Source organism: Abramis brama, assembly GCF_963993115.1.
Source record: "Abramis brama genome assembly, chromosome: 20".
Lineage (NCBI taxonomy): Eukaryota > Metazoa > Chordata > Actinopteri > Cypriniformes > Leuciscidae > Abramis > Abramis brama.
Genome location: NC_139982.1, coordinates 24,563,020 through 24,635,108, shown reverse-complemented (window position 1 = coordinate 24,635,108; position 72,089 = coordinate 24,563,020). Strand labels below are relative to the sequence as shown.

The window sequence follows — 72,089 nt, the reverse complement described above, 5'->3', positions numbered from 1 at the left end:
CCTGGCCTCCCATCTTGGCGCAGTCTCCAGGTCCTCTTCCATTCCACGGACCTGGCCCTCCATCCCTCCCCCGTTCCACCTCTGCTCCACCACCCTCCTTGACTTTTATTTATTTTTGTGTGTGGAGCGTCTGGAATCCGCTCCTTAAAGGGGGGGCTCTGTCATGATTCCTGTCTTGTGTTCCCCTTGTCTTGTGTGGACTTGTTATTTCCTGTTCTGTGCCATGTTTTGTAGTCCTTTGTAGTTTTCTAGTTTATTAGTCTTCCCAGGTGTTTCTAATTAGCCACACCCCCTTGTTATCTTGTTTAGCTTGTTGGTCCCTGTGTATTTATAGCCCTTGTATTTCACTTGTTACTTTGTCAGTTGTTGTACATGTAATGGTTGCCTCTGTGATTCCCTGGTTTTGTTCCTTTGAGTTTTGTGTTCCATGTTTCTTATTACTTTATTAAAATACCCTGCGTTTAGATCCTCGTCTTCACCTGTCTTCCTCAGCAACGTTACACTATTATTATGTAGTAGTAATGTAGACAGACACTGTAACTAAAAGAGTTTTGAATTTTTCTTTGTTTAATTTGCACCAGATTGATGAATTTAACATTAAAAAGCACAAAATTTTCTTACGGGGGAGCATGCCCCCGAACCCTCCTAGAGAGACAGAGGTCCACTCACCACAGTGATCCAAAAATCATGTGACAAACACTGGTATCCTATGCCAATGAAGCTTACAGCTTTTTTGGGGAGATATATATATAAATTGATTGGATTTTTTGCTGCCGCATCCTTCTCACCTTTTTTACCCCTGACCTGTTTTCATGCCTGAATTTTACAGATATTATTTATGCTCTAACAGCAACATTACACACTAACTAAAGTTTGAAACATGGGATCACGAAGAACGGGACCTTTAAACTGCTGAAATATAATCTACAAATGTAAAGTCAGTAAAAGTGCAGCATTTCTTTCACTTGTTAGCTTTCACTACATTCACTATACAGAACAGAAGCATTGCACACAAATGTTTGGTATGGCATTATCTATCTATCTGTAGCCTAGCACCCTTCTACCATCTTTCCCAGTGAAAGCCCATCAGACTGAGAACTTCTATCAGTAGGTGGCAGTAGATGACTGCAGAACACTACCAGGTGCTGTAGGCTACTGTATATCAAAAGCTTACCATGCTCATGTTGTTCTTCATTTGTATGAATGATTTACAGCATTAACAGTATTTTCATATTTATATTTGCCTTCAGTGGTTTTAGTCATATTTAGATAATTCCCATAAATCTCAATGAGAGATTTAAAAATCAAAATCCTATTGTAACAACACCCCAAAAATAAAAATAAATCAAAATCCACCACCAGATGTCAGCCGAGAACTCCTCTTAGGATCTGCCAGTATGAAAGCAACTGTTTCTCTCACCCATTTTACTTCCCAAAACCATGTGTATCTCTCCAGACACATTTATCTTACTTCCATTTTTTAAAGAGGCTGAAATCCACTCCATTGTGAAGGTATTTTATTTGCATACAAACTGTTTAAAACTTTCAGCATTTCATGAAGCTCAACTCATAGTCTGACAAAAGAGTTTACGACGGCTAACTGTTAGCCAACTTTAGTTTGACTCTGAGCTACATTTTTAGTTCATAAATTAAAATGAAATGTACAAGTACAGTAGCCTTTATGACTCTGTACTGATTTTTTAATGACTTTGCAATGTAAACGATATAAAGTAGGTATGCATGTAAAGTATTCACATACATTACACATATGATACTACTATATTAGTGACCAGACTTGAAATCTCAAGGGTCCATGGCCAGAAAAAGTTTGAAAACGCTTAAGGCCAAATATGTGCCTGTATTGTTGAGAGGGGAATACACAGTATGATTATGACTAAGCCATCAAAACCAGCCAGTCAGTGACCTCTTGTTTCTCCCGAGGCTTAATCCTACATAGTCTACATTTAGTCTTAATGTTAAAGTTCTGGCTTCTGCCTCTACATGGTCAAATCATACAGCTACACACACACAGTAGACAGTAGGCTATCTGGATCTAAAATAGAAAGTGCCACTTCCTAGTACCAACATGACGTTTGTTTGCAGTGAGAAAAGAGAACCAAGACTAGTTATATTTGAAGGTAAACCTTCTCAAGTTCAACAGTGAAATGACCACAAACCAGTGTGGTTGAAAATGATCACTCACTGTACGTCACACTCAAACTTTCCATCGGGTGTAGACATGTACAAAGCAATGGTAGTAGTGGTACTGTACACATTGTATCTCGTGCTACAGTAGAATGACGAGTTGTTTAGCAGTAGTGAAATCAATTATGATGTAAATAACGCTTGCCTCATATTCATGCTCTTCACGTGCTGTTTATTTTCAGCGTCTGAGGGAAGCATAGAAAAACATCAAACAGTGACAAGTCTATTTTTGTCTTTTGTTTTATTTTTCCTGTATGTTTCATAAGGTGTTAAAGGGATAGTTCACCCAAAATGAAAATTAGCCCATGATTTACTCACCCTGAAGCCATCCTAGGTGTATATGACATTCTGCTTTCAGACGAGTACAATCAGAGTTATATTTAAAAATGTCCTGGCTCTTCCAAGCTTGATAATGGGAGTGAATGGCCGTTTGACTTTGGAAGTCCATTAAAGCGCATCTATTCATGATTAAAGTGCTCGACACGGATTAATAAAGGTCTTCTGAAGTGAAACGATGCGTTTGTGTAAGAAAAATATCCATATTTAAAACTTTATCGATTAAAATAACGGCCGTACGCATCTATTTACGCCACAAGAGTAACACTTGAACTTGACACACAACGTAATGATCCGCGTCTAGCACTTTAATCATGAATAGATGCGCTTTAATGGACTTCCAAAGTCATACAGCCATTCACTCCCATTATAAAGCTTGGAAGAGCCAGGACATTTTTTTTATATAACTCCGACTGTTCATCTTTCGTCTGAAAGAAGAATGTCATATACACCTAGGATGGCTTCAGGGTGAGTAAATCATGGGCTAATTTTAATTTTTTGGTAATCTGTCCTTTTAATAGCAGTGTTTAGGTCCTGTCAAACCAGTGTTGATTACTATAATGATAATGATATATTACGTTTTAATAATTGTTCCAACTCTATGAGATTAGCAGAGTCCACATCAAACTATAACGATAATGACACAGAGGAACGATATCGATATCCAACATGAATCCATACTGCTTTAAAGACGCCCAAGCTTTTAAAGCGACAGACAACAAAACTGCAGTGAGTGCTTGTAAACAGGTTATCATACGGTGTGTGGACATACGCTAATAGTTATTGTTATAGTTACATTTATAGTTATCAGAATTGGTGCGAACGGGCCATATGCCAAGTACACTGTACGATTTTAGCCCTGATTTTCACTCGCCGAAATTTTTGTGGAAATCGCCGACAAATTCCTGAAATCGGAGGCGAATCGGTGCTCGTTCACGTGAGTGACAATCACACAGTGTATGATTAAAGACGCGATCTGAGACAAGCGCATGCGTTACAGATGACCGTGAGATATTTACATGCTTAATATCTGGACCTGTCTGCGACTCATTGGCTGCATCCGAAATCACATACTTCCCTACTATATAGGTGAAAAACAGTATGTGACTAAAGAAGTAGGCCTATGTCCGAATTCACAGTACTCATGAAAGAGTAGGCTAAAGTACCCGGATGATCTACGACTTCCGGCGAGATTCTGAAGTGTGCATATTGGACACTTTACTATCCCATGAGGCCACTGGAGAGGATTAATGAATGGCAGTGAAGCCACATAAATGACGCTGGTAGGTCAACTGTTAATGACAACATGGCGAATACATCCAGATTACATTAACACTACACACATTTACTTTTTTAGTGGTTGCGAAGTAAGGAAAATAATTTTTATAACTTTTCCATATAAAATTGCTTACTGGACCTCTAAGGCAACAAAGTAGATTTATGTTGCCAAATTTCCATAGATCGAATAAAAAACAGTAGGTTGCTCAAATATGCAAATATGAATATTAATTAGTTTGTACAGAATGTACAGTAATCTCGAAACTTGACAACCTATGTAAGAGGCCTATGTCACAAAAAATTGAAGAACGGAAGTACGTCTTTTAGTAGGGATACGGCCCTTCCGGTTAGCTTTTTACAATGGCGGAGTCCGATAGATACCGCTGGACCAAATCTCTCTGCAACCTGCCTGAAGTCACATATGACGATGTGGTTCGGATGGTAAATGAAAACTCTCAAGTGGAAACGTCAAAACTGAAGGAAAGGGTACAAGTTCTTCTGGGAGAAATTCATTTTCAATTACAGAGGTAAGTGTTTGAATTCATTTCTATGGTAACAGCGAGTTGGACCAATCAGCAGACGTTGCTGCTACGCTTAGGATTGTGGGTAGTGTAGTTTTTTTTTTTCATAAGATCGCGGATAAAACATATTTTTCTTAAAACAAGGTTGATTTCATACGAACTTATAGCTTCTACAGGAGCAAAAACCTTCATTTCACAACCTCATAGCTCGTGGTCAGTCTACCTCGGATGGTTTAGACATTATGGCTGATAATCTAAATCCTTATCGAGAAATACTGTTGACCGGACGTTCTGAATCCCTACTCCGCATTCCGGAAGCAGGAAGTGTGACATAGGCCTAGTGTGAACTGCGTGAATCATGGCAGTAAAAAAGTGTGAAAAAGTCAAATCGAGATCCAAAAATTCTTTATTATGAGGAGGTTAGGTTAGCAAAAACTTACATAAAGAGAGATAATCATTTAATTTTTCTTTCTAATGAAACAATAAAAAAATATTCAAACTCATTTAATTTTCTTCTATAAATGTCTATCCTTTGAGCTATATAATCTGCAATACTTTAGTTTCAGCACAAAACACTCTCATTAGAAATACATTAGTAAAACAAATGACAGACGAGTCAAAAAGATAAATCCAAACAAAGTACATTCTGGATTGTTTAACCCCATAGCTTCAATATGCTGATCAGTTAGTGACAATACATTTGTCGGTGAGTACAATAATAGCATTTTTTTTTTTTTTCCTCAGTTTTGCTCAGACTCCACACTTGTCCAATGCTTCCAAAACAGAAGTCGAAAGACACGGGTCAACATGATTACAAGGTCCCCTGGCTCCCGATGCGCATGCGGTCAATGATCTCGATCTGCTTCTGTACCCATGGTTCACTGGGTTTGGCACACACCTGACGGCCCTTCACAGTCTTGAACCTGTAAAGAGAATTTCAGTTCCATCAAACACACATGAACTTGCTCTGTTCGTCAAACTAGTTCAAATCTACTTAAACATAATAACAAATATAATAAACAAAATACTAATATTAATATATAATAATAATATTTTTTCACACTGAGGTCCTCCACATATAAACACAGATATATTGTTGTTACACTTACAGTACGGCTTCTTTAGGGCACTGCTGGCTTGTCATGGTGTAATCGGCCACTGCTTTGGTTGGCAGAGGACGGTCCGTGAAGGAGAAACAGCATCTTTGTGGTGAAACACGCATTCCTAGATTGCAGAAAATTTGTACAAATCTTTAATATAAAATTGTACATTTTGTTTTTATAAAAAGTTAAATATACAACTAGAATGTAATACAATATACAACTAGGTCTCCATACCTTCACTGAGGCTAACTGCGCACAGAAGCACCGCCACTGCGGAGAGGATGACGAAGCGAGAAGTAGTCATGCTGGCTGTTCTGTTTAACTAGATCGCTGGATGAACAAAGAATCTGTTGAAGCTCTTCAAGCTGGACTTGATGCTGTATGGCTCATGCCGTCAGCATTTATACACTTGTTCTGTGATGGGGAGATCCCTTCATATGGGTGGATTTTGAGGAGGGGGATTTTGATTTTGAAATTCCACCTACACAGTATGAAAGTACAGCAGAATCTGTTGTCGGATGTTTCCCACACGTGATTATGTCCGTCACAAGTCATATTTAGACATTGGGCTAAACAATGCTGTCTCGCTTTGAGGGACAGCCCTAACAGCTAACCTTTCACTTCCTCTTTCGCCATAGTGGCTTGACAAAAAAAATGTGAACACAATGTGCCATTATTCTAGAAGGAAAAAAGATGCAACATGAATTTTGAAGAATGCATATGGAATTGCAGAAGAGGACACACTTGTTATCTTTGCCAAATAGTGTGGATTTTAAACAGAAAAACACATGAGAATGATAATACTTTAGTAAAATATAACAATTTGGCTGGAGGGCCAATGAGACGTGCCCCGTATGGACGGATTTTTCATTTTTGGGTGAACTATATCTCCCAAGTCAAATTTTAAAATATTATTGTTATTTATAGGTCCTAAAGGAACATGGCGTTGAAAAAAATTGATGTCAGTGCTTTTGCGTTTTCTCTCAAAAGTATTGGGATTAATTTTTTTTCTCCCATCTCATATTTTTTCCATCATCATGATTCCGTATAATAATAATAATAATTATTATTATTATTATTATTATGCAAACATCTTAAACTTCACTGTAAACCCCAATGTTTTCATTACAGTTTTTCTCAATTGCTAAAACACTAAAACCCATTGGCTGAACAAAGTTCTCAGTTGCCTGAACTCATTTAGCTAATTGTGCAGTCTGTTGTCAATACCTTAAACCATTTCACATGGTAAAACACAATTTGCAGATCTCACTTAGACTTTTCAGCAAAACTCTAAACACATTCTCATTCTCAAAACACATTCTGCACTTTAATGCACATGTCATCCACACTTGTAAACACAAGTGGCAACAGTCAAATACAAATAGAGAACACACGTCATTGATTGAACACAACCACTCAAAACTGATTTAACCTGTTTCAAAAGATGTGACACAACCAATATAAGCCAGTTCAGAGAGAAAACAGGTTGTTGAAGGTGGCAAGGAGAAAGTCTGAGAATGGATAGAAGAAACAATGTGAGAGGACGGGGATGAGTGCGTATGCAAGATGGGTGACGAGGAGGAAGAGGAGGAGGAGGGCAAGAAAGAGGAAGAGGGGGAGGAGGGCAAGAAAGGAGGAGGGATAATATTGCTTGTGATGTTGACGAAGTGCTCTGGCCTGGCCTGACTCAGCCCAAAGACAAGAAGAAGCACATTGATCACGTTTACTCCTTTGATTTTTGTCCCTTTTAGTATTGTATTCTGTAATACAGTGCATTGTGGGCTTTATACTGTACAATGAACAAATTGTATGGCCCTGAACATTGTTAACAGTACCATTTGTTATAGTACTGACTGCTCAATAGATTTTGACTGGTTGCAGGTTCATATCAACAAAGAACAAGAATTACTGTATCACAGAGACAAAGGACAAGTTTGTGAGATGCAGGGTACAGTACTGTAAAAATAGGGGTACAAGGAGGAGGAAGAACAAAAAAAAAATTTGCAAAGAGCAAAGCAGAGTAGTAATTTCTGATCAATTTTGAGCTACTATGATAGAATATGTTTTCGTTCATCAAAACACAATGACGGAAAAGATTAAAAATTTACTTCTCCCTGAGAACTTTTTATTTCCTTTTATCAAGTGCAGTCATACAGTATGTCACAAATGAACGTTTTGATGGTACAGTAAGGTGTCACGGGTAAGTCTACAAACAGAATAGCAGTCCGTAGATATCTTTCGAGAACTATATGTTTTGAACAATGTGTTTTCTATTTTTTTGGTGTATTGTTTACTGACTGCTTGATCGTGTATATCATTTTGATCACTTTGTCTATGATTTGAGAGCAGTGTTTGATTTTGAACACAGGTAAAACTGTTTTGAGGCGAAAGTTTCATTTTGCAAGAGGAGTCAGAGGTTTTGTAAATAGTGCTTGGAGATGAGGTTTTGTGTTTAATGTTTTCAGAAAATGGAGCAAGGTTTCAGAAATTGTGTTTTAGCAATTGAGAAAAACTGTAATAAAGAAATCAAGTTATCACAACTTAACATTAGCAAGTTTTGACATCAAAAATTAAACAGATGTGTTTAATGTACTCATTTGGCAGCAAAAATCTTTCAGATTAAGATTTTAAGTGTTATGAACTCAATTTCAAGTTATTTAAATTATTCGCTATGTCTCTGTTTAATATGATTGGTTGTGCCTGAAATTCTGGTTGATACACAAGGCAGACATTTCTTTGTTAATCGTGAATTTGCTGATGCAGGCAGCAGGCCAGAGGCACTGAACAGTAATTTCGGGGTTAAATCTGAGTTCTGTCAGGACCACTACCGTCAAATACAATTGACAATTAGCATGCAGTTTGGATTGGCGGTATGGTTCCATTCTGGGCGAGAGCAGCAATAATCCCCCTTGGGGTAAACAGAACAGAACCTACATGAATGTTTGCAAATATATTTAATTCAAGATTTTAAAGTACAACATAATTCGAGAATTTATTCTGATTTAAGGGGAATCAGAATGCCAAATCCTGACTGGGCGAGAGGAGGAGCTGGGGATGGAGGAGGGTAATTAGCTCCTGAGAAACGCGATAGCTGCTGATAATACTGAAGGAGCTTATATGTATACGGTGATAGGCGTCGTATTCCTATAGGTAGATGTGGATCAGTTGAGAGTCAGCTGATGCGAGCTTGACTAACGTGACCTGCCAGAACTAACGCTCCGCTTGATATTGGACATTTCAGTGAAACTTATGGTGTATCAGCAGAGCCGGCCAGACATTTTAGGCCTCACATTTGGAGCTAAATCACACGAGACTTTAAATTCCTGACGCCTGTAAATCGAATATTTTTTTAATCGACTACTGTCTCGACTCTCGCCTGTTCTTCCCTCTCCGTCACACACACGCTGATTTTCTGAGGCTGAGAAAACGTATATGTTTCTAGCCCGTATTAGAAACATATACTGTATTTTCAGTACAGTATTTTCTATGTACTGATAGAAAATCAGTACATAGATTACTGTATTTTCTATGTAATCTGTTCTGAGTATAGAACATGGATGTTCATGTGTCATTTGTTTGTCCTGAGCAGTTAAAGTGCACACTGTTCTTAAGAAAAATCCAGGTCCTGTACATTTTTTGGTTTTCCAGCATATTTTGAATATTTGAACCCATTCCAAAAGTGACTGCATGATGTTGAGATCTATCTATTCACACTGAGGACAACTGAGGGACTCACAACTATTACAAAGGGTGAAAGATAAGTTAAGTTAAAGATAAGTTAAAGTAGATGACAACATGTCTGTTGTTGTTCATTACAGTGTGCTTTTAATTGTTCTGATCTGGTCAATTTCACTTTTAAATGACTGATTTCTAAATAAAATTGTAATAAATTTATTTAATTTACTGCAAGTATTGTAATTGTATTTTTTACTGATTAAATGTTAATATATGATGTTCAGACAGTACGCATTATAGAAGTTAAGATATGTAATGTTAACCCTAATAAAGCTGATTTTTGAGTTTTAGCTGAGTTTAATGATTTATAATTTATTCAATAATATTTAAACAACAAAATATAAACTGGCAAGTTTGAGTTTAGTCCATTTGCCTTTTAAGTTATCTTTACTTAAACATTTAAGTTAATTAAATGAGAAGACCACATTAGGTCAACTCAATGAATTGAGTTTAAATGTTCCCATTACTCAAATAAACTTACACAACCACTTTCCTCAAATAATTTGAGTAGCCTCAACTTATTAGGGTTTATAGTGTATCCTGCTGGAGCCAAAATAATAATAGTAGTTATTATTATTTTTATTAACCATATTTTTGTATTAGTGTTACTGGTAGCATAAATACTTTTTATTTATTTAAAAAAACAGCATCTCATTTAGATTCTAAATGAAAAATACTTTAGTTGGCTAAAACCAAGTTGGCGCCACGTTTATAAGGCCATAAATGCCCCGTCAAGTATCACTTCCTCTTTCAAAATGGGTGCTAATGACAAATGTCATTAGTCACATTAATAGTGTGAACTTCTGACATTTTCACATGTAGACACACATGGACAGTTTTAACTAAGATTCAAACACCCCCTCATCTGTTAGAAAAGACCAAACAATCTTGAGAAATACTTGTTTATTAAAAATAATTGCCAACAATTAAAATGAATTGTTCAGCATCCACCAAATCTCTCATACACCAGTTGAATAGTTGATTAACAGATGTTGATGAGTTATAATGTCCTTTCATTCTCTGACTCACTATATTTACACATTTACATTGTCATAATGAAACATTCAGATGCTTCAGTAAGTTTTTTGTTTATATCTATCATGGGGATTGTTTTAAAGCCACTTATAGAGCTCAATGCTCAAATGTATGTTAAGGTACATTCCTGATGATTCACAAATCAGTGCTTTATTCTGCAGAACTATCAGCTAATGTGATAGTCCATTTGATTGTAAAGAATTTTTTACAAAGGGGAAATTATTTAGCATCCATTACTCATTTTATCCCAACAATTCCCAGTGGACTTTTTTTTAGACTATTTAATGTAACAAAGGTATCCCATTGTTTATTTTAAGTTGGAAAGGAACCCTGTTAATAACTTAATGGTAAATTTGTGTTACAAAATGCAGGGGATCTTTTTAAAGGGGCTTTTTAAAAAAGGAATCTCTATTTTTATCATACTGGATTTGATACAGTACTGCATTACCAAACCTAGAAAAACCTGATTTTGAAAAGGTTTCTTTAGCTGAGACAGCATTAAAATTAGCCTGGTAATACCAAACTCTGCTACTTCGCTTTGCTTCGTAGAAAGAGTCTGGCATGGCATAATTGAAAAGCGTTTTCTTTCTCGTGGGGGGGGTGGGTGGGGGGTTGGGGCGCTTGTCTGAAGTTTAAAATCATTGGTTACACGTAAACCAATCACATAACGTTTGGTTATGGCGTGTGTTATGCGCATGCTCAGCCGCATCTAACTTCCACTGTAAACACATGTATGATGCGAAAACAAAACCATCGAGCGAAATACCGGAGTGAACATGGCTGTATACGACTTTTGCAGATTATGTGAAGTAAATCTACGCATCCACGGTACAATCAGTGTCTACATCGTCACGGCTCTCAGCCCGCCTTCTGTTCGTTGATTGGCCGGCTGTTTTCAGGCCGGAGGAAAACGGAAAGCTATTATGCTGTCTCAGACTGAGTACAGAAGCTAAATGAAATTGAGCGGAAGTACGAAGTCTGACGTAGTCAGGCTACATTAAAATAGGTTAAATAAGAAAATTTATGCTGATGTATACAATTATATGTTCTCATTTATACAAAAGGGGAACATAATAGTAGCTTTAATTTACAGTTTGAAGAATGTCAGTAGCTTTCCTCATTATATGACACAAATTATTTAGTTCAGGATTTTGGAAGTGAACCACTCACTACTAAATATTTAGTAGATTAAAATACTATGTATCTATGACATATTAGATCATTTACATTACATAATTTAACCTAAATATCTCTACTTTAATTAAATGAGAAGTTACAGATGCTGTCAAATAGCCTACCTACTTAGATTCACAAATATAAAATCGTTAGCATTTAAAATAACTAACTCCACAACTGAGACTGCCCTGCTCTCGGGTATTGAAGCTTGTGGAGGGGTTAGGTACCTAAGGGCTCAATCTTTAAATATATTAAAAGTATATTAGCATCTTGCCTTTACCTATCTTCACAATACAACTTTTAACTTACTATTTTTACTTTCAAATAATTGTACTTTAGTATATTTTCAAAAATATATTTTAGAAAAATATACTTGAAGTGAAAATTCAGTTTATTTTTTTAAAAGTGTATTTATTTGCACTTTATTATAAATATATTTTAGGTATATTTTAACTGTGTGCTGGAAATGATCATTGTAACAATGCATTGAAAGTATACTTTCAAAATACATTATAGTATGCAATAGTATTTTGTCCAAAGTATAGCTAAGTATTATTTGTCTATTAATGTGCATTACTGAAGACAAAGTGTGCAATTTGTAATATAGACTTATGGTTGGCGCTGATAGCCTCGTGGGCAAGTGCGCCGCTGTGCTTCGGGAGACCCGAGTTCGAGTCCCAGCTCGTGGACCTTTCCTGATCCCGTCACCCCACCTCACTTCCTGTCTAGCTACTCTCCTATCCTAATTAAAAGCAAAAACTCCAAAAATAAATATATAAATACACTTATGGTATATTACTTGTATGTTTTGAAGACATTTGTAGTGTACTTGTAACAGTAATAAAGTACACTTTAATATCACTAATCAAGCATGTAATTAGTCCCTACGTATACTTGAAGTTGTTCCAATTTAGTACACTAAATACACTTAAAGTTATGCTTTACTAAAATATACTTAGTACAAAATTAGTTGTTTTAAAATAGCACACTTCAAGTGAACTAATCATTAACACACTTGAAGCATATATATTTTTCAACAGGGCAGTGCTTAGACCACTTCTCTTCTCCATCTAAATGTCATCACTTGGATCTGTTATTGTGAAACATGGCTTTTCCTATCACTGCTATGCTGATGACACACAACTCTACCTCTCATTCCAGCCTGATGATCCAATGGTTGCTGCTCGCATCTCAGCCTGCCTGACAGACATTTCCGCAAAGACAGAACTGCTTGTGGTCTCGGCCAACACAACATCTCCATTTAGCTTGGCTCATTAACCATAGATGCTTCTAGGACAGCCAGGAACCTTGGAGTTGTGATTGATGATCAGTTAAACTTCACATTGCTTCGCATTGCTAGAACTGCCTGATCCTGCAGATTTGCCATATACAACATTAAGAGGATCAGGCCCTTCCTATCAGAGCATGCTACACAACTCCTTGTCCAAGTGCTTGTTCTGTCCAGACTGGACAAATGTAATGCTCTCTTGGCAGGCCTTCCAGCATGTACTGTCAAACCTCTGCAACTGATCCAGAATGCGGCAGTGGTCTTTACCGAGCCAAAGAGAGCACACGTCACACCTCTCTTCATCAATTTGCACTGGCAATAGCAAGCAACCAGCAGCTGAGTCTCAGCTGAGTCTCCATTTTCAAGAAACGACTAAAGACGCATCTTATTCATCAACACTTGACCCATTAATATAACACTTACTATTATATTTATTTAAAAAAACAAAAAACAAAATAAAAACACACTTGCTACGTATACTGTGCCTATCTGTGTCTGTACTAGACTAACTGGGACTTGTCACAGCACTTACATATTGTTGCCCTATTGTTGGTTTGATTGCTTCTTGCTCTCTTCATTTATAAGTCGCTTTGGATAAAAGCATCTGCTAAATGATTTAATGTAAATTAAACTACAGTAGATACTTTGTGTGGCAACAAGCCAAGAATTTTAATTGTAAGACAATACTAAACAAGTACAGAAATTCTATGATGATTCGCTTACCAGAGGGTTGTTCCATAAAAGACGCTTAGAAAAGCGGGGATTAAACTCCAAAACCGGACTTGAATGAGCCTAACAAATAAGTTGGGGCTAAAGTGGTTCCATAAAAGGTAATTGAAGTTCACGCAATCTCACTAATTTGATCCAGGTTTATCAAGTCTAGATAATTGCGTGTGCACGCGTTTCTGAAGCAGCCCTAGAGGTCGATCGTGGATCAAATCGATCCACCATCAAACAGCGTATATTTTGTGCTGTTTTATGCGTTTGTGACATGTTTTTTCCCCCCTCAGTGCAAAACTTACATTTTACAGTTATATTCTGCATCTGTAAATGTTAGAAAGTCATGCAAATGTATCCATTTTGCTGCTAATCTTCATATTGAACGAGCGCTGCTGCGCGCATGCGCACCAAATAGGAGCGCAATAATTCTGACTAAAATATAAATTTTGCTTGGCAAATTAATATGTGATATTTTATAACACTAGAAATATCTTCTAATTATAATAATTTATCTTTAGGATGTTGGATAAGTTGCAGTGAACTTCTAGCGAACAGAAGTACTTCAGTGAACAGAAGTAGCCTAGCCTAATTCAGGGAAGATTTTTTTTTTAAGAAACTAAATATATAAAGATACAAAATATAGTTTTGGGTATAGGACCTATGCTACTTAATAAAGATGACGTATACTTATTTAGAATGCTGAGAATTACAGCTTTTAATGCAATAATTTTTTGGAGAAAGCAAGAATCCCCAGTTTTAAATGAGTAGATTTAGTTTCTAAAGTACATTATGGAGAGGATAACATGAAATTAAGAGCAAATGTATACATTTTGAAAAGATATGTGCAACTCTAAAATCAAAGAATATTCCATAAAATAAAGGAATATATATTAGCCTACATTAACTACATTTTTATATAACCCTCCCTCCCTTTTATTTCTAGTTATTTGTTATTTTATTTATTTACTTATTTAATATTGAATATTTGGTATTCAAATAATATTACTTGAATAACTATTAGTAATTATGTGTCATTATAAGAGCTTGATATAAATATGTGAATGTTAAATTTTTATTAATATTTATTTATTGTTTTTTGTCCTTTCCCCCTTAAATCATATGTAAAAGTGTCTAACTATGTACTTTTTGGTTATTGTTCTAATCGTGTTTTTTAGGCTATGTGTTGGTGGATTATCACAAAAGAAAAAAAGTAGAAGGAAAAATAAGGAATATTTATTGGGGGAAAATATGATGTCTTTAAAGGAACTGTCAATTTGTATAATTGTGTTAAATGTGTTTGAATTGAAAGACATAATAAAGTACACTATAAAAATATATATATATATGCTAAAATATTTGTTATTTGGACATTAGATGTGCCTTATTTAGAATTTTAAACCTACAAGTGTATTTTTATGATAGCAATAACTGTAAAGGGACTATTGTAATGGGGTAAATCAAATGTAGGCTAATATACTGTCAATTACTAAGCTCAGATTCATCTTACCAGTTAAAATTTATACTGTGCTTTTGTAATTATTTATTTTTAATTTTGTGAATTTAACTTCTGCTTTACAAAGCTTTTTTTAGATTGTGTTCTAATGTTCTTCTAATCATAAACATGTACAGCTGCCAAACAAAACCAGAGAGAAATGTATTCATAAATCTTTAAAACAATCTAATTAAATCTTGGGCACAAAACATTCAGCCAGTAAAAAAAGAATCTATCTATCTATCTATCTATCTATCTATCTATCTATCTATCTATCTATCTATCTATCTATCTATCTATCTATCTATCTATCTATCTATCTATCTATCTATCTATCTATTGTCTAATTTATCATTGTAGCCTTATTTAAGTTGATTTTCTGTATACTGTGTATATATTTTTGGACTAATAGTGGTTAATAAAGTCCAATAATGGTACGAGAGAGTGTCAGTGGTAATATCATTGTGTGTTTCCCAGCATAAGTTGCCAGGGTAACTGAGTTTGAACTATTTTAAGTTTGCTTTATGAAACAGAATCCACCGACAATAAGTCTGACTAACCAAAATAAGCCTGGCTTGTATTCTAATCTTGTTTTATGGAACAACCCTCAGGTTGTTGTAGGCCTTTGTAATGAGTCACAATACATGTTGCTTTATTCAGTATTGATTTCAGTTTCATCAGATTTGCAGACAAAGAGAAAACCAACATAAATGTTAGTTTTTGTTCCTTTAAACGTGTGGAATTCTATTTTGATTTCTTATTTCAGTGCGTGCCGTGTACTGTAAAGACCAGAAACAGAAAGAGGAAAATATTACAACAGCGAAACAGGAAAACATGTACAAAAAAAGATCACTGAGAGAGGAAATGTACTACTCTGACACCTCAGCCAACACAAACATGAAGTGTTAAAATGAATATTATGCGAGCTGCGATGTGTAAGTATATTTGTGATAAGCAACTGTGCCAGTATATTCGGTCCTTGCATTTAGTCTTAAAGTGACAGCAGCCTATGTCATTAATGTTAATGAAATAAAAAAAACATCATCATCATCTACATTGGTCAAGAGAAAAGAAGATAGTGAGGAGAGCAGTCAGGAGGAAAGTGATCAAACAAGACAGTCAAGACAGGTCAAGGTCAAGGTCAAGACAAACTTGTTAATTTAACTTATATTTTTCATATTTTTGACATGGCATGAATGTACCCTGACTTTATGGGATTTTGTCCACTCTAACAAGTCTACCATTTGAAAACCACTAAATTAGATCATTTGGCATATAAGAAAGAAAAGGCCCTAGCTAGTATCACATCCTCTTTCGGTCTACCATACTGGCCTAGACAAATGACGTTTTTTAAACGAGATCTAGCTCTGAACAAATGCCAAGCACTTCTGCCCAAGGACTAAATGCCACTATGTTTAATCATGAAAGCCTGACCTGGATACAAAATAAAATGACTGAACATAATGAACATAACTAATTGAAATATATTAGGTTTGTCATTGTTTTTTTGTTTTTTAAAGTAAGAAATAATAGCTGTTGGTTGAGGTAAATTAACATTATGCTCATTGACATAATGACATTAAGTTCATTATGCCTACATTTGAATCCAAATGTGTGTATTTCATAAATGACCATTGTTTTATTTGTATGAAAACCCAAATAAGTGCACACCCAACCATTCTAAAGCCAATTGTTATACCGTTTGCTTTTGAAGAATGTTACAATGGGTTCTTCCTGAAGTGTTAGGATCTTCCTGAATTGTTGGGTTCATGATGCTGCACTCAACATGCTTCCTGTGGAATTTTTTTTTAGATATTCAGAAAGTGAAGACTGAAAGTTTTGTATAGTACACTATTGTGTGGGATCACAAATCTTTCATGGAAAACCATTTTTTAGTTTCATGTAATTTTAAGCATTAAAATCCAAACTTTCTCAAAGGAAATGTTTGTCTCTATCAGGGTTATTATAGTTTTGCATTTTTCATTAGTTTTTATTTTGATTTCGTTTTGACTTTTTGTTTTCAAATTCAGTTTAGTTTTAATTAGTTTTTAAAGTGGGTTTGCTAGTTTAGTTTATTTTTTATTTTTTGAAAATGCTTAGTTTTAGTTTAGTTTTTATTAGTTTTAGTGTTAGTTTTTTTTTTTTTGTAATTTGTGTTATTTGTCAGGGGCAAGATTCAAAAAGGTCAGAAAAAGTATTGTGTAATAATAACTCAACAAAAACATACAATTTTAGAAAAAAATTCACACCCCATTGAAATTCCTTTACCTCTTACCAAATCCACACGCCATACCAAAAATTTGGTATGAAAAGCAAATCTATGTTTTAAATAGCGTTAAAAAAATGAAAGACCTTGACAAAGACGAAAACTAAGGACATTTACTCTATAATTTTATTTTATTTTAGTTAGTTTTGCCAAACACACATTACAGTTTTAGTTAGCTATCGTTTTTTTGTAATACCTCGTTTTTATTTTTATTTCAGTTAACGACAATGTTTCAATGTTTTTTCCCACCTAGTTTTCGTTTTTTCGTTCGTTTTCGTTAACGATTATAACCTTGGTCTCTATTCTTGATGTCCTTTCACAGGCACTTGGGTTTAATCAAAAAATACACACACACACAAAACAAAATTACGGATTCCTCAAAAATATTAAGCAACTGGTTTCAACATTGATAATAATATGCGTGTTGGGCAGCAAATTAGCATTTTAGAATGATTTCTGAAGGATCATGTGACACGGAAGACTGGAGTAATGATGCTGAAAATTCAGCTTTGATTACAAGAATTAAATACATTTTAAAATATATTATAGAAAACATTTATTTTATATTGTAATATTTCACAATATTGCTGTTTTTACTGTATTTAAAAAAAAAAAAAATCAAATTAATGCAGCCCTGGTGAACAGAAGAGACTTTCAAAAACACTACAACTCCAATGACAGAGAGATGCATTCATGGAAATTCATGGAAATTTGCGTGACACAAAACTCCTCAAATCACATTTATAATGAATAATCAAACAAACACACACACACTGTGAATCAAAGAGGGATTTTTTAATAAAAAGCAGAACCGAAATGCAGTTATAAAGAGCTGACACTGAGAAAGCTTTTCCCTTTCCATTTTCCCCTTTGAGAGCCTGACCAGCCTAAAGCTTGTAGTAAGCCGCATTCCTTGAATTAAAAAAAAAAATACAAGAACAAAAAAGCATATAGTCTCAAAAACAATATATAGAGAACATTAAGATCTTAATGGACAGCGATGAGAGTGAGAAATTGTGAAGCTTCATTATTTCACTGCATGCATCTCTACAGCTCTCCCTGTCTGACCCTTGAACACTGACCTTGGAAAATGATGTCAGTTTAGATACGATATAGGAAGACTTTAACCTCAGATTAATGATCAGGGGTTCCACTATCATGAGTAAACCTATATTGCACCCTGCGCTCCCTTATAAGCATTAGTACTGGTGGATCTGGAAAGGGTTAATTATTATGGCACACTGTCCTGATTAAAGAATGATACGCGAGATTAAAATTAGTGGTGGGTGGGTGCATTGGGACTAGATTAATGCTGCGTTCCATTCAAAGTTTGATGTGGGATGTTCCTATCGCTGGCTTCCAAAACCACTTTTTTGATGGCCTTAAAAAGATGGACTTTAAATAAAAATTTGATAAAATTTTTCATTCACTATAAAAACTACTGTAAAAAAACTCATTAACATGTATCTTTAACTACATGTTGTCATATAAACAACCGTCAGTAATGCTGATTTAAATCTTACATTTAGTTGCAAGCTGTATAAGTTTGATACACCAAAAAGAATCGACTTTAAAAGTGTTATTCACTGAGGAATTAGACTTAGTTTCGCTAAAGTAACTATGATCGCAAGTTCCGTCGTTCTCAACAGAGATCAATGGAACTTGTGACCAAAGCTGGCTAGTGATGCTTTTTGGGAATCGCACCACTGGTCGCTCTGTATGTTTTCGCGAATTGGACTTGCATGGTCGTGCTATATCCTAGCTAACAGGGAACATTCTCCTAACATTCTGGCAAGCGTTCTTCCAGTAATGTTAAAAGAACATTCTTTCAAAGTTATCTGGTATTTCATAATGTTCTCAAAATACTGTTCATGGAACATTTTTTCCTGAAACGTTTTAGTTGGACATTCATCTAATGTTTTGTTTAACTCTGTGGTGTTCTCTTGCACTTTCAGAATTGAACGGAACGCAGCATTTGATTGGCCAATTAGTCTGTCAGTCAAAACAGGGTGGAGCTCTACACTAGGTTGCTGTAAACCTCTAACACAGCAAAAGCAGATACATGCATCATGGGGAATGTAGTCATTTGCAAATGAACAATGTCAAATCTACGAACCATAGTAATCATAAGAATAATGATAATAATAACAATAATAGCAATAATAACAACTTATAACAAGAGAATTTTAGAGAGTATAAAAGTAATTGTGTTAACACATGAAGAGCGAGCTTCGGTGGGTCTACCTGGGGTAGTTCTTGGGGTACCGTTGCCTGATAAGTGTGTAAACATTTGCAGGGGACGACAATCTTGGCTCAAATATGTAAACAGTGAACACTGTGATGCCTTTTACAGCACCATTCTCCTGTGATGGAGCCACAGCAATACTGCAAGAAGGAAAAATGTTAGGGGAGGGGCTTGTGTGTTTTTGTGAAAAATAGCCTGTGTTAATTGCGTCTGGGGTTCACGTCGAACATGCAGGCCACGACAAACATGGCAGTGCACTGAGAAACATGCATCTACCGAGAGTTCTGGGTTAAATCCCCAACAATTGCTCAGTTTTCCCATAGTTTGCAGTGATGGCACCACTGCATCACTTCAGGGCTTGGTCACTGTATCCCAGCGGTCAACGAAACATGTTCTTAATCATTTTACTTAGTGTTAGATGAGGCCATACAATGCAACCTTCATCAGTATTGTATATCAGTATATAAACTCCCTAAAAAGATGGCATGAGGCCATAGAAACCTTAGAAAGACATTAGAAAAGAAAGACACTTGCTGAGGTCTTTTGAAGAACGCTGAAGGACAGATCTTGCGGTGGAATAACTTTAAACACACAGACGTACATGTCCTTGTCCATATTGTGTGAAAGGACGCCCGGAACAGTCAATGTACCATGCAACAGCCTTCATTCGAATATCCGGGTCATGGCACCAGAAAATGGCCTCCTGATCAAGGGCCCCAGAGAAGCTTCAGAAGTTAATCTTTAATTTTGTTCTTCAGTTCAGATGTAAACATGGAGAGTCCAGGGGTGGATGGAAAACCACGGTCCAGAAAATCACACACCTGCACGCTGCTTTCAGCTGATTGGTGGTTTTCGCCTTTCTTTCACCCCCCTCTCTCGTCTATGCTCTCCATCTATGTCATCCATCGTGTTTTTTACGACTTATCAACCCTCTCAATCACCCTGCCCGTATCTTTCAGGAAGCTTGACGAATGCCTCCTCCTGCTGTTTTTTCCTTTCACTCACTTCTCTCGCTCGCTCTTTGCCTCTCCCCTCTCTCTGCTTGGCATTGATTTTCTTTTTTTGAATTATGGCTGGGTCCTAAGTCTCCTCTTCTCCAGTTGACACAACCAATCTTGCAGCCACTGAGAGGTGGTCAGTCAATCCAGCAAGTTGAGTGATGAAGCTCAACTCCTCTATATCCTGTAAAGGGTAATAGATCAAGTCATTAATAACTATTAAAATAACAGCAAAAATATATATACCATATAGCAATTTATACCTGTGAATATTTGAATTATTTATCTTTTTGAATGCTATTCCATCACTGCTCTATGGGATGGCACCACACAGTTAAGTAAGTGTAATAAAACATATTAGTTGACTGCCTGACATGAATACTGTAGAGTAGTTATGCACCAATGAAGTGAAGTAAAATACTACTCTTACTATTTCTGCATATACTGTGCACAGTAGGCAAAATTCTGCATGCATAATAATATCTGTTTGAGTAGATTTGCCAAAATGTGCAGTAGCTATACAAAGCACACTTAATAATATGTAAATGTAAAATACAATATCACACAATGCAAAGCTCTTAACTAGACCTTCCATTTCCAGTGTTATAAATAAAAAAAATTGCCTAACACTGCCTAAAAAATAGCTTTTGCCATTTTTATTTTTTTATTTTTCATTTTTCTATTTAGCTTCATTTTGATTTTAATTTCAGTGAAGTAGTGCATTTACTTCAACTTTAACTCAAACAGTTAGTTGCCAGGGCAACATTTCTTTTAAGTTTCTCTTCAATTTTTTTTTTCTCTTCTTTATTTCAGTTAACGGAAAAATTTAATAAATTTAATTTTAGTTAACAATAACAACACTGAGAAGTATACAATTTGTAGAAGAGAGTCTGCCAATATTCCATTACAAATATAATCAGCTACACTGCTGTCGTATGACCTATTTATATGACATATTTAACTCAGCATCCAGTGGCATGCAATTAACGTTTTTGTCACAATCCACCAGCTGAACTCCTCGTCCTGAACTCCATTTCCCAGTATGCACTGCCTGACTCATTATGTGTGATACTATGTGTTTCAGTAATGTGTGACCTAGCTCTTTTGCTCTGCCTTTATAAGTTATAACTTATATGCTCTGTGTTTCCACTCATTCGTTGCGAAGTCTTGTTTGTGTTACAACTGCAATTCTGCGTGTTCTATCCTGGTTTCCGGTTTCATGGATTTGATCTTTTGCCTGTTCTTTGGATTACCTTGTTTGCCTGTGTTTCTTGGACCTTGTTTTAAGTTTGGATTGTTTGTCCATGTTTTTGACCCTGTGCCTGTTTATGGATTACAACTGAATAAAAGCTGCTTTTGGATCTTCAACCTGTGCTTTTGTGATGATGCAGATTTGAGATTAACCGCGGTGCAAGTGTGTGATTAGATTTTGTACAGAGAACTGTTACACCTCTAGTGTATTGCATTGTGGGATATGATACCCAATGCAGTGAGTTCTGTTGTTTAGTACACATTTTAGCAAATGTATTCTGGTTATTTTATTCATAGAAGAAAAGATTACGCAAAGTACATGTGCAGTACACCACCATGGACATGCTACTCAACAATTTGGTATTGCCATTTTGTTTATTGACTTCCCATGTGCAGTCCCATGTTTTTTACATTCACTGCGACATTATTTGCATAATGCAAGGGAAAAGGGAAGTAGGTTAATTAATCATAACTCACCACTTTCCAGTCCGGTTGCAAGCCTTCCTCTTTATAAAGGATGTAATCGATTCTCCTGCCATTGCCCTTCAGGGGGATTTTGCGCCCCTTCTGGCTGGGACAATGGTTCTTGCTTGCGGGGAACACCAAGTACTCTTTTCTCCCTTCTTCATTCTCCATCACTCTGTCAGAGAAATGCTAAATGACTGAGTGTTTACCATGAATGCATATCTATATAAACACACATATTTGTGTTCAGCTTACTTTTGTAGGCTCTCTGGTGAGCTGACTTCCTCATCATATAGCCCAGCCGTGTCCAGCAATGTACCTGTACAACAAGCATATGTAAACACGCAACACATACAGGTTATATATGACCTGGAGATATAGATTTTTTATATATTTATATCCTGTGAGTATGACTACTGAAAAGACCCTTAGATCACAGATATTTGACATCTATGTGCACTCAAGGTCTCTTAAGAGTAGGACCAGAGAAACACCAGCATTAAAATGAGCTCAAGGGAAAACTGTATGAGTCACGACTGTGGTTCTGATATGCATATATACATGACTCTAATTGGCCATCTCCACCCAACCGTTTTCTCTCTTCTGTTTTTTTTTACTCTCTCTTAATACTTCACTAATTCTAGCATAGCCAGATTGATAGTTCCAGTACTTTCCATGAAGGTGCTCTTTGTGACCACTGTTTTTTTACTTTAGCAGTATATGCCTCATGTCACGATTCGATAAATATCACAATACTGAACACACGATACAATATTATTGCGATACTCCAATACATATGGTAAAAGGTTAACAAAAAATGTACTGTTGATTAAAATGCTAAATTTGGTATTACATTGGGGGTGGAAATAAACAGGCTTTGCATTGGGGAAGTCCCAGGACAATGGTGACACCAGAATAAAAATATTCATGAAGCTGAAAATGCAGAATTATTTTATAGAATATGCGTGAACTCTGTCACTGGCTAGATATATTTAAAATAATGTGACCACTTTTTACTGGTAACATAAGACATTTGGCATTATCAGGACCCACAAATATTCCCCCATTGCATTATTATACTCAAAATTATATATAGTAGTTTAATGTAGTACTGACAAAACTCTGTAAACTTGAATTTTTTCTCACACAATCTATCTATAAATTACAGAAACGTCTGTCTGTCTGTCTGTTATTCGCGTATCTCTCGAACCGTTAGTCCGATGGATTTCAAACTTGACAGGTGTCTTGCTACGGGCACGAGTAAGTGCAGTGCCAAGTTTGACATTGTTTGGATTAGAAATGCAAAAGATATCGTTAAATATATCGGTAAAAGAAGCACTTAGAAGGTTGTGGTTTAGAAATAAACATTCTGACATAAACACTCTGTCAGCTAAACATTAAGTCAGCTACAGTGTTTACTTCTGAATATTATATTTTATTCACGGGCATCATTTGTAGCAGCCTATTCACAAACTGTTTGCTCAAGCGTAGCGTTTTCTCGGAGTTCACTGTGTAGCCTGCTCCCTGAATCGCTCGCTGAGTTCACTGTGTAACCTGCTCCCTGAATCGTGTAGTTAAATTTTCCATATTTATTATATGTCATTATGTCAGTATCAGTATTTGCTTTCTACCATGCACAAATAAAAATGTCACTGAACTTTTGCTGTGTAATTGTAACAATGAGCACTCAAACACACCGAACCAACAATTACTAAAAACACACACAAAAACAGATTTTGCACGGGTACTTTGCACTAGTAATTAAAATTTTGGGTGAACTATACACAATACAGATTGTCACTAACCATGATACATATTGGTGCGTTTTTGTATTGCGATATATTGTGACACGAGATATTGTTACACCCAATATGTATGTATATATATATATATATATATCAACAGTAGACTATTTTCAGTCAAAACTCGGCTCAATAATGGAGTTCAAAAAGTAGGCTACTTCAAAAAGGAAAATGAGAAGTCATACAGGTCAGGTGTACTATTAATATAACTAACTAACAATGATAATGTGGTACAAGAAAACGAATGTGGAGACATCGTTTCTATGAAGGACTAAAAATGACAGAACGAAAAATAAATAAATAAATAAAAGTAGAAATAAATAAATAAATGCAGAAATAATAGTGAAAATAAATACATTTTGGTAATATAAATGGCTATTTCTGTATTTTTACATGTATTTATTTATTTATGCATTTCTATATGTATTTATTTATGTATTTATACATTTATTTATATATTTATGTATTTATACATTTATTTATTCCTACATTTATTTATTTCTGTATTTCCACATTTCTACATTTATTTATTTCTGTATTTCCACATTTCTACATTTATTTATTTCTGTATTTCCACATTTCTACATTTATTTATTTCTGTATTTCCACATTTCTACATTTATTTTTCCCTGCGCATGTATGCTAATTGACCAATGGCTAAGCCACGCCCCCTCCACTCACTCGGACAAACAGTCAACATTCGGTAACAGGCGCTGTGGCAGCTGTCACAGTAGGAGACATTTCACAGGAGGCAATTGATGATTTTTTGGAGACAGAAAGATTATATATCATCTCGATGTCACCAAAAGGGCCTTTAAATATGCATTGGAGGGTTATATTAATAATTTTATTGTTGAGAAGGTCGATAAGCTTCAGCTCCAGAACAAAGATTTACAGTTCACAGTGTAAACGTTATAGTTTGGTGCTATTTCGCTTCAAACGCTCGCTTTAAACGCGTCCTATTCGCTTTGGATTCAAAATGTTCAAGCGTCGAACTAGACGCGATACGCGCGAATTTGACGCTCTATTCGCGTTTGGTGTGAGCGCAGAAGAACAGGCTGCGATGTCAGATTGCATTGCTGGAATGTGTGTTTGTGTGTCTGTGTGTGTGTGTCAGAGAGCAGGCGCGATCGAACAGTGGAAACATAAAAACATAGCCTACTCCATTTTGCTCATACAGGACATAATTAAAACTGCAAAGTGTTTAGCCTACTTATATTTGTGTAAAACACAACATTGTGCTTTTGTCAAACTGTAAACTCTTGTCAAACTGTAACCTACAACTGTCACCCAACCAAAATCACACACACACGCTGTTTAAAAGCCAAAATGACAAGAAAAAACATAAAAACGAATGAAAACTGATAACCGCAATGCATTGCAATGGACGAGGAAGCAGAGAATGTCCGAGTGTATTGGGTTAGCTATGCGTACTGTGATTGGCTCATCGCGTTTGGGGGCGTGGCTTAGCCATTGGTCAATTAGCATACATGCGCTGGGAAAAATAAATGTAGAAATGTGGAAATACAGAAATAAATAAATGTAGAAATGTGGAAATACAGAAATAAATAAATGTAGAAATGTGGAAATACAGAAATAAATAAATGTATAAATAAATAAATGTATAAATAAATACATATATAAATATATAAATAAATATATAAATACATAAATATATAAATAAATGTATAAATACATAAATAAATACATATACATGGATTTCTCGTCATCACTCCTTGCGCACGCAACCAAGAGGCAAAAGACCCGCGATCTTCGTACCGGAGTAAAGGGTTTAGGCTAGTAGCAAAGTGGTGGTGTTGTCGCTAAGTCAAAATGCCAAGGAATTGTTGCGTAATTTATTTACATGCAGGCCTATCTGTTGTGTTTTATCTGCTCATTTAAATTATACGTGTTGTTGTAAGTAATTCCAAATCTAGGCGAATGGAAGAGTGGGACAGAAGGAGGAAGTTGTATGTTATATTCTTTCTATTCATAATTTGACGAGCTGCACATGACCACATAGCACGTAGTTGTATGCATCAAGGGATTTGTACGCTCTTATCATTTCTCTTGTACACTTGGTGTCTGAATAAGATAATTATATATATCAGGCCATACAATTGCTGGCCACTTGGACAGTTGGACGTTTTACATAATGTTATATTAATATGAGACACAAACAAACAGATCCAACTCTGAAATTGCAGTTTATTATTGAGTCAACAAGAAATTACAAACAATGCGAAATCTACGTTAATTACAATGTTCTTTTACAGAACTCAGCATAACAGATAGCGGTTTTCTGCCTCCTGGATGCGCGCGCATCCGGTATTGTTTGTATACAAGAAACCCGTGTATAGAAATGCATAAATAAATAAATACATGTAAAAATACAGAAATAGCCATTTATATTACCAAAATGTATTTATTTTCACTATTATTTCTGCATTTATTTATTTATTTCTACTTTTATTTATTTATTTATTTATTTTTCGTTCTGTCATTTTTAGTCCTTCATACGTTTCAGTCAGCAAAGATTCATTTTGGAATCTCAAAAGACACATCTCTCGAAAACATGAACGTGAGCTACGCCAACACGCTGGGAAGAAAACAAAAGGTTAGCAAATTGAATACGGTAACTTGTAACAAAGCGTAAATTAAATATAGCGTAATATTCAAACAAATTCGTTTTTTTTCATTCAAGTAGACCTAATGGTTCGTTTTATTTAGCCGAATTTGTGTCATTCGAAATAATATTTATATTATTAGGCCCATTTATTCCTTTAATTTTACAGCAGTTTGTGTGTATGGAAGCCAATTTAAATTTTAATCGTGCGCGTTGCACAAAAGTTCACTTATCAAAATCTGGCCTTATAGTTAATTTACTTTTAAAAAATGTAGGCTATCATATTTTTGTTTATATAATTTTTATTTAGATTATTAGGCCCATTTATTCGTTTAATTTTACAGGACTTTTTGTGTAGGCTATATTCCTTCTTACATAGGCCTGTAATTTGAAATAAAACATTTCTATTTGAAAAATGTTGTTACTCATTAGTTCTTTGGGAGGTAAGGCTGTGGTCTAAGCTAAAAGTGATATACATGTAGATTTTTTTCCTTTTTTGGAGCGAGCGGGGGGCGATTTGAGTGGAGCGCGAAGCAAACCTCGTTGAGCGCTGAGCGATAATGAGCGGAGCGGCCTGATGTAGCTTTGAGCGGGGGAGCGGAGGGGTGAACAGTTCCGTGAGCGATGAGCGGAGATTCTCACCGCTCCACTCCGCTCATATGCTCTGATATATATATACACACACATTTTGGTATAATATTTTCTATATTATATATACCGAATTGTGTGGGATGCGAGAATTCTGGAACCAAAATAAATGGGTTGTGGACAAATTAAGGTTGAGAACCCCTGTTCCTCACCAGGCCTTGAACCTCAGAGGAGAGAAAAAACAGGGTGTGCTATAAAGAAAAGTGGATCACGCCCACTAATGGCGCCCACTAAAATCAGAAGTGTCATTAAAGGCCTGCACTCCGTTAGATCTATTTCAGAAGTGGGGCTGGGCAAGAACTTCTCTACTGTGGTCTCCTGCCAGCTCATCTAGTGCACCATCTGTGTATGGCGTGGTGAGCACAGGCGTGTGACATCAAATTTAGCTCTGACACGGAGGCAACTCTAAAATCTCACACAGATTGAGACATTTGTGGGGGAAAAAAGATGGTTACCATACTGTTTTAGATCATTTTGGAAAAGGTTATCTATTAAATATTTAATAAAAAATATCAAATATTTGTAAAAAATATAGACAAATAAATGAACTATTTAATAAGAAGACAAAATATATAATTGTATTCATATATACCCTTACATATATATACAGTTTTTCCTTAAACATTAAAATCTTGATGTTGACATAACATGTACATGAATGATATCAACTAATCTTCTGCAATACACTGTATATATGATAAATAGATATATATTATCTGGATTATATATCTATTATTTCAGCACTCTACTGTCTAGATGTAGCATTTTGCATGCAGTTCTTGAAAAACTCATATTGGTCAACCACAAGTGCAGATCTCTACCTGCTAACCCACAACTTCCAAGCTTTTATGGCATTGCCTGTAAAAAATGTTAAGCCTTTTTACTGAACTCACCTAAGGCCCACGGTTTGTCCTCTCCAGGACCAAGACGACAGGGGTCTTTATAATGATTGAAGAGGGAATGCTGTTGTTCCAGTTTATCCTCTGAATGACAGAAAAAAATCAATTGTGAGACAGAAAGAGTTTTAGAAAGGGTTACATTGCCTCCTTCTGGTCATACACAACAAGATAGTTCAATGTTGGTCACCTCCTTCCATTATTTTAAGTAAAAAAAATATATTTAATATTCAAAGCAATTTTACAAGATACATTAGAAAAATTAAACAGAATATTACTGTTATATTATTATTATAAATATTATATATTATTGTTATTTTATTATAATAATTCTAATTATTATTAAGTGCATAGTACTGGCTCTAAAATATGATGTAAAAACACAATAAATGTGAAAGATTAAAATCTTATTTTTTTATTGTATTTTTTTTATTAAAAGTTCTAAAAAATGTAATTGTCGAAACCTTGGGAGAACTGTTTTTTGCAATAATAATTCTGCCAAGTTTCTTTCACATTTTTTTATATAATAACAATAATAAAAACAAAAGCAATTCTAATTATTATTAAAAAAATGGTAAAACACTTGGAAAAATGTTGCAATAATAATAATGATAATAATGATATTAGACAATTCCGCTAAGTTTCTTTCGCATTTTGTAATTTCTTTAAATAATAACAATAGGAAGTATTATTATTATCACTATGAGCTATTATTAATTCTACTACTACTACTATATATATATATATATATATACATATATACACACACACACACACATATATATACATACACATATATATACATTAATAATAATAATTATGATCATCATCATCATTATTAATAATAATTATTAATACAAATATAATTATAATGTAACTTTTTTGAATATTATTGTATTTTCTCATAATGAGTTTTACAAAATAAAATGGATCAATTGAGTCAAACTGGGATTGTTATAGCCATGCTATTATATACCATATTATTATATATATTATATATTACCATATATGTATTATATCATTATAACCCAGCTGTTATATACATTTATTACTAGTAATTTTGCCCAAAATAAATAAATAAATAAACACCTGAAGGGCATTTCTTTATATCCTAAATCTGCAGATTCCACGTGGCCTGCTTATTGCTTTAGTGTTAAAACCCCAGATGTTTTTAACAAAGAAAAAGCTGGTACCCGATGAGCAGTTGTCAAAGTTGAGGTCTCCGAGGATGACGTCAAAGGCCACCTGATCTTCCAGAACCTTCTCCTCGTCCGTGGGAGCCAAGGTATTCCTCCTAAACTCAGCGCCCCACTCCAGCAGCATGTCCAACTGCTCGCAGCGCACAGATGCGTCACCTGAGAGAGGAAGACAGATTTACACAAACAATACCTACCAACAACTTAAATCTAATTTAGTTTACAAGATCACAAATTTCATTTTACGGAGGGTTTTATTCAATAAAAAGTGCACGGATCGCATTGTGCAAAACAACTCATTTGATTTGGGTGTAATACAATGAAATAGCGTCGCACTGAGGTGCCTTCAGTTTATCACATTTTCACAACTCGTTCTGGGGCAGTTATGGCAGATGTAGCGATTTAATGAGGCCGGGGTGGGAAAACGGAGCCAAGAAGAGTGCGAGAGAGCAGTGAAGCATAGAAAAAGAGATGTCTGCAACATCTCCCCTCTGCTTTGGTGGAGCTGGCAGTGGCAAGTGTAGAAGAGAGAAAGAGAGAAAGAACAGCAATTTAATTGCAAATCTCAAACAGTAGCTGAAGTGTGTGTGCTTTGGTGCAGAAAAATAACCTTTAAAGAAATCTCTTAAAGGTGTAGTGTGTAATTTCTGCACCTCTAGTGTTACCAAATATTTACTTGATTACTTGATTCTGATTGGCCAATCAAAGCATTCTGCAGTCATCTGTTTTTATATAGTGTATTATTTTGTTCACTTGCAATGTACAATGTTGCAATGTTCAAAAGTTTGCAGTTGGTAAAATTTTTTGGTAATGCTTTAGATTACAGCCCACAAAGTACTGCGTGAGTAAAACGAATTTACAACGCAACATTTGGTAATTATAGTGTACATATAATATACATACATGTAAGTTTAAGGGAACAATATGTAGTGTTTGGGGAATAAAGGGGTCACAACCAGGAAATTCAACACATTATTAATACTATAAGTATTTTAGAACTAAGGGGTACTTATTCTACTGTTATGATAGGCAACAATGTTATGTCTGGGAGCAATTTAGCAAGAACATACACTGCATACCTTTTTGTAATAATAGTGTACCAATACATTCAGCCTAGGCTTTTTTTAAATTACGGGGTATGTCAGTGCATTTATAAATATTTTTTTATACATCAAAAGTGCAGCTGTTTTAGTTTGTTTCATTAGTTCCGTGTTTCATAGGGTTGCCAACTTCAGAAAAGGAAAATAGGGGACAATTGTGGTTCTTTAAAGGAAAATGAGGGACACTCACACGTCATCAATGATGTCTAATTTAAGAAAAGTAACCGTAATAAAATTCACTTATTCCTCGTGAAGTGTAAAATACTGCAATTTCTTTCTTACTTTGCAATCTAACGGTTACTTTTTTTAAATGAGACCGCCTCGATGACGTATGCAGCCTTCGAAATGAGACGCAGCAAGTGAATGGGATTTGCCGTTAGCGTGGGATGTGATTGGATGATGACAGGTTTCGGTGTCGGTGATCATTCTCAAGTGTCGTGATCAGCACTGCTGTTGCTGTTGTATCAGTCAGTCGTTAGGTAAGTGTAGCAGTCAATAAACGGGACAAGGGAGGTCACGTATGGGATCAATTCAAATCAATTAGGATCAAATCAATGAGGTCCAATATAAGGGACGTCCTGGCTAATACGGGACAGTTGGCAACCCTAGTGTTTCAAGGCAAGTAAAACAAAAACTATTGCAACTTTTTTTTATACTGGGGAAATATACTCTCGTTCCATGTTGTTACAGGGTAAGTGGTGCTTGTTTACCCTATTGTTCCATGTAGTTACAAGGCAAGTGTGACATCTGCATGTCTGTAAATTAAAATGGTGCTTGTTCCCTGTTCCTTCCACCAGCTGGCGTGCCCATGATCTCCACCAGAGGGCACTCCTCCCGACTCTCTTGCTTTCCCCTCATGAACTTCAATTTCAAGCGATAGTCTACACTGTAAATTTGTTTTACATACGCAGTACTTTGTGGGCTGTAATCTAAAGCGCTACCAATTTTTTATGTTTGTGAAAGAAATCACAACAAAGCTGCATTTATTAGATGAAAAATGCTGTCATATTTTTAATATTAGGACTTAGTAGTACAATTTAAAATAACTTTTTTCTGTTTTAGTTGAAAGTTGAATTTTCAGCATTAGAACTCAAGCCTGCAGTGTCACATGATCCTTCAGAAATCATTCTAATATACTGATTTGCTGGTTTTTTTTTTTTTCAGGATTCTTTGATAAATAGAAATTCTTTTTGCACAATTTTTTAGTTCTGTCTGAAAATGTAAGATATTTGAGACATAAGTGATACTTAAATTAAACAATTTAGAAATCCATTATACATAAGAGCAGCCACTGAGCCATAACATTTCCTTCTAGGCTGCTTGAAATCTCAAAACTGCAAAAGAAACCACATTTCAGTATTTTCATGGCAAGTAACCTCAAGTGTACATCAGGAGAATAACTTAAATCCGCCTCTGCACTGTCAAAGTCTATAACACACACACACACACACATACACACACACACACACATAGTTTGACAGAGGAAAACAAGCGATTGAGAATAACCAGAGATGCTCTGCCTCCTCTAATAACTGAAGTCCCTGTCCAGCATCATCTCCAGTATAATCAGGTTTCTCTTGCTTTCTTCCCCGTTTCTTGCTTCATTCCCTCATGTTTCATTTTTCCTCCTGAAATAGCCCCTGTTCTATAATTAGAAAGGGTGGCAGACACACGGAGGCGTGGGTGGATCCCGGAATAGCAAGAGAATGTCTTCGTAAAAAATGAGCGCTAGAGACCGTGAGCTTTAAATAGGGCTGACGCCAGGAACGGCGAGAGCCCGTTGTCATGGGAACCGGGACCCTGTGGGCGAGCGGGACACGTTGATTAATCTGAGCGGAGAACAGGGGTCAACATGCAGTGATGTCATAGGCCCTGCATGTGAAGTGCCGATTCGGGTGTGTGTGCATGACACGAGCTACTGAGATAAAGCAGAGAAGACTCGTTCTTTTTTACGGTTCGCACAAAACCGCACACATACACACAACCGTTTCCCTGCTCTGTGTAGAAATCTACTCAGATGTGTGGCAAACGAGCAGTAGGATCGGGACAAACCTGTCAGGATCACTCAGCATCAGCGCTCTAGTCGGAGTACCACAACTCCACTGGAGTTTAGAGTGTGTCTAAATCCTGAAAAACCGACATTGTGGGAACCTTGTAGTCCCGACTACAAAAATGTGCTTCATAACGACACTAATTAACAACTTTTTAAAATTATAATTAGCTTAATTTAAGAACTTGATTTGAGGTGAAATAATTTATTAAAATGAAATTAATAAAACAACATTAATAGTAGGCTAATAATAATAATTACAGATTTAACAATTCAATACTATAGATATAATTTTTGTAATATAATACTTATAATATCAACCAACTCTTGCTTGTATATACAGTCCTATTGTGTACATTGTTCATTTCTTGTTCTTCCTTGTTGTTCGTCATCTTTGCATCAGCTATGATAAAGAAACATCCACTCTTCGCACATTTTGGGGGCGGAGCAATGAAGGGAGGGTTGTGCTTGTTTGGGTCGATTTCAAATATCAACAGTTTTTCTCCGAAATCGCTTACTGCACCTTTAAGTCACTAAGATGTGACTCGAATCCCTCTGTGTATGTGTGTGTGTAGACACCTACCTTCAATAGCATGCAGATGAGTACAAGTGATATATCCAACAACCCGTTGTTCCTGAGCAGAGCTTCCAACCTGCACCTGAGAGAATAGAGCAGGAGGACAAAAGAGATTGAGGAGTGAGAACTTTGCCACATCAAACGTGTTATTGAAATGCAAAATAAGTTATGAAGTGCTGTCAAACACCCCTGAGCGGTGTTACACTCTCTCTCGATCAGCTTCTTCTGTCATAACTCTCTCAGATGTCTGGGGTCCATGTTAAAAGGTAAAAGTCAGAGCATCATCATTTTATCCAGCTGCACCAAATTCCACAATTTCACCTTGTTTTTCTTTTCTGGTTCGTGCATAATATCAGCACATTAGTGAGCTGACGGACTAAATATTGAATATTGAAATACTGAATGTTGAGAGCAAATGTAACACCTAAAATTCTGCAATGTCAGCACTTTTAGCACACACATATAAGCTCTGTTCCTATGTGCTGTGTGTGTGTGTGTATACGTGCTCAAAAGTTTACGTACCCCTTGCAGAATCTGTAAGACTTAGAAGCTACAGAAAATACTTACGTTTCGCAGAAGACAAAAAAGTACAATTTACCCTGATCATCCAATTCAAAACTTCCTGAGCGTCAGTGAATGTTTTCAGCTTTTGTAAAAGTTGTGTATGAGTCCTTCATTTGTCCTCAGTGTGAAAAGATGGATTACAAAATCATACTGCTGGAAAGAGTTCAACTATGCAAAAATGCTGGAGAACCAAAGATTGTGCAGGACCTAGAGGAATTAACTGCTCAGGACAAACAAGAGACTCGTGAACAACCAACACTAAACATAAAAACAGTCGTCAGTTAAGAATCAAAGGTATATGTAAATTTTTTAATGGGGTCATTTTTATAAATTCAGCTATTATTTTGTCTTGTGGACTATGATTCTGCAAGGGGTATGTAAACTTTTGAGCACAACTGTATAAATAAATTGTAATAAGTAAATACAAAAATCAATTGCTTTTGAAAGTGAATTTAGGCATCACACCATTATAATGCGCAGTATGAAAAATGGACATGGAGATTTGCTAAAGATTAAATGTAACAGTTGTTTTTATTTTATTTTTATTTTATAACTGTAGGTGAGCATTAAATGACAGCAAAAGTAAAATAGGGAAATTAGCATGCATGTTTGTTTGCATCTCTCTGTCCTCTTTTCATCCAGACAGCCCATTCAGTGTAAATCATTTAATGACTTACATTGGCTTATTCCCAGCAAAGACTCCGATTCAAAATGCTGAGAGCTACAGAACGGCTGGACTTTCCAAGTACTGAAGCCCTCCACAGAGTGCAAGTTCTACATTTCAGCAGTGGTTGATAATAAATGTCATTGTTCTTTAGATGTGATTTGTAGATTTAATTACAATAATGAGATTCTGACCATGTGGTCTCTATACCATGAGCTCATTGCATTGGATCAAACAGGGCTAGCACTCTTTGACTTCATTGCTTGCTTTTTCCTCACTCAGCTTCATTGCCTTCCATAGCTTCATGGCCTCTCTTTCTCTTTCTGTGCCCTTGCGTATGAATATTTCAAATGTTTATCCATGCTTGGCTAAGTGTGTGTGTTTGCAGTGACAGACTAGAGGAGGCAGGAAACCCAAAGGGCTGAAAATGTTTTGTGTCTATAGGGAATAAAAAAACAAAACAAATTACAGTATCGTTAGCACCAACAATTAGATGAAAAAATACTTTTTTGCCTAATTTGAACTAAATTACAATTACAGTTTGGATAACACAGTAATAAACTTTATGTGTTGCATATTTGTCATACATAAATGAAACAGGTAAGAAAAAGGTAAGACTTTTGAAGACACATTCACTAATAAACTGAATGTGTGTTTTAAATGTACAAAAAAACCCAGGTTTATATATTTATCATCAATAAATACAATTTGTTTCTTATACATTTGAACTAATTGAATATTGCTTGTTCCACGGCTAGCCACATATCATATTCAAATGAATGAATGTAATTGTTTTCACAATGCACGTATTTATGTTGGTGCCAAACAATTTGAATAAATGCATTTTTAAAATATGAATATTTAAATAAAATTAAAAAGATGCCAATACTTTAAAAACTATGCTTTTTTTTAAGTGCAGAAATTTTTACCATTTCTTTTAATTATGACTGACAAATATGTATCACATTAAGATGATCATTTTGTTTGTTAACTGTGTCATCTAAATGGATGGAAATTTTATATGCAATTCAAATACATAAACCTTAAATTTATGTCAAAAATAGCATAGCTGTAAATTAGGATTAGACTTGCCATAGTTTATTAGGTTAATAATAATCAGACAACATTTAAGGAATGTGTTTGATAGCATATTTGTTTTTCTGTGGTATTGACATTGATACTCAAATTTCACTTGTATTGGTGTTAGATACTGAAATGTTGCTATTGTGACAAATCTAGTGTCTTATGTGTGTGCAAGGGTATTGTGACCTTGCACAATGTTTTATCTGAGCTAAAGTCCATATAATGTTCTGTGTTTTGATTGAGTGTGCATACATGCAAATAAGTGTTAATGAGCAGTGTGCTAATTGGAATGTGTATGCCACTTGTGGGATCTCTTATAAGGTTAAAGTTTATTTGCCCAAAGGAGAAAAGAGTCGGCTGGCTAAGTCCAGCATGCACACACACACACACACACACACACACACACACACACACACACACACACACACAGGCTGGCTAATGAACTTCCTCCCGTTCTTCTAATCCACTCCTGCTGGCAGCTTGAATGCTGAGCTGATAACACACACAGCAATGACATGACTAAAGCTGAAGATGGCTAGTACTTTACACTAACAAAGCATTGCAAATAGAGCTGACCACAGCAGGAGCAGCGGGTCACGGTCTTTTACCGCTGAAAGGCGGCACTGATTGCTGTATAATCTTCAAGTTTTAATGGGACAATTTTGCAATCCTTCAGCATTTTAATTGTTCCTCCTGAACACAATGTATAATAGCAGTCAAATTTCCTTGCACTGAAAACAGTAATTAAGTATTATTCAAACATTTTACATCCTTTCTTGGCCTCATTCATGAAACACAAGCAGAACAAAGTCATGAGTATATTACTCATAAATCCATTCATACATAATTATCCCATTGAACTAAACAACAACTTGTGTAAGAATGGTTTTATGTAGGCTATATTTAAACAACCTTTGTTATGATTTATTTTGCAACATAGTTTCCATAAATGTTCTGGGTGGACTGGATAGTTCTGCATTTTGAATGCTGATGCATGAAATATTAGTTTCAAGAGAGCAATGGAAGTCCTGAAATTTGTCTGTTCGAACAGAGCAGGATGAGATTTCACATATGTATTATTAAGATGCTCACCAAGGCTACATTTCTTTAATAAAAAAAAAAATCAGTAAAAACAGTAATATTGTGACATATTATTATAATAAAAAAAAACTGTTTTATATTTTACTATATTTTAAAATGTAATTTATTCCTGTGATGCAAAGCTGAATTTTCAGGATCATTACTCCAGTCTGCAGTGTCAAATGATTCTTAAGAAATCATTCGGTAGCCCTTTATTTTAAAGTCATCTTCGCCTTCGGCATGTACATATGTACTTCTTATAGCAATTACAATTACAAGGTTATAACTACTAGCCCTGAACCTTAACCCATGTAGCTACCTTATATTACCAGTACTTTCTTGGTAGGCACACTGTAAGTACACTGTACTGTAAGTACACGTACTGTAAGTACACGTACTGTAAAATAAAGTGTAACCAATCATTCTAATATGCTGATTTTGTGCTCAACATTTCTTATTATTATCAAAGTTAAAAACGGTTGTGCTGTTTTTGTTTTTTTTTGGAAACAGTGATATTTTGGCATGGAATGTATGGACACACACGTCACCAATTTGCTAACGATCATGCAAACCATAAATGAGCGTTCTACCCATGACGTTAAGAGTGTGTAGAGCTCTTGAATAATAATAAGAGGGCTGAACATGCTGAAAGGCCCTAATTAAAGAGCTGCTCATTCCTCCGGGAAGCATTTTTAATTAATATCTCCACTCCACACACATCCCTCCCTGTTCCCTCCCCCCTCTCCAAATTGTTTGACGGAGGTTCGTCTGTCTTTATTTATCAAAAGCTAAACTTTTAGTACTCATAATGCCCAAGGGTGAAAAGCAGTGTTGGGGAGTAATGACCTAAAAGTAGCAACATATACAAACTACAATTTTCAGTAGTGTGACAGTAGTTCTGCTGTTTTTGTGAAATTTTCAGTTTGCAGACCTTGGAGGAGTATCTAAAGTACATCAATAACTTCTAGAAGCCTTTGGTTAAACTTACACCCCCGTGAAAGATTGAACGTCAATTCAAGTAATAAACTCTTTAGTGAGTACATGTACAGGTCAAAGGCATTGTCCTCCTGTTTCTGTGTACAGTACTCAATATTTAACAGGCTGCTCTCTCTCACACACACATTCAGAGTTAGTATTTAGCAGCTCTGTCTGACATATAATGGCTGGCCATTATGCCCACTGGCCTCTTGCCCTTTTGGACAGAAAAAGAGATCAGGTCTGGAATGTGGCCAGAATCGGATATAGTGCTGAGGCAGTAATGATATCTCGACCCTAAAAGCCAGTGCTCATGATCACCCTAAATGAGCGCTACGCAAACAAAAAATATAAGCTAATATCATGCACAACTACAGACACAGGTTCACACATGCTAAGCATGCAACAACATAACATGCAGACGTCAGCAACATTACACCGTGTCCTAACTACACGCGACGCCGCGACACACGATAAAAGGTATCTTTTCCATGTTTATCAGAGTTTTTGTACTAACCAGCCATGACGGCAACACGCGACGATTCTATTTTAGAAACGGTTTATATTTTTCTGCGACGTCGCGCTGGAACAACAAACACAAAGTGTGGCAATGATAATCTCAGGTACTGTTTATGTTTTTTATTTAATGTTAAAGTGTGTAATGTGACTTTGAATATCATTTAGTGCTCCCAGCTTTGTAGCTGTAAAAGCAACAATGGATAATTCACCTCAGATCTTGAAATTAAACAAATGGAAACAAAAACGTTCAAACTGTGAACAAATAAGTGTATTATTTGACAAAGATTGTTTTAGTAACTCAGTAGCCTATGTATATGAATAATGTTTAAATGGTGTAATATTTGTGAATTTGATTATGTAGCCTACTTATCCATTTTCTTGCGATTGCCGTCAAGATTACTCTGGTCTGCCCACACACTGTTCTGATTGGCTGTTCTGATTGATTTTTACGCATCTCACAGTCGCGTCGCGTCTAATGTGGACAAACAAATTATTTGTCTCTGGAATCTTATCGCAACGCGTCTGGTTAGGACACGGTGTTAGTGTAATCAACATTTCAAGTCATTATACACAAAAATCCAGAGCACTAAAATATTCAAACAATAGTGCAAATCCCAACAACCTTTCTTTAGTTTACTCATAGACTGTCCAAATGCTAGCATAAACAAATTGACTTCTTGTAATTGAAACTGAAAATTAGCATGGCACTACTTGTATTCAACTGTTTAATTCATTGCAGCATTCATAAAGAATTCAGAAAAATGTGTTATTCAAAGTTCACTGAAACATTTCCATTATGTTTGTTACCTTCTATGCTTTGAAATAGTTACAGGGCTAAAGTTCAAATTAAACCTATGTTGCTTATGCTAAGTATGCTGTTTACTTAAGTATGTTCTACAGTACAAAGATCGGCCTGGACTTTCATCATTGTAATTAAATACCAACTTAGTTATATAATCCATTATTTGCTAGAGCATACATTCACAGATTCGTATATAAACTTTATGTAGAATGCTAGCAACAGCATCTGCAAGACTAATGACCCTGTCTTTACAATATCCAGACTAAAATGAGCATACAATATTATTTCAGAATGAAACTACTTCTTGAATTGTAATATCTACTCAGCACAGCCCCATTAAGACATATATAATGCCAACGTCCAACCATGGTTCAACAAAGAGAGGAAGCCTGCGTTTCTAAAAGCATGACAGATGAGTGTTTCAAACAAGCCCTCTGGGCTACAAACGGCTAGTTGTAAATTATTCAGGATGTTTGTGTACGCTCAAACCACAAGTCCAACTCTAGACACATGCCATGAAACGTTCAAGAACTGGAACAAGCCCTAATGTCTCATTTCAATATCCATCACATGCATCAAATGATTTAAAGCAGGTATAAAAATTGACAATCAGAATGAATTGTTTGAATATAAATGATAACTTTTAGAGATCCCTTTACATTGCAGGTCTTGGGATGCAGTTAATCAAGTTGAAAGCTCCACATGCAATTTACATCAAGGTAGGGTGTAGCATAAATCAACAGAAGTTAAAAAGAATAAATACATTATCCTGGATAAAAAAAAAAATGCAAAGATTTCAATCAAGGCAAATGGCTTAACATTTTACATGCTAAGTCTAAATAAAGCCATAATAAAGAAGTATAAGAAGCTCACCTTGGCAAAAAGAACTCCTTTAGCAGCCAGAGCATCCTCGCTGCGCCCATTGGGGAAGCATTCATAATGGGCATCCAAAATAGGGTAGCGACTGGCCAACAGAAGCCCGCTGTTCAAGAACTTGAACCGTGAGCAACAGCCTTTCCAGCCATAGCGTCCCACATCGCTCAGCACAAAGGGAAAATAACGGTGCAGCTGCCTCCTGAGCCTGTCTGCAGCCCGCCTGTCGAAGACTTCTTGTAGACAAAGGAAGTCCAGGTTGGCTGGGAAAAAGGCAGAGATCTCATGGTCAAAGCCGTCATCGCCGTGACGGCGCTTGCGCCCAATCGGTCTTTTGAAGACTGAGGTGCGGTGTTGTGAAAGGGTGTTGTTGGGGGATATGCCTCCATCGGCTGCGTGGAAGCGAACCAGGGATTCCCGAGAGGCTGTGCGGCTTTCTAGGCTACCCGTATCCCCGTCCCCGGTCTGATGGTTTCCTTTTTCATCCTCGGTTGGCTCAGAATCAGGTGAGGTGATGCTGATTTGCACTCCAGCCGGATGGAGAGGACAGTCGTCTGAGTTCTGGATGATGTTGCTATGTACTGGACACTCACCAGAGGACTCTGGGTCTGCAAACTGGTGGATAGCACAATCAGGAGCATGGTCTTCTGCATTGGAGTGGAGAGGACACTCTGAGGAATTCTGGGCTTCAGTGCTGTGGATTGGGCAATCCGAGCTTGTACCTCCTGATGGGTGAACGGGGCACTCATTTAAGGCCTCAGTCTCAGTTTCAGTGGTGACAACAGGCTCTGGACGATGGTCCAAAGAAGAGGTGCGGCGGAAGCCCTGAGTGGCCAAGCTGCAGAAGGATACCGCACTAATTGAAGTATTGGTGGGCGAATCAATATATATCTTGATCTGGGGTCTGCTGGCACCATTACGGATCCGCTTGCCCACTTCCCGAGCTCGGCGTTGAGTGTCCGCGAGGTTGTTGAAGCGTGCAAGTGAGTCTGGCAGCAGGCAAACATTGGCACTGCCAAAGCAAAAGCTGCGACCCTGTGGACGCCACTCAGCAAGTGCCGCCCCGGTTCCAGCCGATGCTCCCTGCTCGGCACCATGCTTGTCTGGTTTCTGGTGAGAGTAGATGTAGGGGTTCCTGATGGTCTGCAGTGGGGCCCACAAGAGGAAGCCAATGAAGGCGAAGGGTAAGGATGCCAGTAACAGCACCAGGTAGAGCGGTGTAGAGATCAGGACCCCGAGTGCCAGAAAAGAGCAGGGATCCTGGGAGCGTCTACGTTTCTCCAGTGATGTTGCTACACAGGAGGCCAATAACCGGTCCAACAGCCAGTAGCAAGGGAAAACAAAGGCCCACGACAGACGGCTCAGAAAGCTGAGGAAGGCACTGGGGTAGGGAGAGGTGTGCAAGACCATTTCTGGCTCACCTTATAGACCAACTCCCGAAAAAAAAAAAAAAACAGTACAAAAAAGAACTACAAAGTTAACCCGCCCCCCTGTGGTGGGAAGAGGTACACTACATGGTTCTTGGGTCCTTCGCTATGTCCGACATTGAATATGGGATATATGGGGCCACGTGCCCAGCCTTTTCCCTCCTTGGTGGGGGTCTGCAATGCTAGAGTCTCCTAAAGAATCTGTTCATGGTGATGACAAAAAAACCCTCCTGAGATCCAGAATATTCCAGGCGCGGAAAGGGGAGGCCTCGTCAGTGCAGAGCCTGCAGACAACCAAAGGGAGGGGGAAACAGAATACACAGGCAATCAGGTGAAAGTAGGGGATAATGTGCAATCAACAAATTGGATCCCAGTAAAAATTCAAACGTTTCAGGAATCATGATGAAGAATAAATAAATCATTTCTCTTTCACAGAACGCAGAGTGTCAGGTCACCAAATGTAGCCTGCTATGTAAGAAAGTTTTTTTTTTTTTGGCTGCTAATATGCTTCATTAACATCTGTTTCGAATTGGTCTTGGAAAAATATGTAATTTAAATTATTTCTTATTGTTTGTAAATAAAATAGAATTAAAAACTCATATGAAAAACAATTGACCTTATACATGTTGATTATTCAAACTGTGCAACCACATGGGATTCTTTTTAGAAAAGAGGTCTGCCAGATGTGGCTTATTATCTGAATGACCTACTGATTTTAACAAAGAAGAAATTAGGATAATTACCATTTAAAAAGCTACCACTGCACAGGTGTCACTGTAAAATATGATAACTAAGTCCCTTTGCAGATTGATGGTGATTTTGTGGCTGTTGCTCATGAAATAAACAGGAAGAAACAGGCACATACAAACAAATGGAGTGGACGATGAGGAATATTAGACCGCAACCTCACAGAGAGACAATTACAGTGATAAAAAATTATCTTGAAAAATTATTTTCTGTCTTTGTCACAATTAAATTTGCCTTGTTCCTAAACAATGAACTCAGTGAGCTGTTGCAGTTCTTTTTCTTTAAGCACTTCATTCAGTATGAAATTGATGTTAAATATAATTAATATAAATATAATTAAACACAGAGTGCAATGGAGCTAAATACATAAGGAAAAATGTTTAATATGCTTTTTAACCCCTTCAACTAGGGCATTTGTACCCCTTATACTATTTGGTATTTATTCACCTTCAACAAAGCTAAAAATCATAAACAAGCCTTTCATCTTAAAAAAAATGTCATAAATGTAAAATATTCTCATTAAATACATAAATCTCAAAATGTATTAAATCTCAAAAACATCTCTTTTCTCATTATAGCATGCAGTGAAATCATGGATCAGGACCTTTTCACAGTGCACAAACAGATGTTAAGGAAAGAATTTGAAACTGAAAAGTGTCTTTTACTCCTGTTACAGCTGGTATGGAGCAGATATACAATGATGATCTCCAGAACTATAAACCATAAACTAAATCAAAGACATGAACCAAAACATAAACCATGAGCTTGACTAGACAATGAACTATGCCAGGTGCATGTCTAACATTGAACAGCGTAGCATACTTTAATCCACGACAAGGAAACATAGAAAACATGGGGATTCCGAAAAAGTGTTCATGTCCTCGTAGATTACAACTTGTAAACTAAACATTTTCGGAGAGCTCTGACTTGTACCAAGTCATTTATAAGTCATATACGTGACAACCACCTGCTGCACCTCAATTATTATAATTAATTATTTCAACAATTCTAAAATATCCAAGTGGAGGGCATAAACTAATACAAAATGCATAAATTAATATTTGCTTTAAAAGCAGCCATTGTGATTTTAAAACTTAGCTGCCTTTTTATGTTGAGATGGTGGTTGCCTTTTTGTGGCAGATGCTCCTAGTCTGACCTAAATGATCAAAGATTTACCAGACCAAAGTATGTCAATCTTTGACACGACCAGGAAATGCATGTTACTGGTGTGGGTTTATAATTACAATGACAGCCGCTGATGTCAAGAGACAAAATAATGAATATGGAAAGACACGATCACAAGTCTCTGACGTCCACTTGTTTACGAGTCGAGAATTAACATCATATTTGCCTGTCATATTGTTACTATATAATAAATTCACAATAGATAAAATCAAGTTCCATGCCACATTATGGAAATAATATGGGTTGTGAACACCGTTTCACCTTTCTCACACAAAGTTCTCTAAAAATACTCCTAAAGCTAAGGCACAGATTAAAAGTCAATGTCCCACATGTATTTTACTCTATAAACATACAGACGTTATAACACAGAGCATCACGTACAAGTAATCCCTTTGCATCCACACTCACCTCATCTGCACAAACACCCAATCTGTGGAATAATAATTTCGAGGGTTTTATCCATCACTGCCGCCTAATCTGCACTGCTCCGTTGTGCCGGCTGCATAGTGGCCTAGACGTGTGGAAAAAGCTCATAATTTTTTCAGAAAGGGCTGATTTTGAAAGTCCGCAGCGAGTACAGGAAAGTATTTGAGCCGTCTGACACACGGCCGTCGGTGCTTGAGAACAGGAAAAGGAAGAGTGTAGCAAATGAACGTGTGGTACTTTGCAGCTGTGCATGCTGTATACATGCGCATTACCACACAAACACACACACATGTTTGAGGGGGGTTAAGCGATTGTGTCTTTAGGTTAAGCTTGACTACTGCTGAGCAGTTTTCAGGTCGCAACGCAAAGCTTACAAAGGGAATCTGGTGCAAAAACAATGTCCTCAACTCTTCACAGATTCTCAAAGAAGGTCCTGCTGTTATTTTGCCCCTAAACAGTGCTGCCATACAAGACACACATACTTAACCCACAAAATAATACACACTCAAATCTTCACTGTAACTGACGGATTAATATATATAAACCTATCAGTCCCCAGTTCGATGATCTGAGCCAGCCCAGAGGAACATTTTATTGCGCAAAGATTGCTCTTTAATTGCTCAGAAGACATTAGATCCCTTTGATGCTTGGACTGGGACTGGGATATATGAGCTGCCCTGTGAACATGCAAGATTACTGACAGAAAGTTCCGAAACAAAGAATCTGACACCAATCTAATTTACGTAATTCAGTAATATGTCAGATGTCACATAATTTGAATATTTTCTGTCATTCCATAAAAAATACCTTCAGCAATTTTAAGGATTAAATTAACGTAGACAGCATAGCTCATATAATTTTGGTATTTTGTATAATTTGATGAAAAATTTTCATAACAGTGATATTTTAATATTATTTACATACTATTACTGTATTTAAAATATTTTTAATTAGCGGGGTTTTTTGCTTTGTCATTAGTTCCTGCTTTTTAAAATATTTCTATTTAGATTTAACTTTCATTTTAATATTATTTACATACTATTATAGTATTTATTCATATTTTGAATTAGATTTTATTTTCATATTATCAGTTTGAATTTTAATTTTAGTTTAAGCTTCAGTCATTAGATTAGTTTCAGTTTTTTAATATTTCTATTTAGCTTTAATTTTTTAATTTTTAATTTTTTTTTTTACTTCAGCTTGTTTTTTAGTTAGTTGCCAAAACAAATTTTCTTTCTAATCTTCTTTTTTTCTATGTTTTTTTTTTTTTGGTTTAAGTTTTTAAACCAAATATTAATATCTAATATTTAGATGATACGTCTCTCTTGATGTAATTCTTTCTTTGCTCTCCATCTAATTAACTGATGTCTAGAAAAATAATCAAGATTTTTACAGAGATTCTCTTTTCTTTACTCTTTGTGTAATGTTGAAACAATTCTCATTGTGTTCAGGAGACTATTGTGATTTTCATCAACCCAGCCACTGCTCCGTGTGTTTACATTAAGTGTATGCACTTAAATGTTTTGTGTGCCTTCAATATCTTGCCTTCGAGAGTCAATATTGCTCCAGGACAGACCAGAAGCCTGATAATCAAGGCAATAAACTAAATGAATGCAAACACCAATGGAAAGTCTGTTACCTAACACTTTGTTTAGAAAGCCTCAACTATAGATCTGTTTAAACACGAATCCTTCACCTTCTAATCAATACTGATCACAACTTTCCCCATGAGTAAAGAGAGAGACACTGAGAAATGTCACGTCGATGACTGTGACTGTTTACCAGTGAATATAAATATATATACATAGAATTAGTTCTGTACAAGACAAGCACATTCTGTTATTAAAGGATTAGTTCAATTATCACTTCCCTGATCATTTACTCACCCCTATGTCATCCAAGATGTTTATGTCTTTCTTTCTTCAGTCGAAAAGAAATTAAGGTTTTTCTCCATATAGTGGACTTCTAGTCACTATACAATATGTTACTTCAAGAACATGTAGGTTCACCCCAAAACCAAAAGGATTTTTTTACTAAACTAAAACTATTAAAAAGAGTCTTCCTCAAGGTTGATAAAATTTAGAAAATTTAGAAAATAAATGTGATATGGTTACTGTCTAGGTTTTATGTGCATAAAAAGTAAATAAAAAAAAAGAGAAAATAATTAAAATAAAAAAGAAATTTATACATTTAAAATAAAACAATAAAATAAATAGAAAATATTAAAATAAAATAAAAATAGACATGATCTATGAAATTATGTGTTGTTCCTCTAAGAATGCATATGAAAACTGCTGTATGAATGTGCATGTTCAAGTGTTGGCCTTCCTGTGAACTCATATCACTGATTAATTTGTTTGTGTGCATATGTGTTTGTGTGTGGACAGGTCTCGATGTTTTTTGTGTGCATGAAGTGCTGATTTTGTATCTGGTAACTTTAGAGATCAGTGCAAACTCATCAGCCACTTTGTGCCACTTTCCTATTGGTTCATTATTAATGGACCACAGGAAGAGAGATATAGCCATAAAGGAAGAAAGAGACAGCATTAACCGCAAAGGCCTGAAACATGATCCATACAGATAATTTACTTCATACTTTCATAGAATCAACAAGGATAGCATAATGAAACATATTGCGACATACGCAAAAGCCCTGAGATGCTCCTATCACTTTTATGTCATGGTTGATTTATCTCATCTTTTAATTTCCTGTGGAACTTGGCCATTGCTTATTCTTGACTAGTGTGTGTGTGTGTGTGTGTGTGTGTGTGTGTGCACCAGAGCGAGCGACTGACACTGCACTGAGCACACTCAGGGGAGTTTGTTGCCATGGCGACACTGCACTCACTCATGAACAGTATTGCTGTTGTCTATCAGTCTGGTCAATGCGCCTTTAGTATGACACACACCCACATACAAACACAAACATATTATTTAATCTACACTTATCTGTACTTCATATGTACCCTAGTGGTCTAAACAGAATAAAGGTAAAGTCTTCAAGCAAAATAAAAAAATTTAATGAAATGAAATTAACTAAAATAAAAAAAATAAAGAATGAAAAATAAAGAATAATAAAATAAAAAAGTTGGTTACCCTTCCATCAAAGAGATTTCTCCCATATGCAAAGCAAATTAAACATTAATTTGTCTACAAATTTTCATTCTTCAAGTAGTCTTTTAAATCAAGTCAAGTCACCTTTAGTTTTATAGCGCTTTTTACAATACAGATAGTTTCAAAGCAGCTTCATAAACAGCCCTCGGCTGTGCACCAGAGTAAGCGAATCTTCTGGAAAAAAAAATGAAATCATATATATATATTTAAAAAAAAAAAAAATGCTCTGTTCATTTATAAATAAATGTTGTAACTTTTATTAATAAGATTTATGTACAAGTGAAATATAAACAAATATTTTAAACATAAAAACAGACAATAATATTTATATATTTAACAGGTGTGTTCACTATAAAAACATATACAGCATATGAATGTCTCATAAGGAACACATCAAGTTATATTTTAACCACAATTTTTGTGTGCAAACATAATAAATATCTTAAAAAGAGCAGGTTAATGTATTGTCTAGTAATATCCAGATAATACACATTGTGTATTGACAAAACATGTGAATGTTGTTCTAAAGTTTCGGTAATATATGTTTACTATCGTAGTAGATACTAAACTGTAATCGACGTATAGATAGCAAATGGCTTTCTGGCCTACACTTAATATAATTTTAAAAACGGCATAGGACTGACGAGGGACAGCAATCACCAGGCAAGTGTCTTCAAATCCCATGATGACAACACTTGCTGTATGCAGGGTGTTAATGAAGCTAGTGTTATTTTCACTCATTTAAGCCGTAGACATTACACAATTTAAATGAGACAAGGAAATTCCAGCCGAAGCATTGCCTCTCTTGAGTATTCTCATGCTCAAATATAAGCTAATTGCAGTTGAAGAATGTTTGTAATATAATTTAATCCATCAACAGATCAAATGGCATTCCCGCTGCGTGGTAGATAAAAGCTCATTTCAGATGCTAATCAATGTGACACCTTTGTGGAGGGATTATGACCGTCAGATCCTCAATAATCCATCATTAATCAATTCATGTGTAATCCTTATCAATCTGACAATCGAGAGCTGTTTCAACAACAAACCTCCTACTGGAGGTTTAATTGTGATAATACATTTGAACTATTTAAGAAAAAAATTGAGGGACGCTTCATAGGTAGCTACGGTGTTTTGAGTGTTTTTAACACATTGTTATGTGGTTTCTATGGTATTCTAGATGGTTGATAATAATTTATTTTTATATACTAAAAGTATACATTTAATAAATAAATGTGTTTTTAATACTAATAAAACCACGATTTTATACTAACAAATAGACACAATGCTAAAAAGAAAAAAATATATAACTTAAAATATGATAAAATAAAAAAACATAACATAAAACATCTCGTTACTTAACTGTAATCCTGTTCCCAGAAAAAGCTGAACAAGATGCTGCGTCCTCACATTGGGAAAACATCTTTGTTTGACCGGTTGTGAAACATGTGTGCAAACAGCAAAAACCTGGCTTTAAATAACCTCTGACGATAACGTCATTGGAATGCGCTCTTGAGAGGCTATAAATGGACGTGACACGGGTACGCCTTCAGGTTATCACTTTTCTGAAGAGACGTCTGGACACGCCCCCAGTGTGGCACTGAGGCGCAGCATCTCGTTCCCACTTTAACAGGGAACATGGTTACAGTCAAGTAACCCGAGACGTTCCCTTTCAAAAGCTACTCTTGATGATGCGTACTCATAAGCATGGGAACTAGAATATCAACGCCACCGCATTGGGAAGTGTCTGGACCCCTCAAGGTTGTGTAGTGTGTGCTCACAAACACTGGAGAGGTCTCAGACATGAGTTTGGGATGTCGACTCAAGGACATGTAAATAAAATCTCAAGGACAGATATAAAGTCTTGATTGTTAGCATCTTGACCTTGCATGTTCTGAGAGAACGGTTCAAACAGCGAAGTTCTAAAATCGGATGTAACCCCCATCTTTTTTGGGAACCAGAAAGTTCCGACTGTAGTAGCCTGACTCTCTCTGAACATGTTCAATGGCCCCTTTGCCCAGAAGAGTTTGTAGCTCTTGTGACAGTCCCACAGTAGTGGAGACAATGCCGGTGAAACATGGAGGGCAGTGCGCACACTGTATTCTGTAACCTTTTTCTGTTGTTTTTAGTAGAGTAGAGATACGAGCCAAGTAGAGATACCTGGCACACTCTCACAGTTCTGGGTGCAATACTTTTTCTTTGCGGAGATGATTGTCCTCAAATACGGCCTCTTTTTAGGCTTTTTTTTTAGCGTGGCGAGCCAGTCCCCAGTCTTTATTAGGGGGAGCGCAACTCGCCACACTCTGCTTCTGGGCCTCCCTCCGCTTAGAAGCCGGACCAAGTTTGGGCTGGGTGGCGCGACAGCCCCTCTGTTTGAGTACGGCAGGGAAGAAATTTCACAAAGGTCTCCTCATGCCTCTTCCCCTACCGGAACCTGCTGAGTTGTCAAACAGTCCAGAAGGTGAGAGAGTGGCATCAAGCTGGAACACTCTGTCCCTGTCTTTGATGCCCGTGAGGTTCAGCCACAGATGCCTCTCCATGGCGACCAAAGCCGACATAGACCGGTCAATCCATCTGCTTAGATGCCTGGAGAGACAGATCTGTGGCCCTTTGGAGTTCTAAGAAGGCCTCCTCATCAATGGTCCGCCACATACTCAGATCTTTTGCAGGTTTTTAGCAGCCCGCTGATTAAAACGCTTTCCCCACCAGCATAGAAGTTGTTCTGCATGACTTGGTGGGAAGCGTAGGCTTTTTCAATGATGATAAGCTCCCAGGGGAGAGATAGCCCGTGAGCTTCTCTTCAACCTGAGCCATCATTGTATAACCACGTGCCCTTGCATCCACAATAGTTGGATAAGTTAAGAAGGCACAAAGATTTGTTATGGTTTCCCCCATGAACAAGTTAACTCGTCATGGAGGTCTTTGAAGAAGCAGAGAGACCATCGCTCAGGTCACTCTCTTTTGTCACTGGACAGAAATCTATTGTCTAACTTTGAATGCTTGGGGGTCTCTTGTTCCTGTGGCCAGTCCAGTTGTAACCTTGGCCACTGCATGAGTCACCACCTTGAGTAACTCCTCTTGTGCTCGAAACACATCTCGCCAGAAACAAGAGATACAGTGTCCTCCGTCCGGTCCAAAGAAGTGCCGGGCCACGCTTCAGAAGCGGGCGCGAGTACATCCTGATCTGGAGAGAGAACCAGTGAAAGGGAAGGACTCGTCTCCTGCTTCTCAGCCAGGTCAACTTCACGAGCCCCACGATTTTAGCGTGGGGGCTTGCCCATGAAAATAGGTGAGATGAGCACGAAGCACTTTAATAGAGAACAGCTCACAAGTGCTCGCAGTCACCATGCGCGAACACAAGGGCTGCATGCTCTTCCCCCAAGCACTCAAAGCAGAAATCATGCGTATCGTAATCAGGGATGGGCTGTGAACACGGAGGCACGCATCTCCTGATTGGGAAACACGGAAAAGTTTACATTTTCTGTTTTTCGCTCTCAGAAAATTCTGCACACTGACAGAGAGGAACCACACACATACACACACACAATGCGGTCCCTGAAGACAAAGAAATCAGAAGGCGTACCTGTTTCACGTCAATTTATAGTCTCTCATGAGCGCACATTCTAATGACGTCATCGTCAGAGGTTATTTAAAGCCAAGTTCTTGCCGTGTTTGCTAGCTTTTGAAAGGGAACAACAATTTTATAAAAATTAAAACAAGATAAAAATAAAATGAATTCATGCAATTGTTATCTTAAAAGAGCAACTTTTGTTGAGGCAAGACTTGTTCTATCACCCCTTTCATTAGTTTAACGCTCAACTATCCCTGAATTTTAAAGCAGTTTAATGCAGGGAACTGGAAATGATCATTGCGATTAACGGTTCTCCAAAGAGCAGCAGTTAACTCAAGTCTGATTGTGCCACGATTTCCATTCTGCGGGAAGCGACCATTACTCACCCAGACTCCCTGACACCTGGTTACACAAGGTGATGAGTGCTTTTACTGTGTGGGCGCTTGTGAGATTGAGTGGCATCCAGGGGCAAGACAGACAGAGAGTGTTTGAGTGAAGTGCGTAGGATGGCAGAGGAGAGCCAAGGTGCTATTAGATATGGCTGTGCTAGTTTTTTCTCACTGTTCATTTCTTGTGATTTGTGTATGAATGTACTGTACAGTAGGGTACAACACTCTGAAACCACATTGAAAATATGGTGTTTTTATTTACAAATCCTCAAAATAAACAACATGAGAGAATTCTGACCAAAATTAAAGTTTATGATCTAAAATGAACAAGAAATATTTAAGATTATACACTATTTCTAGGTCACAAATCAAAATGTAAGCAGATTTGTGACTATGTTAAGTCCTTTGTACAAAAGGTCAAAACCACAGAGCAGCTGCTCTTAAACATATTACAATCATGCTGGATAACATGGACCATCAGGTTTTGAAAAACGAATTAAAATTAATTTGCAAAATTAATTCAAATGCCTAATCATTTTAATATCAATATTTAAAATAAAAAATAAAATATTTTAAATATATTTTTATGTAATAAAAAAAAAATGTTTTTCTACTTTCATTCAAATTGTTAATTAAAAAATAAAAATATATTTTAATATATTCAATTAATATAAATAAACGACCAAATATCAAATTAGAAAAAAGAAAGTCAAGCATTTTTTTCTAGTGGTCTCATGCCGAGCCTATTGTACTTGTGTGTTTGTCTTTGAATGAATTAAAGCTCCTGTGCACAGATCCTTCGGTTTGTGGAATGACGGCAGAGGATTATGATGATGATTCAGTATTACCCATCATGCTCTTGGGCAGTGGCCCATATGCCCCCCCCCCCCATCTCTACAGGGTGCTTGCTCTAAATATACTCTCAAATCTAGATCATGCTGGATCAATACTCTGCTACACACACAAGCACACACTTTCCACTAAATGTATCATACTGTGTTTACTGGAGGAACAATTCCTCTATGATATTTTCTCTGTGGTCATTTAACCTGCTTCTCCTCCTCTAGCCTCCCCCCAACCCCCATCTTACATCTCTCTCTCAGTCTCGTTCGCTTTTTCCATCTGTATGCGTGACCCTAAGTGATCCACACAAATACAAATTGCTTTTAGACTTGTGGCTGAATACAAAGACAACTTGCAAATCAATAAACCCTGACCTGCCTTCGAAAGCACACATGTAAGCAAATGAAACACTTTTGTACAAACACACACAGACACACACACACAAATACAACATAATGCATCACAAGTTCAAGGCCATACTCTCTCGAGGAACAAATAGAGATCTGTGTTGTGAATTCAATTGATTGGCTTGACAACCACTGACATGTGTCTATGTTTTTCTCTCTGTTTTGCCAGTATATTTAATGTGGTCAAAGGTATTTTGAAGACAGATTGAAAATCGAGTACAGTCAACATATCATCCAAACATGCATAGTAAGGGAAAACAAGCCACAATCAAGCATGGCATCCAAATGTTCCTCATCTCTGATGCAAATGAGTCATTTGCTTACTTTATTCTTTCAATATTTTTTCCACAAAATGAGAAGCTATAACACAGAAATGGTATTCTGATTTCTCACTGATAACAATAGCCAATTAATCTTATGACTGAAAACCTGTTTGATAACAATTATGTATCTCTTTTGTTTGGTTTGTTAAAAAAAAACTGTTAAATCTCAATTCTGAAATGTTATATGCTTAACATAATACATCAAAACAATAGACAAAGATTGAGAAAATACAGCACTTTTGGCATAACCTGGCATAAAAAATGCCCATTTTTGGCTTATGCAATGCCAGCCAAATCAGACCAATAATTAAAATGAAAAAAAATAAAGATTAAAAATAAATAAATAAATAAAAAAGTCTAATATTGGCACCAATATCAGAGCACCAATGTGCATCATTACTTTTATATTCAGGTAAATGTTCAGGTTAAACATCCTGCACTACATAACATATGTTTGACTGTCAGTGGTAGTATCATAGTTTAATGATGTTATCATATTTTACCATAATTATAATATATATTCACATTAATTACTGTACTGTGGTATTTATACAACATATTACTGTCATACTGCCATATTACATATAAAAACAGGATAGTATTGCCATGGTACATAAATAACAATAATGAAATAAAATATAAAACATGCAATACCAATAATGCTATCTGAGGAGCAGAAATAATTTTGCTATATTTGATACAATTTAAACAGTGAATAGGATGTACACAAAATATCTGAATTTAATTTAACACCCTAAATAAATAACTATGCATAGACGAGACTGCTGGAAAATTTCACAACAGACACCAGGCTGTTAATCGGACAAGACAATAATCTAAGAATAGCCTGAGTCTAATCTGCCTGGGCTGAAATATTGGCCTATAACTACTTTGTGGTTCCTCAGTGTCTCAGTGAGTCCATCATGTGTTTGAGACAGTCAGAGTTGATGTGTCTACATGAGAGCACCTGATCCTTCATGTCTTATTACATCACAGCCAGAACAGATGAACAGAACGAGACAGGCACGGCCCAGAGCTCCAGCAGAGGACGGGAGGGGTGGAAAGGGGGGCGGCATTGTCAGAGCGAACTCAAGCATACGAGAACTGAGTTGCCAGGGAAACCGCCCTAAAAACCAAACGCCACCTCTCAGGCAAAGGAAACAGATGTGAACGGTAGGTCATAAGCGGCAGAAAGAGAGAGAGAGGGTGTCTTCTGTTCTTTTGCTGATCATAACAAGTTCTGTGAAAGCCTATAAGCACCTACGACACCCTCTCCTGCTGCCTGGCACCGCAGCAGCCCACATTAACATCCATACGTCTCTGATGTGTAGAGTTGCTACTTGTTTATAATAGCAGGGGACCATCAAGCTTAATTACACAGAGACACACACACTTGCCTTTAACTTGCCTTTGCCATACACATACAGTGGCCAAAAAAGTGGGCCCTTTTAAAACCCTCCTATTTAAAATCAATGTGAATTTTTGTCTGCAACTCATTTTAATTATGTAATCTGATATATTTACAAACAAAAGAGTAGTGTTGTCAAAAAGTACCGACTTGGTGGCGAAGTCTAAAAAATGTGACGATACCTGCATTACCCGCTAGCATTTTGAGCGCTGTTGAACGGATCCTTAAACACCTCTGATTGGCCATTGTGTTGACCCGCTCAACATATATGTCTCTGATTGGCTACAATGATCAACGCTTCAAAAACATGTTGTCTTCACCGAACGCTTACACAGATATGCACTGGAGCGTTTGAAAGCAGGCATATATATTAGGGATCCGCTGATAGATGCCTGCTTTTAAACGCTCCCAAGCATGTCAATTTTAATTTAATGTATATATTTATACATATTTATATTGCTCAAACTTAACACCAAACAGTTGAAGGGCCCCATTGACTTCCATATATGTGGAAAAAACAACAACTTGAGGGTGAGTAAATGATGACAGAATTTTCATTTTTTGGTGAACTATCTAAATAAAACATTTGCTTCACAGTTATGTTAAAATCCTACCTTGTAAAATGTTTATTACATAATGTCGAAAAATAACTACATAACCATAAAGGTGATATTACAAATCAGACACTTGTGAATGAAGTTTGAATGAATATGTATCAGCATCAGCCATTAACGAAAGCCATTAACAAACAAAACCGACCCCCCAGAAATGATCAAATGACTTTGACACTAGCACACATTTCCAACCCCAACCTGCACACATGCACATCTCTTCACCAGAAAAGCCTCTCATCTGTTTCGAGGTCAGCTCATGTCCTGCAGGTAATGACAGACCTCATCCCTGTGCCGTCAGGGCCCTGACGGAAAGAGCAGGGTGCATCAGGGTGGTTCCCAACTAAAGCGCCCTCTGTAATCTACCAGCAGCCATGGCCTTAAGCGAATACACCCACAACCAGCGTCTCTCAGCCGGGCTGAGACTCTTAACTGGAGGTTCTCCCATAACCACAGCCCTAAAATAGGGACGGAGCCAGAGTTAGAAAGAGCAAACGCAAAGCATGGGTCCTAATCACACACTCCAGCTACAACCATGTCAAACACAGTTATCTCCATCTATACACGTGCTTCCCACAATTATTATCATTATCATTATCACATAGCTAAAGCGATCCTATATCAAAATAACATATCACTTCACCAAATGCCTGTCAATCCATTAATGGATGGATGGCTAGGTAGTGTTAAACCAGAGCTGAGCACACCGATGTTCTATAAATGACCTACAAGGACACACACACAATCGTATTGTGCTGCTCTGGCAGATTAACTGAACAAAAACCAAATCCTTCTCTCTCGTTGCATTCATATTTCCCTGTGTACCAGCGGAGGACATCTAATCTCTTCATGTTAATGCAGTCTGTTCACAGAGCACTGCCAACATCAGCCAGCACACACATACACACACACAGGAGAGAAGCCTGGCTCAGGAATGGTAAGGTAAATATTGTTCTTTAGACCGATTTAAAGGGATAGTTCACATAAAAAATTAAATTCTGCCATAATTTACTCACTGTGTGACTTTCTACTGTACAACACAAAGGGAGAATTCATTGCACTTTTACATGCAGTTTCAGTGAATGGACAATGAAGATTCAAAAAGTTTGCAAAATCACTGTTATATATCATAGCAAATACATAGCAAATATTAAGTCTCTTCCAGTGACCCTAAGATTTAAATAGATAAGCACATTTGTAAAATGTATGCTCTATCACGGCACTGTGCATGTACACAAGGTATTTTTTTATTCCAGTTAAGAAAGTAGTCAGATTGAAAGGTTTACATGGCTAAAATCTTCCCTTTAAAGTGATTATTTAAGATCTACACCACCCATTTCAATCAGATCAAAATTGGATTTGAATTGAGCTCAACAGGATTGATCGATGAAGGTTTTTCAGTCCGATTGAGCAATCAATCTGATTATTGTCAATGTACAGCATGGAGTGAGTTAATCTCAAGAACCGAATCAGTGAAATTTGTGAGTGAATCAGTTGAACTGATTTTGTGAATCAAATCAGCTGACTCAAAAGAAAAAGAATTTGGTGTGTTACAGCGATATAGTGTGGCTATGGAATATTGCACACAATTCATACGAACCATGCTTATATACTTTTATGATGTTAATGAAACAGAAATGCATGGATAGGCATCAGCATCAAACTGGTTTTGTGAATCAAATCAGCTGACTCAAATGACCAATTAGTTGAATAAGACATTGCAGATTGATTATCGGCTTGAATTTTGTGTGTGTTTACCGCACAGCACTATTATATGGCATCAGGATGTTTTGGATTATCGAAGTGTACAGACCATATAAATAAATATATATACAGTATAATATATAAAACTTTTAGGATGTTTATGAAACAACAACAAAAATTCTTATAATAAGAATTTAATAATTTTGTGAATGAATCAATTCACCTGGTTTTGTGATTCAAATCAGCTGATTCAAGTGAGTGATTCGGACACTGCATCTTGATTATCCGCTTGAATTTGTCTGTTTTCCTCACACTGAGCTATCGTATGGCTTCAGGATGTTTTGGAAAGTCGAGCAAGAGTCATACAGACTACGTTTATGGTACTTTTATGATGTGTTTGCATCCTATGTGAAGTTTGAAACCCACAATGGCATGTAAAAGAGAAACCAGCACAGTCTAAATATCTTCTTTTCTGGGAAAGAAAGTCATACAGAATAGAACAACATGAGGGTGAGTAAATGACAACAATTTTAATTTCTGCATGAACTATCCCTTTAAAATCTTGTGTATCAATGTAGAAGTTTAAGCATGTATTTTTTTTTTAGATATTTGGCCACTAAATTTCCATGTGCAAACATTGCTTTAGTCCCTCACAGCATGAGAAAACATGAGCAAACCTCACACAGAATGGATTCACTGTGCCTGCCGTGTCATTCAGCACTCAAAAGAATCCTTGAAATTCAGCACAGTGTTTGAATGAGGCTGAACAAGCTGTGGCCAAAACTCACAGATTCACACACACATACACACATGCACCCTTGTGCTATACCTGCCCTATTTCTGGCCCAGCACTCCCCTAGTGTGACGTCTGTTGACCTGTAGCAAAACTAAAGACCTGTCCTAAAAATAGACTGCCACATCACTATCACAATCCACCCTGCTGCTACACAGGATTGTTGTTGATGTTTTCCGTATTCCCATGTACAGTATAGGCCATTATGTTATTCGTATCTGAGCATGCTTTATGTTTGATAATAGTATATTTGTTCTATGTTTATTTTATCCTTTTTGTTTTCAGTGCAATGTTTCTGGACAATGTGTTTGGTATTTAACATGGTGTCTCTTTAAGAGAATAGGATGGTGACGTTTGGAGGATGTAGTATTTAAGCCATTAGGGGGCATAACTTCCTTTGTGATCAGCTGTGGAAGCACATGATTTTCCTACCATGTCTTTTTGTTTCTGTTGTCGAATAAATCAGTTTTTGGTTAAGAAACAAGAAGATGCATGTAGATACTTTACTGACACAGGTTTTCACAAAACCATGGAATTTACAGTCAAGACTGAGGAAAATAACACGATTAATTGTGCTTTATTCTGCACTTAAAACCCCACTGTATTATATTAATAATACAACCCAGTTTTGCAAAAAACTATACAAAACATTGCATAGGAAGTGCACTGACATTTAAAAAAGCCAATTACAGTATTCTTTTTTTAAAAAGTGATATTAAGAATAAAACTAAAATTCACTACGCCACAACAGTAACAAACCTTGTTCTCCTTCATACAAAGTAACACAAATGGTCTCAAACAAAACTCTTAAATGCAATTAAAAGATTGTACAGCATGATCCATGCAAACTTTGGCAAATTCAGCGACTAGTTGTTCTCGAACACAAGCCATCTGACACGAGATCTGAGCAAATCCAGCCAGTATCGCTGAATCAAAACGACTCCAGAGATGCCAGAGCGACAGTAGTCACGCTTTACATTCATGATCAAGATAAAACACAAAATAAGAAAGTAATAGAAAAACAGATGGAGATCATCTATATATGGAGGATTATTCAAATAGAGGAACTTCTCTGTTTCCTAAGATGATTTTAGGAATTTAAGTCCTGTATTTGCTCTGCAGCAGCAGCAGTGTAGCAGATCTATTACACCAAGACCAAACATATGAACATTGTCATATACCATGCCAAACACTCCGAGAGTTGTCATGACAGAAATGCTTTTGTCAGCCTGCATTATTTCAACTTATTTTTTAAATCATATTGAACCATATAATTCCAGCTAAAAAACTGCATTACGTATGATTCTGCAAATGCTCTCAAGCTCAAATATTTGAATATGTATGCATTTTTTGCAATAAACATTAAATATATTGTTTCTAAATGTATATTATCAATATCTTGAAATCAATAGATTTATATTCCTCCATCGTGTTTAATTCAATTACTTCATTCGCAACGCTTTTGGTTCTTTACCCCATTAAAGCCGTCAAGTTGTGCCTTTTCTTTTTGTCGGATTTTCAAATACATTTACTTCAAATAAAATGTTGTAATGTTGTGATTCTATAATAAATGTATAAAATCAGTTACATTTTGAGAATTCATTTTTTCAATTAATTTAGCACTTATGTGCGAAATTTGTTTGGTTTTGATTTGTTTTATAAAAAAAGATTCCCAATATTGCTGTCATTAGCATCACGTCAAGAATGGAAAACAATTCCCTTTTTTACACATTTTAATTAAAACCCATTCCATTTCTTTTCATTTTTAGGATAAGGTTCAATGTTAACTGACTGCATTAGCAAATTGAAGGCATATCTACAACTATATGTATCCAACTCGCTCCAAAAACGTAAAAAATTATTACCATTCAAATCGACAAATCACACTTGAAGGTTGACCAGGATATGATAAATGTATCTTTTATCCTAAGTATTCAGAAGTGTCACTAACTGAAGAATCATCCACATTTGGTTTACATGAGTCAAGTCAAGTCAAGTCATCTTCATTTATATAGCGCTTTTAACAATGTAGATTGTTTCAAAGCAGTTTTACAGAGATAAACGTATAATTTTTGGTAACAGAGATTGTTTTGGCTTTGTAGCGGTTCTTTAATAAAGTTATTTTCCAGCTAAAGTTAGTTTTGATTGATTTGCTTCTGTCGCAACGGTCATTTGTTATTAAATTTTATCCTCATGTATTAATTTTACATGAGGATAAAAATGAATAGTTGCTAAACAGAATAATGGAAAAAGGAGAGTTTGAAATAATTTGTCCTGTGAGACACTGAAACAAAATCAAACAAGAAGAGAACTGAACTTACAAGAATTACATTATGCCAGTCTTTGAGAGTATCTATTTATTGTGTGGCTTTCACTGAAGCACATCCTGCTCAGGCATTAAATGTATCATGCTTTTCAGCTCTTAAGAAACATATTAGGATGACACAAGCTCTCAGCTGTTCCTCTAATGGTTTCGGCGTAATTACTGAAGGTATGGCTATCTGCCCGAGAACTCCACGTGAACACTTACTGATGGCCGTTTTGGCACACTGACCGGAGTATTTGACATGAACCGGTGTTGTCTGATGTCCTGTGCTTGTCTCACATTCAAATAATGTGCTTTAATGAAGAAACTTCAGCAAATCCAGTGAGCAAATGACCCACTGTGTCGGATTAGCACTGCGTCATCACTTACTTCAATACAGTGACCACATTTCCCTCGCCCACTGTCGTGACTTGGACTAATGCCTGTCTTGAGAGGCTCTCTAAAGACCAGAGGAAAGATGGACCTATAAATCTGGAAACAGGGGAGGTTTAATGGCTAAGCCAAAGCTATCTTCCAATAATGATGCTTAACATCACGCAGGTGGGGAAGTAATCAGTCTATTAGTGAGATGCGCAGCTTAAAGGGGCAGTTCGCCCAAAAATGAACGTTTTAAATATTTATTCATTCAAATGTTGTTCCAAACCTGGACTTTTTAATCTTACAAAAAGCTAAATGACTCAGAAGACTTGCAATATAGAGTCACATGGACCACTTTTATGATGCTTTTGGGTGATTTTTGTAACATTTTTATTGCATTTGCATGGGAAAAATAACTGACTTTACTGGTAACATTATAATGTATTTTTGGTCATTACGGTGTGTGCAAGTAGAAGCTCGGTCAGAAGCTCACAGGACCACAACAACTTTTTTTTAGAGAGTATGTTGTTTAATACTACAACTACCAGTCCCTTGTCACAGAGAATAATGTACCCTTTTTAGCCTGTATAGCATTCACCTGGTTGTATGGAGAACAACTAGACAAATAGGGTTAAATAAACACAAACGCTACAGTTGCCACACCTTGATCTGTGGTTTGAATTGCACACTAAATCACTCCATCACACTACAATTCTGAATTCTATGCAGTCTAATCTGAAAGTATGCATATGAAAACATGGATTTAAGATGCAAAATAATTTCATAATGCTGTAACTGAAAATGCACCTTTCATTTTTTAATTAAGAAACAGTAAACACTGACATATTCCTATACATTTCTGTCAAAATAGATGCTGTAAGACATACCTGACTCAAAATGCATGCCTTGCCTCAAACTGATGGCTGACGGTGGCAACTGCATTTGTCAGAAGGAAGCTCTATGGAAAAGTGATCAACCATACAAGTCTAACACAGCCTCGTGCACATGCAAATATTATTCAAATCTCTCGCCTCCAATAGTGCTACAAAACAAAAGCTTTAAAGCCAGAGGCAGTGCATTTCTGTGAAACAATTAATCAATAAACAGTCTAACATTTAAATAGAGCAAACCCCCTTCCAGGCGCACAAAGAAGCGTGTTAGGTGATGCTGATACACTCGCAGGCAAACCCTTCTTCCCGTTTCAGCTCTCTCCGTAACTTTTCCTTTTAAACCAGTCGAATGGGATATTTTCAATACTCACAATTCAGTAGTCTAACAGGTGAGTGCCTCCTTTTGCGCTATTTCCTTGCGAGTTTCAAGATATCTGATTTCCCTCGCCGTGTTCCGCCTCTCCGCCCCGCGTTGCAACTGCTGACGACGACGACGCTGAGTTTCTTTCCAGCACCAGCGCGCTTTGAACAGCTCCACTGACGTCACTCCCCGCGAAACCAACCGACGCCACGCCTTTCAATCCGCTGAGCCGGAGACCCCACCCAACGGACACTAGCGGTTGGGATTTCGATTCATCCACGTGATTCGAATCTTTTGAATCAGTTCACTGAAAAGATTTGTTTAGAGACTGAATTTGGAATAGCATTAGGGGGCTACTACATGTTTTTGACATATTGATTTTCATTTTCAAATTGTTTTTTTTTCTACTGGTAACAGCAATGCAAAAGTTATGGTCATTGTGATTTTTACTAGAAATTCCACTTTCAAGGCCCGTTCACATCAAGAACCGAAGAACGACAACTATAAAGATGACAGGCAGCAAAAGATGAAAGCTTTGAATGCTCCTTATTTCATTTGTTTCATGATTGCTCACCCACGCGCAGATTGAAGGCCTCCTGAACTTCCATAATAAATTTGCTGATGTAATTCACCTGATTCTTAATCTTTATAGTTGTCAAATTGTCGTTCTTCGGTTCTTGATGTGAACGGGCCTTCAAAATAGAATTTCTAGTAAAACCACAATGACCAGAACTTTTGCATTGCTGTTACCAGTAGAAAGAAAAAAAAACTATTTGAAAATGAAAATCAATACGTCAAAAACATGTAGTAGCCTATTTTGGTGTAGCAAGTAGCCTAGGCCAGTTTTCCTGTATGGCCTGAACCACCCAATGGGTTTAGGATTGACCGTTCTCAGAGTTGACCGAAGTCTATTAATACTCGTTATTAAAACTGAAGACGACTGTCTCATTTATTTCGTTCATTACTTTGACGTAACTTAGCTATATCACAGTTTGCTTATTTCTTTCAAGAACAAGATGTGTTTGTTCATTTAGTTCAAGAACGAGGCTGCATCCGAAATCGCATAGGCCTACTCTCTTGAGTAGGTAGTACTTATTTTGAATAATTAATTACTTCACAAATTTATTTTTTTAATTCACAAATCCTCCCCAGTGGCCTCAATGTCCATCGAATGCATAATGCATACTTCCGATTCTTGCTGGAAGTAGGTCATATACTTCTTTTGTGACATAGCCAATTGTTTTTTGCCTACTAGGCTACTAGCCTATATAGTAGGGAAGTATGTGATTTCAGATGCAGACTCAAACAGCCACTCAGCCCTCCATATGAAGGCAGGAAATTAGTCAAGCACTTCAAAAAGGAGTCTGATCTGAGTCTGTTGATATGATTCCTTCACTTAAAAGATTTGTTTTTTTAAGAACAAACGAAACGTAACGCCTCTACTTTCTTCGGTGGAACACACAAAAAATAAGTGACCATTGTTTTTTGTTTTTGTTTTTTTAATACAGTGTAAGTGGTGTCTAAGGCTGTCATTATGCCTAACACCCCTTTTGTGTTCAACGTAATAAAGAAAGTCATACTGGCTTTGATGGTGTGTAAATTATGCCATTTTTTTTTATTTTGTGTGAACTATCCATTTAAGAACCACCAAGTGGGAAAGAAACCGTCATACGTGGTCATCGTGTGTTCGTAATTGGGGACTCCAAATCCCATGAGACACTGCGATTGATTTCCAGCTCCACCGTTGCTATAGTTACACTCGCTGTCCAGGCTCTAACGGCACAAGCACAACGCAGCCAAGTTTGCGAAGGAAGGTGGCTAAAATATCAACGTTTCTGAAGCAGACATTAGAGGTATTTAGCTTGATAATACATTTAAAGATTTACATGTAAATAGGTGTTACACACGACCATTTGTGTTTAAACATGAATAAACAAATGGGTTTAAGGGTTAGTTGTTACACACTCCAGTTAACGTTTCCCATTGTTTTGTTTTCAACGTCTAACAACTCGACGTCTTGAATACAAAACGTTATCGAATATTTCTATCGTTATTAGCCTGAAAAAAATTCAGTTCGTTTTGTGACAACATGCCTCAATATCTGGCCACAATAGGGGTAAGTTGTCACAAAAATGAGAATCTTCTGTTTACTGAAGATTTAAGTACAAGTAGGCCTAACTTATAGTTAATTTGTTTAAAATATGAAATAGTCTAAAAAAAAAAAGCCTATCTTCCACAACACATTTGTTTTTAAAGGTTTTATAGTTTATTTTAAATTAAAAAGTAAACAGTCAACCATGAACAAAATTATTAACAAAACAAAAACTGTTCCTAAAAAAACACAAACGTAAAAAGTAACATAGTAGGCCTAATATTTAAAAATATTGTTTTGGCTAAAAGTATGTAACAAAATTACTGTACAGAAGATGGACATTTATTAAATTCTGTTGTCCTCAGAATATGTTTCAACAACAAGCCCCAGTCTCCCTTATAGCAGGGCAAAGTGTTATAAAGTTTCATGAATGTTTATAAAGCTGTCTCCTCTCTTTTTAGCTGGTCAACGGTGAGCGATGGAGGGAAGTGTGGTCCATCTCCACAATGTTTGTTTCAATGGTGATTTAAGCGCTCATCCCATCATAATAAACTTCTGCCGACTCTTCCAAACCAGAGATGCTCCTGCAATTCTGCCTATGGTTGGCATACCCTTCTCTCTTATTTTAGATTAACATTCTTACTAAAGAACTAGATAGATATCGCACTAGAAGTCCAAAATTGTATTTCCCATAAAGATTGTCATTTATAAATAGAGACTACTGTGTGGGTAGTAGTTAAATACCAAACTGTAAAAGATGAATCAATAAACATAATGTTGACTGAGATGGGAAATATTGCTACAAGCATCCCACCAGACAATGCAAATATCATCATTTGCATGTGTTTTCTCTTGCTCTCATATCTTTTTGTTGGTGGGGTCTCGAGTGATATTGTGGATTTGGAAAGGTTTCTCTGTGCTTTGGTTCATCTCTAAAAATCATTAAAATATACCAAATCTAAAAAGGCTAAAGAGTCCAGTATGATCACAAAAATGCTTACTACACCAGCATGTTATAACAAAAAAATACAGTTATTATGAACACTTAGGGGCCATTTACACAACACCATTTTCAACTAAAAACTGTTTTTCGCATACAGACAAGTGTTGTCAAAATGATTGCTGCTCACACGGATCTGAAAAATATATTATGAATACCAGGCCAGTAGTTTGTGATGTCATTTTGTAAAGAAACAATTCACGCCTATAGACTGAATATATAATAAGCATGCACATGACATCACCGTTTTCACAAATTTGTAGTTTACACAGAGACGATAACAGTATAGTTTTCAAAAAACTTAGTTTTTCGAAAGTTTGCATTTTCAGGCCCCCAAAACGGTTGTGTCATAAAAATGAATGGCCTAAACGCGCACAACGTTTTTTTGTACTTTGTTGTCGTGTAAACGTAGTGTACCCTAAAGCTTTTTTCTAAAACCTAGTGAGCTGCCTTGCTGCGTACTGCCTAGTGCTGCCTAAAATTACTTACTTTTACTTGCTTAAATTTTTTTAGAACTTTTTAAAATTTTGTCAGTTGTTGCAATACTCTCTGGGACTGCCTTCTCCACAAAGGATATGTAAAATAGAATTTGGCCAAAAGAAGGCATCTTAGTAGGCAACATAATTAAGTTGCATATATATATAAATATATATTTTTTTTTTTGTTTTTTTTTGTTTTTTTTGGAAGAGTCTTTGCGTCAAGAGTGCCTTAAAATGTTTCCTATGTGGGCAGCTCACTTGGATTTGGTACAACATAAATATGAAAAATTGCCTCATACACACCCATACACTTACACCCACCCACACACTAATTCATTTCAATCCCACTTAGCCTCTTTTATGATCTTGCTTGCTTTCCCTTTATTGATGTTTATTGATTATTGAGTGCTGTATTCCACTTCCTTTCACATATTAACTCCCTCCTTGTTTTTGAAATATTATCTGGGCTTTTATAGCTCTTACTCCACAAAATATGAAATTATAGAGCCAGCGCAATCAGGAATATAGGTCACGTTTCAGCCTCCCATCGTGTTGTCCAGGAACTCCCAGTCTTAATTGAATGTATTTTTCCCCACTGCTGCACAGCTAGAGCTTTGCAAACACTGGTGTGGGGGGTGGGCGTCATGCTGCAGTCGTTCTTTTGCACTGAATTGCTGGCCGCATGACATCTTGAGTCCACTGCTCTTTTTAACATAACCTGAGGCAAATGTTTTGATTTTTTTGTGCTGTGTTGACATATACATGCATATGTTTGTGCGAGCATGTGTGCTCAGAGACTCTCTTGATGTTGCAGATAAGGAACGAGGATGTTCTTCGGGCTGTGCTGGCTCTGATTGACACATCCTTGCCTGATGTCGGCCCCAGAGACGTCCACGAAACATTGCACTACCCAGGGATACGTACTATTATTTTATCACGGGACCATGTTGGTATGTAATTCACCTTGGTTGGGCAATAGAGCGTAAATTATGTTAGTGAGCATAATTCTGTATAGAATGAGTGTTGGCCTTAAGCTAATTTATGCTGATTTCTCTTTGCAGATGTTTTAGAGGACTATAGGGGCAGGGCTTCCAGAAACAAGGGGACACATTTGAGCCCAGTAGCCTGTAAAACAACAGACAGAGCTGAATCCAAACACAAGCTGCTCGCTGAGCTATACAGCGACTCTGAAGAGAGTTCAGAGGAAACCTCAGAGGAGACGTTAGAAGTGAAGACATGTGACAGGTTGAACTTTCCTAAAAATTAATGCTAAAGGTGCGGTCACATTTGCCGTTGTTCTGCAAATATTCGAGGGCGAAATCCAATCATTTGAATAGGAATCCACACGATTAGGAATTTCGTGTGAGGTTGATAGATTTCCCCAAACAGATTTCGCAACTGGTTTCCCAGCATCGACCAACAGAAAACGATTTGATTTGATTTGAAAGTGACTTACAGTGAGGAAAATAAGTATTTGAACACCCTGCTATTTTGCAAGTTCTCTCATTTAGAAATCATGGAGGGGTCTGAAATTGTCATCGTAGGTGCATGTCCACTGTGAGAGACATAATCTAAAAAAAAAAATCCAGAAATCACAATGTATGATTTTTTAACTATTTATTTGTATGATACAGCTGCAAATAAGTATTTGAACACCTGTCTATCAGCTAGAATTCTGACCCTCAAAGACCTGTTAGTCTGCCTTTAAAATGTCCACCTCCACTCCATTTATTATCCTAAATTAGATGCACCTGTTTGAGGTCGTTAGCTGCATAAAGACACCTGTCCACCCCATACAATCAGTAAGAATCCAACTACTAACATGGCCAAGACCAAAGAGCTGTCCAAAGACACTAGAGACAAAATTGTACACCTCCACAAGGCTGGAAAGGGCTACGGGGAAATTGCCAAGCAGCTTGGTGAAAAAAGGTCCACTGTTGGAGCATTCATTCGAAAATGGAAGAAGCTAAACATGACTGTCAATCTCCCTCGGACTGGGGCTCCATGCAAGATCTCACCTCGTGGGGTCTCAATGATCCTAAGAACGGTGAGAAATCAGCCCAGAACTACACGGGAGGAGCTGGTCAATGACCTGAAAAGAGCTGGGACCACCGTTTCCAAGGTTACTGTTGGTAATACACTAAGACGTCATGGTTTGAAATCATGCATGGCACGGAAGGTTCCCCTGCTTAAACCAGCACATGTCAAGGCCCGTCTTAAGTTTGCCAATTACCATTTGGATGATCCAGAGGAGTCATGGGAGAAAGTCATGTGGTCAGATGAGACCAAAATAGAACTTTTTGGTCATAATTCCACTAAACGTGTTTGGAGGAAGAAGAATGATGAGTACCATCCCAAGAACACCATCCCTACTGTGAAGCATGGGGGTGGTAGCATCATGCTTTGGGGGTGTTTTTCTGCACATGGGACAGGGCGACTGCATTGTATTAAGGAGAGGATGACCGGGGCCATGTATTGCAAGATTTTGGGGAACAACCTCCTTCCCTCAGTTAGAGCATTGAAGATGGGTCGAGGCTGGGTCTTCCAACATGACAATGACCCGAAGCACACAGCCAGGATAACCAAGGAGTGGCTCTGTAAGAAGCATATCAAGGTTCTGGCGTGGCCTAGCCAGTCTCCAGACCTAAACCCAATAGAGAATCTTTGGAGGGAGCTCAAACTCCGTGTTTCTCAGCGACAGCCCAGAAACCTGACTGATCTAGAGAAGATCTGTGTGGAGGAGTGGGCCAAAATCCCTCCTGCAGTGTGTGCAAACCTGGTGAAAAACTACAGGAAACGTTTGACCTCTGTAATTGCAAACAAAGGCTACTGTACCAAATATTAACATTGATTTTCTCAGGTGTTCAAATACTTATTTGCAGCTGTATCATACAAATAAATAGTTAAAAAATCATACATTGTGATTTCTGTTTTTTTTTTTTAGATTATGTCTCTCACAGTGGACATGCACCTACGATGACAATTTCAGACCCCTCCATGATTTCTAAGTGGGAGAACTTGCAAAATAGCAGGGTGTTCAAATACTTATTTTCCTCACTGTATGTGTGAGCAGTGCTTCATACATTGCTATACTATTGACAATGGACGATTGACCTTTTTTGGCCTGCACATTTTGTGAATTTAGAATTTGTTTTCAAAAATGAAAACCGTCAGCATTTACTCACCCTCATATTGCTTCAAACCCCTTTCTTTATTCTGTGAAACACACAATGTTCGAGCTGCTCTTTTACATAAATTCTTAAAAATAAAGGTTCCAAAAAGAGGTTTTAGCAGCAAAGCCATTGAAGACCAAAGAACCTTTCAGTAAACAGTTCTTAAAGGATGCAAAATTCACTTTTAAATGGTGTTTGCATATAAATGTGTCTTTGCAGTGTGTGGACACAACCACCATACAATAAAAAAAATCCATTCACTCCTCTCTTTTTTTTTTACTCATTTTTAATTTTAACCTTTGCTCATGCTCCGCCCACGACCACTGACGGACTGTCCCGTATTAACATATTTCTGGCCTCAGCCATTTGTATACTGTCAGCCAAGGCAGCACTTTACGTGTCTTGTGTCGACACGCCCCACGGAAGAGAGGGGTGGGGTGAGCAGTTGCTCATTATCATTTAAAGAGACATGCACCGAAACGGGTCACTGTGAACAGAGCTGTTTTTAAGGAGGTAAAAAGGGTGTTGTTTTACACAACCATTGAGGAATTGTAATTTTTATGTTACAAACTTTACATTAAGACCCTATCATACCAACTTGTGGAAATTGGGCATTCGATGACCCCTATTATTTTCTTAGTGTGAAGAACATTTTAATAATATGAAGCACCTTTTTTTCACTATTAATTTTGTGAAAATGAAAGAAAATGTTCCATGGCTGTTAAAGTTTGTAGAGTGTACAACAAAAGTTGATGGTGATTTTGTGCTGTCAAACTCCAAAACAGACTAAAAAAACACCACAAAAGTTCCAAGTCTTCTGAAGCCATATTATAGTGTTGTGTGAGAAACAGACTAAAAATTAAACAATCATTCTGATTGAGAATTTAATGAGCGAGAATATGACATGATTCGGCACAGATCGTTTGCTGATTCTGTTAAAGATAATGGAATTACAATGGCTTTTCCCCAGATCCTCTTTGGCAAACAGTTTGCCAAGTGTTCCTTATCAGCTCTATCCCTCCTCTTACAGGTATAGATTTGGAAAGGAGTGAACTGGAGTGAATGTTATTTATTTATGACATTTCTCTACATTTAACATCATGACATTATTATGGTCAATAACAATGACAAATGCCACCATGCATGTATGCCGGTTAGTTTCTATGCCAACGCAACTGTGTTATACAGTTTCAATGACAATTGTATCCTATTATGGTCTCTTACTGGGACAATGTTAGTGCATAGTGTGACAGAATATGGTTGATGGTGAAGAAAAGTTGGTTTTGTACAAAATTTCATCAGTCTGTTCTCATAGTTTCAAGTCTTCTATCTACTGCTGTGTTAAAAAAATCCAGAACATTTTTAGTTTGTATGAGCCTGTTCTCTGTTTCCCTGTAGATGGTCTTGGGAGCGATTCTGTGAAGGCCTACAAGAGTTTGTGGACGGAGCGAGGGAAAGGAAGGAAAGAAGAGCAGTGCAAGACAGAAAGATCCCACCATCCGCCGTAGGAGTTGAATCTCTGATCGTGGCTGCTGCTTGCTATGAAATCAAGCTACTGTAAGCAAAGTACAACCACAGTTCCTAATTCAATCAAACATCAGTGAAAGAGCATATAATACTATTTCGTGAAATAAAACACTAATGGTTTAAAGCAAGATACTTTTCTTCTGTTATTATCTTATAACATCATCTGGCAATGCAGTAAAGCAATAAAGAGGAAGTTTCGCAGACGAAATATGGATATTACACAAAATGTAAATCAAAGTTCAGCTAAAACTCGTTTCTTGCATTCTACAAGGGATGTTCACACTAGGGATGCAAAAAAATTGTTTCATAATGGAATATATATATGTTCCCAATTTAACTCTCGGGTGTGACGACATGCATAATTCTGCATGTTTAAAATTTATGACAACACCTTAAACCCTACTCCCATTCACATACTTTTTATTACAGTTGATTGATTTACAAAACTTTCTATTTTGTCTGCATTAAAAGGTAATAAAACACCTTCTGTGCAAAATCCTCTTCCACCTACAATCCACTAGTCTAAATCAAACACTTTTCAGCTGCAAGAACAAGCTCCTGACTGTCCTTCCATATAGCCTCAGTCAGCATTTCAGCTCTTTATGAGTGGATACCATCCAGGATTTCAAAAAAAAAAAGAAAAAGAAAAAAAATACTTTATTTATATCATCAAAAACTGAAAATGAAGCCTTGTCATTATGAGATCCCACTGAATGGTGTGGCTCCACCCTGAGTCTATTTCCAGTCCAGAGGGGCTGAAGAGTGGAGAAACCTGCCCTGCCTTGCTGACTGTGGGGTGTTATTACCAGTCAATGAGAGACTATGGCTTCCTCTCTCGCTCCTTTCCCTCTTCTGCACTCTGTATTTGTGCCAATGGCTTCCACATGGCCCGTGGTTTAGTTTAACCTCAAGTGTCTGCAATACACACACCCTAACTAGAATGTTGAGGCACATTGTGACAGTTAAAATGGATGTTTCTCAGAAAATCAAGCAATATGCTAATCTAATGAATATTGATTTGGAGTCTTCTGTTTCTGTCTGTGAAATTGTAGATCTACAGGAGACACTGTGCTTCAGCTTTCTCTTTTGGCTGTTAGCAAACGCTACCGGCACCTTGGGATTGGCAGCTACATCATAGAGGTAAACACATGCACAAATTGCTTCTGTTTGGACCTTGTCAAACCTCTTGTACATGTTCTGCTTTGATAGTTGTGAATAACAGTGTATATCAGTGCTGCTGTGTCTTAACAAATTACTATGGGTGCAAGTTAATAAATGCCAGAAGTTTGTAATTTGCTTAGACACTGCCCTCTGCTGTTTGCATGCAGTACTGCTATTTAGTTTTTTTTGTAATTACTTGCTCTCTCTAAACTTCAATTTGACCGTTATGATTCGTTTGTTTGTTTTATGTACTTTGTTTCAGCTTCTGAAGACTCAGTCTATAGTAGGACAATATGATGCACTTGTTGCTCACGTTGACAAGGGTGCAATTGGTTTCTTCGAACGTCATGAGCTCACAGACGACCTCCTCCTTAATGACAAATTCAAGTACTGATAATGCCATCCCACACTGCATGTTGTGCTTTCACACAGATTCTGGAATTTAAATCTAAATTTAAAAACGCACAATAAATGTCTAGGTACAAAAATCACATTGCCTCAGACAGCACCCTCACAGACCAGCCTTCTAATTCATTTTGCACACACACATGACTTTCTCAAAATGGCAATCATATTTACAAGCTCTAAATGCCATATAAAAAAAAAGGCAGTTGAAGATGTTGAACAGGTTGTCCATCTAAGTGGGTCGTTCTTGGCCAGAATAAGCTGAAAACTGGGCAATATGTCTCTATTGACAGCGGATATGAGGCAGAAGTTGCAGATTATTTTATTATTGTTTAAACAAACAGTGCCATCTTACGCCAGGTGGTGTATGACTTATAAATGTATTAATTAATTAATTAATTTTTATTAATAATTAGGGCTGTCAATCTAGTAAAATATTTAATTGCAATAAATCTGAAAATATTTCTGTAGTTAATGCATTTAGTTCCTTTTTATAAAAAACAGTTAGGTATTCAAAATATTTATTAGGTATTTAAAAACATTTAATCATGCATTATACAACATCAACTTATTACAGTTTTTTTCAATTGTTTAAGCACAATTTTGAAAACAGGGCCCGGTTTGTCAAAACACTACATGCAATTAGCACAACACTACACCAAAGTAGCACAACACCTCTGATCATTTGCAAAATGGAACACTTTTGTCAAAACTATACAATGTCTTATAAAAACCTTATTTTGTTGTCATAACATTAACACAAACATCATATGGTCTGACTCTGTTTGAATCAGTTAAACACTCCTGTGCTCAACCTAAAACACTTTTAGCATTTACACAGATGAACACCACATGACACCAATTGTGCATACTACAGTTTTTTCTGATGGCTTAAGCACATTTTTTGTAACTATTGGCTATTTTTGCCAAACTCTACACACAAATAAGAAAACCTTTCACCAAATCAGCAAAACATTGTAGTTCTCTTGCAAAAGCTAATAAACCTTGCTTAACTCTTCAAACCTTCGTAAAAATGGTATTTTCGTATCAAACAGTTAACACAAGCCATCACATTAATAAGCACACAATGCGCCAACTACACATTGATGGTATGAATAAAAAACACATCTGGCTTTTGCTTTCTCTGTGCACAAAGTAGGCTATGTCAGTTTGAGGTCATACTTTTGTCATAGTTCTGTTAACATACAGGGATCCAAACTAATCCAAGTATTGTTGTTTATTTACACACATCAAAACAAAGTCAAGTTTTCCCAAGTCAAAACACAAAATAGTAATTTCACAGAGAAAAAAAAAAATCAGTCTACATCATGTCGTCTCTGTGGGTCCGGCCACAAAATTTCGTCAACATCACATGCAATGTCCTCTAGTCCAAGGCACCGGGGAAAATATCTTCTGGAATGCCGTATCCAGGCCTGACATGATGCCTGGTCAGTATCCCCACATGCCTCCTCCATTGCCTGTAAAAGGGCTATGTGTTGATGGGGATGACGGTCATAGACCTTCCAGCGCCAGGCAGAGAAGAACTCTTCAATTGGATTTAAGAATGGAGAGTATGGGGGGAGGTTGAGTACAGTGAAGAGTGGTTGATCTGTAAACCAGTTGCGGACCAAAGCAGCCCTATGGAAACTAACATTGTCCCATATGATGACGTATCTGGTCTGCTCTGGTCTCTGAACATTAGTGAGCATGTCATGTAAGGTGTCCAGGAATGTAATAATGTGTGCAGTGTTATATGGGCCTAGGGTTGCATGATGGTGAACAACACCATTTTGACTTATAG

The 72,089-nt window shown here is 36.8% G+C and overlaps 2 protein-coding genes across 3 annotated transcripts; both read right to left on the bottom strand.

Annotated features, from left to right (window-relative positions):
- Positions 1-4,728: 4,728 nt before the first annotated feature.
- Positions 4,729-5,959, bottom strand: ccl35.1 (chemokine (C-C motif) ligand 35, duplicate 1). Its single transcript, XM_084095996.1, has 3 exons — positions 5,678-5,959; positions 5,450-5,564; positions 4,729-5,263 (listed from the first exon to the last, which is right to left on the bottom strand). Exons 1-3 carry the CDS (start codon positions 5,745-5,747, stop codon positions 5,152-5,154), a joined length of 297 nt encoding a protein of 98 aa, XP_083952122.1. The 5' UTR covers positions 5,748-5,959; the 3' UTR covers positions 4,729-5,151.
- An 11,970-nt stretch (positions 5,960-17,929) lies between these two features.
- Positions 17,930-60,597, bottom strand: smpd3 (sphingomyelin phosphodiesterase 3). 2 transcript variants are annotated; one of them, XM_084094170.1, is made up of 8 exons: positions 60,462-60,597; positions 39,570-41,280; positions 33,016-33,091; positions 29,280-29,441; positions 28,084-28,173; positions 22,370-22,433; positions 22,127-22,289; positions 17,930-20,582 (listed from the first exon to the last, which is right to left on the bottom strand). In XM_084094170.1, exons 2-8 carry the CDS (start codon positions 40,977-40,979, stop codon positions 20,481-20,483), a joined length of 2,067 nt encoding a protein of 688 aa, XP_083950296.1. In that variant the 5' UTR covers positions 40,980-41,280; positions 60,462-60,597; the 3' UTR covers positions 17,930-20,480. The 2 variants fall into 2 exon arrangements, with proteins under 2 accessions (XP_083950296.1, XP_083950295.1); XM_084094169.1 differs by lacking the exon at positions 60,462-60,597 and adding an exon at positions 43,337-43,586.
- Positions 60,598-72,089: the final 11,492 nt, after the last annotated feature.

Coding starts and splice junctions, on each gene's coding strand:
- ccl35.1 (XM_084095996.1), bottom strand. CDS start 5,747: ATGACTACTTCTCGCTTCGTCATCCTCTCCGCAGTGGCGGTGCTTCTG. Junction 5,565..5,677: donor CGCAGTTAGCCTCAGTGAAG/GTATGGAGACCT, acceptor TCTGCAATCTAG/GAATGCGTGTTTCACCACAA. Junction 5,264..5,449: donor TGCCCTAAAGAAGCCGTACT/GTAAGTGTAACA, acceptor TTCTCTTTACAG/GTTCAAGACTGTGAAGGGCC.
- smpd3 (XM_084094170.1), bottom strand. CDS start 40,979: ATGGTCTTGCACACCTCTCCCTACCCCAGTGCCTTCCTCAGCTTTCTG. Junction 22,434..28,083: donor GGACAAACCGTGGGCCTTAG/GTGAGTTCAGTA, acceptor CTTGTTGTACAG/GTACATTGCTGGACACGGCT. Junction 22,290..22,369: donor TCACCAGAGAGCCTACAAAA/GTAAGCTGAACA, acceptor TTTCTCTGACAG/AGTGATGGAGAATGAAGAAG.